This window comes from Rutidosis leptorrhynchoides, chromosome 10, assembly GCF_046630445.1.
Source record: "Rutidosis leptorrhynchoides isolate AG116_Rl617_1_P2 chromosome 10, CSIRO_AGI_Rlap_v1, whole genome shotgun sequence".
Classification (NCBI taxonomy): Eukaryota; Viridiplantae; Streptophyta; class Magnoliopsida; order Asterales; family Asteraceae; genus Rutidosis; species Rutidosis leptorrhynchoides.
This window is the reverse complement of record NC_092342.1, coordinates 272267451-272339539: the sequence shown is the minus strand read 5'-3', so window position 1 is coordinate 272339539 and position 72089 is coordinate 272267451. Positions and strand designations below refer to the sequence as shown.

The 72089-nt window shown below is 32.4% G+C and overlaps 2 protein-coding genes across 2 annotated transcripts; one reads left to right on the top strand and one right to left on the bottom strand.

Annotated features, from left to right (window-relative positions):
* The first annotated feature begins 35098 nt into the window (after positions 1-35098).
* Positions 35099-37559, top strand: LOC139872792 (thermospermine synthase ACAULIS5-like). Its single transcript, XM_071860718.1, has 10 exons — positions 35099-35241; positions 35570-35636; positions 35751-35845; positions 35944-36046; positions 36143-36231; positions 36307-36463; positions 36761-36836; positions 36924-36982; positions 37094-37230; positions 37330-37559. The coding sequence occupies exons 1-10, from the start codon at positions 35099-35101 to the stop codon at positions 37421-37423; spliced, it is 1020 nt and encodes a 339-aa protein (XP_071716819.1). The 3' UTR covers positions 37424-37559.
* A 388-nt stretch (positions 37560-37947) lies between these two features.
* LOC139872806 (probable linoleate 9S-lipoxygenase 5) lies at positions 37948-70554 on the bottom strand. Its single transcript, XM_071860732.1, has 8 exons — positions 70262-70554; positions 69750-70042; positions 40584-41163; positions 40358-40443; positions 40179-40286; positions 39498-39853; positions 39158-39421; positions 37948-38862 (listed from the first exon to the last, which is right to left on the bottom strand). Exons 1-8 carry the CDS (start codon positions 70479-70481, stop codon positions 38094-38096), a joined length of 2676 nt encoding a protein of 891 aa, XP_071716833.1. The 5' UTR covers positions 70482-70554; the 3' UTR covers positions 37948-38093.
* Between the last annotated feature and the right edge of the window lie 1535 nt (positions 70555-72089).

The window sequence follows — 72089 nt, the reverse complement described above, 5'->3', positions numbered from 1 at the left end:
ATGGTTGTTCCAAATAATATATATACATGGGTCGATATGATATGTCAAAATATTTGCATACGTGTCTATGGTATCCCAAGATTACATTAGAATACATGTAAAATACAATATAAGTTAGCTAGGATATGATTTGTATAGAATTGTTACATTATTTCCCGTAGCTACAACAATCAAAAAATATCCAATCTTGTTTTACCCATAACTTCTTCGTTTTAAATCCTTTTTGAGTGAATCAAATTTTTATAGTTTCATATTGAACTCTATTTTATGAATATAAACTGAAAAAGTATAGGTTTATAGTCAGAAATATAAGTTACAAGTCATTTTTGTAAGAGGTAGTCATTTCAGTCTAAAGAACGACGTCTTGATGACCATTTTAAAAAACATACATCCACTTTGAGTTTAACCATGATTTTTGGATATAGTTTCGTGTTCATAAGAAAAATTATTTTCCCAGAAGAACAACTTTTAAATCAAAGTTTATCATAGTTTTTAATTATCAAACCCAAAACAGCCCGCGGTGTTACTACGACGGCGTATATCCGGTTTTACGGTGTTTTTCGTGTTTTCTGGTTTTAAATCATTAAGTTAGCATATCATATAGATATAGAACATGTGTTTAGTTGATTTTAAAAGTCAATTTAGAAGGATTAACTTTTGTTTGCGAACAAGTTTAGAATTAACTAAACTATGTTCTAGTGATTACATATTCAAATCTTCGAATAAGATAGTTTTATATGTATGAATTGAATGATGTTATGAACATCATTACTACCTCAAGTTTAGTAGGTAAACCTACTGGAAGTGACAACAAATGATGTAGCTTCAAAGGATTTTGGATGGCTTGAAAGTTCTTGAAGTAGAATCATGACACGAAAACAAGTTCAAGTAAGATTATCACTCGAATTAAGATAGTTATAGTTATAGAAATTGAATCAAAGTTTGTATATGAGTATTAACTTGATTTGGAATGATATCTTACTGTAAACAACAAGGATTTCTTGAGGTTGGATGATCACTTTACAAGATTGGAAGTGAGCTAGTAAACTTGGAAGTATTCTTGATTTTATGAAACTAGAACTTGTAGAATTTATGAAGAACACTTAGAACTTGAAGATGGAACTTGAGAGAGATCAATTAGATGAAGAAAATTGAATAATGAAAGTGTTTGTAGGTGTTTTTGGTCGTTGGTATATGGATTAGATATAAAGGATATGTAATTTTGTTTTTATGTAAATAAGTCATGAATGATTACTAATATTTTTGTAATTTTATGAGATATTTCATGCTAGTTGCCAAATGATGGTTCCCACATGTGTTAGGTGACTCACATCGGCTGCTAAGAGCTAATCATTGGAGTGTATATACCAATAGTACATACATCTAAAAGCTGTGTATTGTACGAGTACGAATACGGGTGCATACGAGTAGAATTGTTGATGAAACTGAACGAGGATGTAATTGTAAGCATTTTTGTTAAGTAGAAGTATTTTGATAAGTGTTTTGAAGTCTTTCAAAATTGTATGAATACATATTAAAACACTACATGTATATACATTTTAACTGAGTCGTTAAGTCATCGTTAGTCGTTACATGTAAATGTTGATTTGAAACCTTTAAGTTAACGATCTTGTTAAATGTTGTTAACCCAATGTTTATTATATCTAATGAGATGTTAAATTATTATATTATCATGATATTATGATATATTAATATATCTTAATATGATATATAAACATTTAAATGTCGTTACAACGATAATCGTTACATATATGTCTCGTTTCGAAATCCTTAAGTTAGTAGTCTTGTTTTTACATATGTAGTTCATTGTTAATATACATAATGACATGTTTACTTATCATTTATCATGATTAAACATAGTGTATCAATATCTTAATATGATTCATATGTATTTAGTAAGACGTTGTTATAACGATAATAGTTATATATATCGTTTCGAGTTTCTTAAATCAATAAACTCAATTTTATGTATATAACTCATAGTTAAAATACCTAATGAGATACTTACTTATTATAATATCATGTTAACTATATATATATAATCATATATATGTCATCATATAGTTTTTACAAGTTTTAATGTTCGTAAATCACCGGTCAACTTGGGTGGTCAAATGTCTATATGAAACCTATTTCAATTAATCAAGTCTTAACAAGTTTGATTGCTTAACATATTGGAAACACTTAATCATGTAAATATCAATTTTATTTAATATATATAAACATGAAAAAGTTCGGGTCACTACAGTACCTACCCGTTAAATAAATTTCATCCCGAAATTTTAAGTTGTAGAAGGTGTTGACGAATCTTCTGGAAATAGGTGCGGGTATTTCTTATTTATTTGATCTTCATGCTCCCAGGTGAACTCGGGTCCTCTACGAGCATTCCATCGAACCTTAACAACTGGTATCTTGTTTTGCTTAAGTCTTTTAACCTCACGATCCATTATTTCGACGGGTTCTTCAATGAATTGAAGTTTTTCGTTGATTTGAATTTCTTCTAACGGAATAGTGAGATCTTCTTTAGCAAAACATTTCTTCAAATTCGAGACGTGAAAAGTGTTATGTACAGCTGCGAGTTGTTGGGGTAACTCAAGTCGGTAAGCTACTGGTCCGACACGTTCAATAATCTTGAATGGTCCAATATACCTTGGATTTAGTTTCCCTCGTTTACCAAATCGAACAACGCCTTTCCAAGGTGAAACTTTAAGCATGACCATCTCGCCAATTTCAAATTCTATATCTTTTCTTTTAATGTCAGCGTAGCTCTTTTGTTGACTTTGGGCGGTTTTCAATCGTTGTTGAATTTGGATGATATTCTCGGTAGTTTCTTGTATTATCTCCGGACCCGTAATATGTCTATCCCCCACTTCACTCCAACAAATTGGAGACCTGCACTTTCTACCATAAAGTGCTTCAAACGGCGCCATCTCAATGCTTGAATGGTAGCTGTTGTTGTAGGAAAATTCTGCTAACGGTAGATGTCGATCCCAACTGTTTTCGAAATCAATAACACATGCTCGTAGCTTGTCTTCAAGCGTTTGTATCGTCCTTTCGATCTGCCCATCAGTTTGTGGATGATAGGCAGTACTCATGTCTAGACGAGTTCCTAATGCTTGCTGTAATGTCTGCCAGAATCTTGAAATAAATCTGCCATCCCTATCAGAGATAATAGAGATTGGTATTCCATGTCTGGAGACGACTTCCTTCAAATACAGTCGTGCTAACTTCTCCATCTTGTCATCTTCTCTTATTGGCAGGAAATGTGCTGATTTGGTGAGACGATCAACTATTACCCAAATAGTATCAAAACCACTTGCAGTCCTTGGCAATTTAGTGATGAAATCCATGGTAATGTTTTCCCATTTCCATTCTAGGATTTCGGGTTGTTGAAGTAGACCTGATGGTTTCTGATGCTCCGCTTTGACCTTAGAACACGCCAAACATTCCCCTACGTATTTAGCAACATCGGCTTTCATACCCGACCACCAAAAATGTTTCTTGAGATCCTTGTACATCTTCCCCGTTCCAGGATGTATTGAGTATCTGGTTTTATGAGCTTCTTTAAGTACAATTTCTCTCATATCTCCAAATTTTGGTACCCAAATCCTTTCAGCCCTATAACGGGTTTCGTCTTCCCGAATATTAAGATGCTTCTCCGATCCTTTGGGTATTTCATCTTTTAAGTTTCCCTCTTTTAAAACTCCTTGTTGCGCCTCCTTTATTTGAGTAGTAAGATTAGTATGAATTATTATATTCATAGATTTTACACGAATGGGTTCTCTGTCCTTTCTGCTCAAGGCGTCGGCTACCACATTTTCCTTCCCTAGGTGGTAAGAATCTCAAAGTCGTAATCATTCAACAATTCAATCCACCTGCGCTGCCTCATGTTCAGTTGTTTCTGATTAAATATGTGTTGAAGACTTTTATGGTCGGTATATATAATACTTTTGACCCCATATAAGTAGTGCCTCCAAGTCTTTAATGCAAAAACAACCGCGCCTAATTCCAAATCATGCGTCGTATTATTCTGTTCGTGAATCTTCAATTGTCTAGACGCATAAGCAATTACTTTCGTTCGTTGCATTAATACACAACCGAGACCTTGCTTTGAGGCATCACAATATATCACAAAATCATCATTCCCTTTAGGTAATGACAATATAGGTGTCGTAGTTAACTTTTTCTTCAATAACTGAAACGCTTTCTCTTGTTCATCCTTCCATTCAAATTTCTTCCCTTTATGCGTTAATGCAGTCAAGGGTTTTGCTATTCTGGAAAAGTCTTGGATGAACCTTCTGTAGTAACTAGCTAGTCCTAAAAACTGGCGTATGTGTTTTGGAGTTTTCGGGGTTTCCCACTTTTCAACGGTTTCAATCTTTGCTGGATCCACCTGAATACCTTCTTTGTTCACTATGTGACCGAGGAATTGAACTTCTTCCAACCAAAATGCACACTTTGAAAACTTAGCGTACAGTTTTTCTTTTCTCAGCAACTCTAGCACTTTTCTCAAATGTTCTTCGTGCTCTTGATCATTCTTCGAGTAAATAAGTATGTCATCGATGAAAACAATGACAAACTTGTCAAGATATGGCCCACACACTCGGTTCATGAGGTCCATGAACACATCTGGTGCGTTAGTCAATCCAAACGGCATAACCATAAACTCGTAATGACCATAACGTGTCCTAAAAGCAGTCTTTGGAATATCATCCTCCTTCACCCGCATTTGATGATATCCAGAACGTAAATCGATCTTCGAATAAATAGACGAGCCTTGTAGTTGATCAAATAAGTCGTTGATTCTCGGTAGTGGGTAGCGGTTCTTGATGGTAAGTTTGTTCAACTCTCGGTAGTCGATACACAACCTGAATGTACCATCTTTCTTCTTGACAAACAAAACAGGCGCTCCCCATGGTGATGTGCTTGGTCGAATGAAACCACGCTCTAAAAGTTCCTGTAACTGACTTTGTAATTCTTTCATTTCGCTGGGTGCGAGTCTGTATGGAGCACGAGCTATTGGTGCAGCTCCTGGTACAAGGTCTATTTGAAATTCAACGGATCGATGTGGGGGTAATCCCGGTAATTCTTTCGGAAATACATCGGGAAATTCTTTTGCGACGGGAACATCACTGATGTTCTTTTCTTCAGGTTTAACTTCCTCGATGTGTGCTAGAATGACGTAACAACCTTTTCTTATTAGTTTTTGCCCCTTCAAACTACTAATAAGATTTAATTTCGCGTTGTTCTTTTCTCCGTACACCATTAAAGGTTTCCCTTTTTCACGCATAATGCGAATCGCATTTTTGAAACAAACGACCTCTGCTCTCACCTTTTTCAACCAGTCCATGCCAATTATTACATCAAAACTCCCTAAATCGACTGGCATTAAATCAATTTTAAACGTTTCATCCCCCAGTTTAATTTCTCTATCCCGACATATATTATCTGCTGAAATTAATTTACCGTTTGCTAATTCGAGTAAAAATTTACTATCCAAAGGCGTCAATGGGCAACTTAATTTAGCACAAAATTCTCTACTCATATAGCTTCTATCCGCACCTGAATCAAATAAAACATAAGCAGATTTATCGTCAATAAGAAACGTACCCGTAACAAGCTCCGGGTCTTCCTGTGCTTCTGCCGCATTAATATTGAAAACTCTTCCACGGCCCTGCCCATTAGTATTCCCCTGATTCGGGTAATTTCTAATAATGTGGCCAGGTTTTCCACATTTATAACAAACATCGTTGGTATTACTTGCTCCGACACTATTCGTTTCGGCATTACTTGTTCCGACATTATTTGTTCCTTTAGTTCTGTTAAACTTTGGTCCGTTGATGTTATGCGAGGGGTATATGAAAGAGTTATATATTTGCTACAAAATACTATTATATACGATACAATTTTACACAAGTGATTTATTTATTTATAGAGTGGATATACCTAAACCTTGCTACAACACTTATAGGCAGTGTACCTAATCGTACAGTAGTGTAGTTTTTAGTAAGTCCGGTTCGTTCCACAGGGATCTTTTAAACAAGCTTAACGCTATATTTTTAACTTATAATTGCAAAAATACAAAAATATATATAAGTAGTATTATTATTATAAAAGGGGGTTTTTACCGTTTAAAGACCGGTTTGTTGATTTTAAAACTTTAGTCGCAGTTAAAACCTAATGTAAAATATTAAATATATAAAAGACTTAATTTAAAGCGTAAAGTAAATAATGATAATGAAATTGCGATAAATAAAAGTGCGATAAAATAAAATTGCGATAATTAAAGAGTACGACAAAAATGCAATTAAATAAAATGACAATAAATAAAAGTGCGATAATTAAAAGTGCAATTAAATATGAAATATATAAATTATGCTTATTTAAACTTCCGTAATCATGATGTTTGACGTGTTGATTTTAGTTTTATTACCATGGGTTAATTGTCCTTTGTCCTGGATTTTTCGATATGTCCATACGGATTTGTTCATAATAGTCCATCGGTCATAATCATAAAGTGCGAAAGTCTTCGTCAAATTATTCTTATTTCCGAAGTCAAATATTCCAACTAATTGGGGATTCGAATTGTAACAAGGTCTTAATACTTTGTTTAATGAATACACCAGGTTATCGACTGCGTGTAGACCAAGGTTTTACTACTTTGTTAACAATTACACCAATTACCCTTGAATGTAATTCACCCCTGTTTCAACAAGTCTATTAACTATTAATCCAGTTCCGTGACCTGTAAAAATGAATAATTATTGGTATTTATAGATATCCCGCCCACCGTACCCAGTCAAGCGTATATGGTTATATATAAATACGTCAAATTATAAGTCTATATATTAAATCAACGAGGTATCATTTAGTTAATATAAAACCCATTAATAGCCCATAGTCTAATTTCTACAAGTGTCGTTCTTTTGTCCAAACCCCAATTATGGTCCAAAGCCCAATTACCCAATTTTAATATTTAGCCCAACATCACGATTACTTCGGCATTAAATAAGCATAATAATAACTTAGCTACGAGACATTAATTTAAAAATAACATTAACCATAACTTACAGTGATTAAAAATAGCGTAGCGTTACACGGACAGAATTTCGACTTACACCCATACAACATTCGCTAACATACCCTTATTATTAGAATTTAAAATTAAAATTAAAATAAAAATATATATATATATATATATATATATATATATATATATATATATATATATATATATATATATGTGTGTGTGTGTGTGTGTGTGTGTGTGTGTGTGTGTGTACGAGTGAGAGATAGATAGATGGTATAATGATCAACTAAAACTGCGAAATTTATAGGCATGTGGCCAACTTTTCAGGGCCATGCGATCGCATGGCTTTGATGCTTGATTTCCATGCGATCGCATGGAGGTAGGTAACAGCTCACATGATTTTGTTTTCTTGCTTGCCGACGTTTATAATATATAATATAATATATATATTAATTTTAAGAATTAATTATATATTATATTATATTCATGTGCATAGTTGACTTGTAATTTTTAGTCCGTTGCGTCGAGCGTTGAGAGTTGACTTTGGTCCCGGTTCCGGATTTTCGAAAGTCCTTGCGTGTAATTTAATATCTTGTATTTTGCGTTTCGAGTCTTGTACTCTTGTAATTTTGAGACGTTTCTCATCAATAATTTGAACCACTTTGATTGTACTTTGTACTTTTGAGCTTTTTGGTCGTTTGCCTCTTCAATTCGTCGAATCTGCCCTTTGTCTTCACCTTTTAATATTTAAACGAATATCACTTGTAAATAGAACAATTGCAACTAAAAGCTTGTCTTTCTTGAGGGATAATGCTATGAAATATATGTTCGTTTTTAGCATTATCAAATATTTCCACACTTGAGCGTTGCTTGTTCTCAAGCAATATAGTCTTGAAATAAAAATACTAGAATCACTTCTTTATTCTTCACACTTTGTACATCAGTGATTTCAATACGGCGGTATGAACAATGATAGTAACGATGTGGTTTACAGTCCCACATGACTATAAAAATTTAGATCCTTTAGGAAGTTGGATCTTTATGAAAACATTTGATCGTTTTGAAAATTAAATTTAGCTTTTACCCTAGATAAGTTTTCCGGAATAACCCTTCCCCGGTGTTTGCAAAATATTTTTGTGGGTTTGGTGGGTTTCATATTTGAAAATTTTAGCTCAAAATTTGCGGTTTTGTGTCACCCACTTGCTAACCTTGTATTGGGAAAGCAACACGTCCATTATACTTGCTCCGTATATTACCTTTCGGTAAACTACCATCCGGTTGTAAAGGAAAGCGTTGAACAAGCAACTGTTAAGGCAATGTCCCCTGACATGCTTTTAATTATGGTCTATAACGTGTCGGATGCAATTACTATCCTTTGTAGGAGCAATAGTAAAGCTCACCCATATAATTTTTACGTCTGGCATAGGGTCTTGTCTTTGACCATGCTATGCAACCACCGTTCTTACGGTTGACACCCGATTTGATTCAGGTGACCTAATGAATTCCAGGTGAATTCCTAGGATTTTACGTTCAATGGTAATGAACGCATTGAAAATGGATTTTCAGAAAACAAATCGGTTTGTAATTTTGATCAAAATATTTTCTCGTTCAAGCTCGAGTTTAGATATCATTGAATTCCATGAGTTTGTAATTCTCAATCTTTAAGGTTAATCTCAAGGATTGAGTAATATCAAGCTTAAAAGCTGATTTTTAATCTTTTAAGGAGATTATCCTTTCTGGGGGTCTGATTCATTAGTCTTATCAAGCTAATTTGCACGGCGCCCTTCCCATTTTACGAGACAGATCCTCTCATGATTAGGATAAGTCTGACCACTTGGCGACCCTGTTTGATGCTGAGGTCCGTGGATTTCCTGCTGATTTTAGAGATGACTTTTCTAGATTTTTCGTCAACCTACAGCTGGTCTGGACGACAACTTCCTGACCTAAATCAAGAAGCGCGTGTCTTTTTCGGAAGACTTTACTTCCTTTTAATGATAGAATTGATTCATCGTGTAGATCCATCTTTCTTTCAAATATATTACAGTTTTCCGGGTAAAATGGTTAATTTTGTCCAAAACAAAAGTATCTTTGTACAAAATATGTGATATATGTTTTTAAATAACTTGGTAAATTTTTTCCACACTTGGCTTTTATTTTCCTTTTTTATTGTCCTCTATTCTATTTTAAATGAATTCTAACATTTTGGTTTGTTTCTCAATTTATGTCCTTTCTGAGGTAACAATAATTTCGGTATTAACACCTAGTTTTATCGTTCATAAATATGTATAAACATGATTTTGAATTCATTTAATTGAAAATTTTGAAAAATTTTACTAGAATTGGGTAGTCAGTATATAAGACTAGGGCTGTTCTTTATTAGTAGAGAGCACTAGATTCTAATACAACTACTGTGTTACTAGTATTTTGGTAACCAAGTGTTTTAAGTTAAAAATTTTAAAAATTCGAAAGAATTTAACCCCTTCCCACACTTAAGATCTTGCAATGCCCTCATTTGCAAGAAATCAGTAACAATTTAAATTATTGAGGGTGATTACCGTAGAAAAATGATTAAATTTTACCAAATTTTCCAAACATATTGGCGTTTGTTTATTGAATGATAAATGGTGCACATCATTTGTTCATTCTGTCTTGTTGTTACATCACATTTGTTTTTCGTTTTGTCATCAAAAGTACTAGCTTTTGCTGAACTTAATGCCAGTCTTTGAAAATGCGTTGTTTTACCCTGTTGTGTACAATTGACAATATACATACATACAAATATAAACATGTATGGTAATTTGAAATGGGACTTAAAATCCCACTTTCAAATCAAATATGAAATATTAGTACCAAATAATAAAAATATTAAACAATACATTAATGTATCACAATATCATATGTTTAAACATAAATAAAAATCATAAAAAGATAAAAATCAAAGAAATCACCAACGGAACTATATCAATCTGGATAGGGGTTCCAGTTCATGTCGTCATCCGGGTTCCATGGTTGGTGATAGGTGTACTGGTAGGCCTGATTAGGGTCGTAAAGAGTATATGGTGGTCTCATCTCGGGCTGGTGTGGAGGATAGTAAGCGGGTCGGATCGGAACGTAGTGATCCTGAGGTGACAGCCGGCTCATAATCTGTCACTGATGATAGTCCCATCTATCATGCTGTCGTTGACTGGAATGCTCGTAATCATTCCTGGCTTGCCACTGCTCCATCCGACTAAATCTCTCCCCGTTTGTCATATCTACCTCGTCTACACGCTGGTAGACGTCAGTCATAGCCTCCCTAATGACATCCCTAATGTCATTCGCTTCCTCCATTTCCTCATCTGAAACTCTCTCTACCTGAGAATGACTACCTTCATAGGGTACTGGCTGGTTGCGTCTGCTCTTTAATACCTTAGCACCCTGATAGACCTTTAATCCTAAAGGCTCAACCTGTTCTCTACATGCCATAAGTGGACCCCCTTGGTTCCTATCTACACCCAAATACTCTCCAATGAGAGTAACAAAAATACCTCCTCCTATTATCCCCCCTTCCTGTGTTCCTTCCACCATTTTAGATAAATAAAAACCAACACAGTAAGGGATATTAACAAAGCTTCTTGGGTCTCGAATACACTTTAGGTAAAATAAATCATGTAAGGTCATTTTCTCTTTGTTATGACCTCTCTGTGTAATCGAGTTAGCCAGAAATCTATGAATTATACGAAGCTCAGCTTTGTTAATATGTAAGTAGGAGTGTTTTCCTCCCAGCGTAAAAATATTATAGTTTGACATACACCTCCAGACAGCGTTCGCGTCAAAATTCCTATCTACCCTTTTACCACGATAAATCAAATTCATACAATCGGGTAGTAGTAATTCACCGGGAGTATATATCTGTAAAGCCCTGGCCATGTCCAGCATGGACATCCTGTACATCCTACGGCCAAGTATAAATCTAAGAAAACTTCTATCATCTAATCTATCTACATCTACATTTAAAGCTATAGTACTCATCAGCTCAACACACCATTCTTTATATACAGGTCTACGAATGGTGAATAGACGTTCCCAATCGGTAAAAGAAGAACTGCCATACCTTTGGATCAGATGCTCCCTAACTGAGTTAGCTAGTTGAACCCTTTCCAAAGGATCCCAATCTATTACCCTTGGCACTTCTACATTTTTTGGTAGCAGTTTGAATTTGTTACTTTGATATGCCGGGTAATCCCTCCAGCTTCTATCGAATCTCAGATTAGGATGCAACGTGTGTTCAGGAATCATTGGGTATTCTACTGGTGGATGTATCGGAAATACTATGAAGGCATCAACAAATTGTAGTGGATCATAATAAGGTACGTGTTGATCAGGTTGTTGTTGTTGTGGTTCCTGTTGTTGCTCCAGTTCAGGTTCATATTGCATTTCTGGTTCAGGTTCTAGAGCAGGTCGTCTAGATGATGATGATGAACCTCCAGTTTTAGTATTAGTAAATCTCTGCAAAACACATTAAACACAAAATTTGTGCATCCAAATATGCATTAGTGTTAGCAAAATAACATATTAACACAATTACAATAACATGTTAAATCAAAATTAAACTTATACACATTTTCTTAATTTTAACAATTCTACACTTTTTCAAATAAGCATATATGAAAATGTTTACAAAGTTCATAAGCATTCAATTCAAATAATATGTTAAAACATTTATTACTAGCAATTAAACAAGTCTCAAATGGCAATTATATCAAATTAATCAAGTTTATGAATTTTAGACTTAAAAAGTCTACTTTAATCTTCAAAAATCATGTTTAGGATTAAAGTTTGGATCATTTAGCTACCTAAATATGTTACACTACTTAATTTAGTAATAATTCATGACAAAAATCGGCCATAACCTGTTTATATCAAAAAGCCCCAAATTGCTCAAGAACACAAACCCTAGATTCCTAAAAATTTTGAAGTTTTTGGCTTCAAATCATGTTAAATAGCATCAATCTAGGTTATACATGCATAAAATACTAACAATTTAACTCTAATTACACTAGAATTTAACAAAACCGAATTAGGTAAAATATAGCTCAAGAACACTAAAAATTAAATTTAAAGAGATTTAGGAGTGAAATTGTTACCCGTTTTGATAAACTCCTTATCAAATTTATGTTTAGAGCGGATTGTAGCAAGAAATTTGGTGAATTTTGGTGGAAAAATGATGAAATTTGAGAGGTTTTTGGAGAGTGCTCGTATGTATGTGTGTGTTTTGTGGGAGACAGAAGCAGAACTCGACTGCCTTTTATTTCTGGCCTGATTTCCAGCTCCATGCGATCGCATGGATTGGAAGGCCAAATCCCATGCAATCGCATGGGGTTTGGGTACAGTGATTTCAGCCTTTTTTTTTTTTAACCTTATAACTTCTAAAACATAAATTAATAAAATATTAAAAAATTGTTTTTTTTAGGAGTGAGGGCGTTTCGGATCGTTGTCCTTGTCCGTCCCTCGACAAAATTTTAAAATTTGTCAATTTAAAGCGCAGCTTTAAAAGTAAAGATTTTTGAGTTTTTAAATGTTTTTGGCTTACTTTAATTCAATAAGATTAAAAATAATGATAATAAAAGTTCTCGTCCCTCCTTTGGGTAGAGCAATTTGGGTTCAACGACCTAGTTTTCAACTCACGACGAATTTTAAAAATCAAATTTTTAACTTAGCGAAATAAATTAAATTTTTGTTTTTAAATTCACTCCAAACTTAAATTTAAAATGCATAAAATTAAAAAAAAATCATATTATTAATATTTTAAGAATTCACACCAAACTTTTATTATATTTTTGTTTTTATACATACAAACTTATATTAAAAATATTAATTTTTCAAATATTTACAAACTTAAATATATTAATTTTAAAAAGTTTAAATTAATAATTTAATATTTATATATTAATTTTAAAAACAAAGTAAAAATAAAATTAAAAATCTTTTTGGCCTTTTATCCCACTTTAATCAATCAAATATTATCAAAAATATATGCCCCTCTTTTCGGTAAAGTAATTTCGGCTATATTACCTAGTTTTACTCCTGATGAATTTCTGAAATATTTTGGGTTGATTGATTTAAGATATTTATACCTTAAGAATAAACGGTAAATTTCGCAGTGATGTAATAAATTTTTGTATGATATCAATAATTTCGGTCGCAAAACCTAATTTTATTGAGTATCAATTTAATACTTTATAGCGAATGATTCAGCGTTTATTATCAAAAGGTTAAAAGCATAAAATAAAAATAAAAACTGTACATACTTACCTGTGAGATAGAATTCTTAGTGACCTGCTTTAGCCCACTCATAAGATACTCGGACTAATTGGTTTTCCATAGCTACATAGGCATCACCTCGAGCATTCAACGATTTTTCTTCGAAACATATGAACGGTCCTTCTCTGCATAAAGTAACAAATTCGGTATTTGAATATGTTTGATTATTTGAACATTTACCTTCGTGTGACCATTTTCCGCATTTGTGACATATTTCAAGGTGTCGTGCTCTTCTTTTCACTGCGGATTTTGATTTTCCTTTTCCAAAATGTAACTTATTATTTTCGTTCCTGGATTCTTTTCTTACTCTGTCCAATTTGCCTCTGATTAATGATACCAATTCACTTGGAAGGGTGTCATTATTCCGTTTAGTTATTAAAGCGTGTAGCATTAGACCATGGTTTAGTTCACAGGAAGTCTTCATCTCGTAAAACCTAAAAAAATAAAAATTCAGAATGGGGGGAGAAGACTAGTTCTTTAGGGTCTGCTAGGGAAAGACCATTCGGATTCCATTCTCGGAAACTACACGAAAACAGAATATCTAACTCTAACAGAAATACATATTACCCTAAAAAGATTCGAACCTCCCCACTTAGTTAGCTGTGGTATTGAATTTGTGATTAACTTCATTGTCAATTGGTTCATCAACAACTTGTATATCTTTGACTTTTGCTTCAATCCATTTGTTGATTTCCTCAGTAACTTTCACAAATTCAACTAACATTGCCTTTTATTTTGGCGATAAATTGGATAGTAATCGGTTACCTAACTTAAAGTTTCCCTTAATCTTAGCATCGTGAATCCGTTTATAAAGTTTCTTCGTTGAACTGTTAAAAACGGGTTCATCTAATTTCGTATCATCAACGGGGTTCTTTGTGATCGGATCATCATTAAGTGTTTCTTCATCTTCCCCACACTTATGTATTTTTATTGGTCTAGCAGTTATGGTTGGTGGAGATCTAAACTTTCGGTTCACAAAGGTGATCGATGTATCACCATCCCTAAGTGTCATTCTTCCTTCTCTTACATCAATGAATGCCTCGGTGGTTGCTAAAAATGGGCGACCTAAAATTAGAGGAATATCAAGGTTTTCCTCCATATTAATCACTATGAAGTTTGCAACAAAGGTCAAACTTCCCACGTTAACAAGTAAATTATTTGCTATTCCAACCGGGTGTTTAATGGTTAGGTCAAATGATTGAACACCTATTTTGGTTGGTTTTAATTTACCCATACCTAATCTTTTGTATAACGAAAGAGGCATAATATTTTCACTTGCTCCTAAATCTACGAGTCCATTATATACAGCACCATCATTAAGCAAGCAAGAAATGATAAATTCACCCGGGTCTCCTGCTTTAGTAAGTCGAGTTGGTTTGTAAACCTTTTTCGGGTGTTCTTTTCTTGGTTCTTTCACTTCTATTTGAACTTCTTGTTCACATTTTTCTTCGTATCTTGGAATGGGAGGTTTGTATAAGAATTCTTCTTCATCACTCCAATTTGAATCCTCCCTATTTTCCAATTTTGATTTTTCATATGTTGTTGATAACATATTTATGTTTTCATTTTGAGGGTTTTCTTGGGTGGTGAAATTATGATTGACTTCATTGTCAACTTCCATTGGACCATGTATGTAATATTTAACTCTGTGACCATTAACTTTAAATTCAATCCCATTTGAATTTATTAACTCTATTGTTCCATATGGAAAAACTCTTTTGACTATAAATGGTCCAGACCATCTTGATTTCAATTTTCCAGGAAATAGCTTGAATCGTGAATTGAAAAGAAGAACTCTGTCTCCTTCTTTAAATTCTTTTGAACTTCTGATTCTTTTATCATGCCATTTCTTCGTTCTTTCCTTATAGATTAATGAATTTTCGTATGCTTCAAGTCTTAATTCTTCTAATTCGTTTAGTTGACTTAATCGTAGACGTCCGGCTTCATGTAAATCAAGATTACATGTCTTCAAAGCCCAAAATGCTTTGTGTTCAATTTCTACTGGAAGATGACATGCTTTTTCGTAAACGACTGTAAAAGGTGTGATTCCAATTGGAGTTTTGTAGGCTGTTCTAAAAGCCCAGAGTGCATCCTCCAATTTCATGGAATATTCCTTCGGATTTAATCCTACGGTTTTCTCTAGAATACGTTTTAAAGCTCGGTTGGTATTTTCAACTTTTCCACTTGTTTGTGGATGATAAGCGGTGGAGATTTTATGAGTTACTCCATATCTTTTGAGAACTTTTTCAAGTTGATTATTACAAAAATGAGTACCCCGATCACTTATTAAAGCTTTCGGTGTTCCAAACCTAGCAAAAAGACGTTTTAAAAAGTTGACTACAACTCGTGCATCGTTAGTTGGGAGAGCTCGTGCTTCCGGCCATTTAGATACATAATCAATGGCAACGAGAATGTAGAGATTATTATGAGATTTTGGAAATGGACCCATAAAGTCAATACCCCAAATGTCAAATACTTCACATACTTGAATAACATTTTGTGGCATTTCATCACGTTGACTTATTTTTCCGGCCTTTTGACAAGCATCACATGATTTGCAAAGAAGGTGTGCGTCTTTGAAAATTGTAGGCCAATAGAATCCAGCATCGTAAACTTTTCTTACTGTAAGCTGAGGCCCATAATGCCCTCCTGTTGGTCCTGTGTGACAATGGTTTAAGATTTGACTAGCTTCATCCTCGAATACACATCGGCGTATTATTCCATCGGGACAACTTTTAAACAAATGTGGGTCTTCCCAGAAATAGTGTTTTATATCACTAAAGAATTTCTTTCGTTTTTGGTACGATAATCCTTTTTCAAGGAATCTACATACTAAGTAGTTTGCATAGTCTGCAAATCATGGAATTTCATTATAATCTATCTTCAATAGATATTCATCAGGAAAGTTGTCTTGTATGGCCGATTCATTTAGAACTTCTAATTTGAGATTTTCAAGACGAGAAAGATGATAGCTGCTAGATTTTCTGCTCCCTTTTTGTCTCGGATTTCTATATCAAACTCTTGTAAGAGTAAGATCCAATGTATTAATCGTGGTTTAACATCTTGTTTCGAAAATAGGTATCTAAGAGTAAAATGGTCGGTATAGACCACCGTTTTTGCTAGAACGAGATATGAACGAAATTTGTCAAAAGCAAAGACAATAGCAAGGAGTTCTTTTTCAGTAGTTGTGTAATTCGTTTGTGCTCCTTGTAACGTCTTACTAGCATAATAAATAGGTTGAAATCATTTTTCAATCCTTTCTCCTAAAACGGCTCCCATTGCAAAATCACTTGCATCGCACATTAGTTCAAACGGTAGATTCCAATTTGGAGTTATCATGATCGGTGCATTAGTGAGTTTTTCTTTAAGAATATTAAAAGATTTGATGCATTCATCTGAAAAGATGAATGGAGCGTCCTTTTCTAGGAGTTTATTCATAGGAGCGGCAATTTTAGAAAAATCTTTTATGAAACGTCAGTAAAAACCGGCATGCCCTAGAAAACTCCTAACTCCTCTAACATTAGTGGGATGTGGAAGTTTAGCAATTACATCTACTTTAGCTCTATCCACTTCAATTCCTTCCTTTGAAATTTTATGTCCAAGAACGATGCCTTCTTTAACCATGAAATGACATTTCTCCCAATTAAGTACTAGATTTGATTGTTCGCATCTAATAAGCATTCATTCAAGATTAACTAGACATGTTTCAAAAGTATCACCGAAGACTGAAAAGTCATCCATGAAAACTTCCATGCATTCTTCTATCATGTCGTGAAAAATCGCCATCATACAACTTTGAAAGGTTGCAGGGGTGTTGCAAAGTCCAATTGGCATGCGTTTATAAGCAAAAGTACCATAAGGGCATGTGAATGTGGTTTTCTCTTGATCTTCGGGTGCTATTATAATTTGAAAGTATCCGGAGAAACCGTCAAGAAAACAATAGTAACTATTTCCAGCTAATCTTTTCAACATTTGATCAATGAAAGGTAAGGGAAAGTGATCTTTTCTGGTGGCGTCATTTAATTTTCTATAATCTATACAAACACGCCATCCTGTTACAGTCCTAGTAGGAATAAGCTCATTTTTCTCATTTGTGATGACAGTCATGCCACCCTTCTTAGGTACGCATTGAACTGGGCTTACCCATGGACTATCAGAAATTGGATAAATTAAATCTGCATCTAGCAGTTTAATAATTTCTTTCTTAACAACATCTTGCATATTAGGATTTAGTCTTCGTTGGCGTTGCACATACGTTTTATGACCTTCTTCTATAAGGATTTTATGTGTGCAATACGAAGGACTTATTCCTTTAATATCATGAATTTTTCATGCAATAGCTGGTTTATGAGCTTTTAACACAGAAATGAGTTGAGATTTTTCATTTTCAGTAAGAGAAGACGATATTATTGTAGTGACCCGAACTTTTCCATGTTTATATATATATTAAATGAAATTGTTATTTACATGATTAAGTGTTTCCAACATGTTAAGCAATCAAACTTGTTAAGACTTGATTAATTGAAATAGGTTTCATATAGACAATTGACTACCCAAGTTGACCGGTGATTCACGAACGTTAAAACTTGTAAAAACTATACGATGACATATATATGGTTATATATATAGTTAACATGATTTTATTATAAGTATGTATCTCATTAGATATTTTAACAATGAGTTATATACATAAAAATGAGACTATTAATTTAAGAAACTCGAAAACGATATATATAACGATTATCGTTATAACAACGTCTTACTAGGTACATATGAATCATATTAAGATATTGATACACTTGGTTAATTATGTTAAATGATAAGTAAATATATTATTAAGTGTATTAACAATGAAATACGTATGTAAAAATAAGACTACTAACTTAATGATTTCGAAACGAGACATATATCTAACGATTATCGTTGTAACGACATTTAACTGTATATATATCATACTAAGATATATTATATATCATAATATCATGATAATATAACAATTTAACATCTCATTTGTTATAATAAACAATGGGTTAACAACATTCAACAAGATCGTCAACCTAAAGGTTTCAAAACAACATTTACATGTAACGACTAACGATGACTTAACGACTCAGTTAAAATGTATATACATGTAGTGTTTTAATATGTATTCATACACTTTTGAAAGACTTCAAGACACTTATCAAAATACTTCTACTTAACAAAAATCCTTACAATTACATCCTCGTTCAGTTTCATCAACAATTCTACTCGTATGCACCCGTATTCGTACTCGTACAATACACAGGTTTTAGATGTATGTACTATTGGTATATACACTCCAATGATCAGCTCTTAGCAGCCCATGTGAGTCACCTAACACATGTGGGAACCATCATTTGGCAACTAGCATGAAATATCTCATAAAATTACAAAAATATGAGTAATCATTCATGACTTATTTACATGAAAACAAAATTACATATCCTTTATATCTAATCCATACACCAACGACCAAAAACACCTACAAACACTTTCATTCTTCAATTTTCTTCATCTAATTAATCTCTCTCAAGTTCTATCTTCAAGTTCTAAGTGTTCTTCATAAATTCCAAAAGTTCTAGTTTCATAAAATCAAGAATACTTCCAAGATTGCAAGTTTACTTTCAAGTTTTCTAAATCCATTCCAAGTAATCATCCAAGATCAAGAAACCTTTGTTAATTACAGTAGGTTATCTTTCTAATACAAGGTAATAATCATATTCAAACTTTAATTCAATTTCTATAACTATAACAATCTTATTTCGAGTGGAAATCTTACTTGAAATTGTTTTCGTGTCATGATTCTGCTTCAAGAACTTTCAAGTCATCCAAGGATCCTTTGAAGCTAGATCCATTTTTCTCATTTCCAGTAGGTTTATCCAAGGAACTTGAGGTAGTAATGATGTTCATAACATCATTCGATTCATACATAAAAAGCTGTCTTATTCAACGTTATAAACTTGTAATCACTAGAACATAGTTTAGTTAATTCTAAACTTGTTCGCAAATAAAGTTAATCCTTCTAACTTGACTTTTAAAATCAACTAAACACATGTTCTATATCTATATGATATGCTAACTTAATGATTTAAAACCTGGAAACACGAAAAACACCGTAAAATCGGATTTACGCCGTCGTAGTAACACCGCGGACTGTTTTGGGTTAGTTAATTAAAAACTATGATAAACTTTGATTTAAAAGTTGTTATTCTGGGAAAATAATTTTTATTATAAACATGAAACTATATCCAAAAATTATGGTTAAACTCAAAGTGGAAGTATGTTTTCTAAAATGGTCATCTAGACGTAGTTCTTTCGACTGAAATGACTACCTTTACAAAAACGACTTGTAACTTATTTTTCCGACTATAAACCTATACTTTTTCTGTTTAGATTCATAAAATAGAGTTAAATATAAAACCATAGCAATTTGATTCACTCAAAACGGATTTAAAATGAAGAAGTTATGGGTAAAACAAGATTGGATATTTTTCTCATTTTAGCTACGTGAAAATTGGTAACAAATCTATTCCAACCATAACTTAATCAACTTGTATTGTATATTATGTAATCTTGAGATACCATAGACACGTATACAATGTTTCGACCTATCATGTCGACACATCTATATATATTTCGGAACAACCATAGACACTCTATATGTGAATGTTGGAGTTAGCTATACAGGGTTGAGGTTGATTCCAAAATATATATAGTTTGAGTTGTGATCAATACTGAGATACGTATACACTGGGTCGTGGATTGATTCAAGATAATATTTATCGATTTATTTCTGTACATCTAACTGTGGACAACTAGTTGTAGGTTACTAACGAGGACATCTGACTTAATAAACTTAAAACATCAAAATATATTAAAAGTGTTGTAAATATATTTTGAACATACTTTGATATATATGTATATATTGTTATAGGTTCGTGAATCAACCAGTGGCCAAGTCTTACTTCCCGACGAAGGAAAAATCTGTGAAAATGAGTTATAGTCCCACTTTTAAAATCTAATATTTTTAGGATGAGAATACATGCAGGTTTTATAAATGATTTACAAAATAGACACAAGTACGTGAAACTACATTCTATGGTTGAATTATCTAAATCGAATATGCCCCTTTTTATTAAGTCTGGTAATCTAAGAATTAGGGAACAGACACCCTAATTGACGCGAATCCTAAAGATAGATCTATTGGGCCTAACAAACCCCATCCAAAGTACCAGATGCTTTAGTACTTCGAAATTTATATCATATCCGAAGGGTGTCCCGGAATGATGGGGATATTCTTATATATGCATCTTGTTAATGTCGGTTACCAGGTGTTCACCATATGAATGATTTTTATCTCTATGTATGGGATATGTATTGAAATATGAAATCTTGTGGTCTATTGTTACGATTTGATATATATAGGTTAAACCTATAACTCACCAACATTTTTGTTGACGTTTAAAGCATGTTTATTCTCAGGTGAATACTAAGAGCTTCCGCTGTTGCATACTAAAATAAGGACAAGATTTGGAGTCCATGTTTGTATGATATTGTGTAAAAACTGTATTCAAGAAACTGATTTCGATGTAACATATTTGTATTGTAAACCATTATGTAATGGTCGTGTGTAAACAGGATATTTTAGATTATCATTATTTGATAATCTACGTAAAGCTTTTTAAACCTTTATTTATGAAATAAAGGTTATGGTTTGTTTTAAAAATGAATACAGTCTTTGAAAAACGTCTCATATAGAGGTCAAAACCTCGCAACGACATCAATTAATATGGAACGTTTTTAATCAATAAGAACGGGACATTTCAATTATTACAGGTAATTCAGATTCACCATGTAAATAAGCATATTCCAAATGGTTTGGAAGTGGCTTTAACTCTAATGTCGGTGGTTCTTCTATCGATGATTTATATCGATATATGTCTTCTTCTTTTAGCATTTGAATTTCTTCTGTTGTTGGTTCATATCCATTAGCCATAAGTGTAGCTAACATTTCAGCTTCATCAATTGGTTCAATTCCTTCTCCTAAAGAACATTCTCCTATTCCTTGTAATTCTGGAAATTCTTCTAACAATTCTGCATGTGAATCTATAGTTTGAATATAATAACATGTATCATCTGCAGATTGAGGTTATTGCATGGCTCTATCAACAGAAAAGGTAACACTCTCGTCCTCTATACTTAGGGTCAGTTTCTTACCAAACACGTCTATTATTGCTTTAGCCGTGTTTAAGAATGGTCTTCCTAATATGAGAGGAACTCGAGAATCTTCTTCCATGTCCAGAATAACAAAATCTACTGGAAATACTAAAGTACCAACTTTAACTAGCATGTTCTCCATTATCCCTCTAGGATATTTTACTGATCGATCGGCTAGTTGTATGCTTATTCGTGTTGGTTTCAATTCTCCAAGGTCTAGTTTGGCGTATAGTGAATACGACATTAGATTTATACTAGCACCTAAGTCTGCCAATGCTTCTATTGAACTAAGACTACCCAGAAAACATGGAATTGTGAAACTTCCTGGATCTGATAATTTTTCTGGTATCTTATTCAAAAGCACTGCAGAACAATTTGCATTCATAGTAACAGCCGAGAGTTCTTCCATTTTCTTTCTATATGTGATTAGATCTTTCAAAAATTTAGCATATCTAGGCATTCCTGAAATCACATCAATGAAAGGAAGATTGACATTTATCTGTTTAAACATATCCAAGAATTTAGATTGCTCGGCTTCAAGTCTCTATTTTCTCATTTTACTCGGGTAAGGAAGTGGTGGTTGGTATGGTTTAACATAAGGTTTAGCCTTAATTGTGTAATCTTCATTAACCTTTTCAACTACCGGTTCTGTTTCCTTATCTTGATCAGGTTGTGGTTCTTGTGAAGTAGGAATAGCTTCATCAGAAATTACAGGTATTTCAGGTGGTTTAAGTGAATACCGCTTCTTGTGGTAATGGCTTTAGCTGTTTCATTCCAGGGGTTAGCATTTATATCACTAGGTAGACTTTCCGGTTTTCTTTCACCTATCAACCTTGCTAGGTTGCTCACTTCTTGTTCCAGATTTTGAATAGAAGCTTGTTGATTTCTAAATGCTTGAGTATTTTGTTCATTGGTTTGTTTCTGAGATGTGAAAAACTGTGTTTGAGATTCAACTAGCTTTGACATCATGTCTTCTAAATTTGGCTTTTTATCATCCGTTTGTGGTGGTTTATTTTGAAAAATAGGTCTTTGCTAATTGTAAGTATTATTGGATACTTGTTGATTGCTAGGACCTTGTTGATTGTTGTATGGAACATTTCGGTTATAATTCTGATTTTGATTGTAGATTGGCCTTGGCGGTTGATAATTATTCTGATAATTATTTCCAGGCCTTTGGTTTATGTTTGAAACATTCTCTCTTTGTTCCATTGTTAGTTCAATACTGAGACAATCTTTTGTTAAGTGTGGTCCTCCACACTGCTCACAACTAATTCGTATTGAGTGAATATCCTTAGTCATCTTTTCCATTCGTCTCTCGACAGCATCTATCTTTGCGGAAATGGAATCTAAGTCATGGCTATAATCGGCTCTAGCTGCTTTAGATGATCTAACGATATCTTTTTCTTGATGCCACTCATGTGAGTGGGAAGCAGTGTTATCAATAATTTTATAAGCATCAGTTGCGGTTTTCTTCATAATGGAACCACCAGCTGCTATATCGATGTCTTTCCTTGTAGTGATGTCGCACCCTTGGTAGAATATTTGTACTATTTGACAAGTGTCTAAACCATGTTGCGGACATCCTCTTAATAACTTTCCAAATCTTGTCCACGCCTCATATAGAGTTTCGTTTGGCTTTTGTGTGAACGTAACAATTTCTCCTTGAAGTCTCACGGCTTTAGATGCCGGAAAGAATTGTTTAAGAAATTTTTCAACTAAAACGTCCCATGTATCAATCGCCCCTTCAGGTAACGATTCTAACCAATCTTTGGCTTCTCCCTTTAAAGTCCAGGGAAATAACATGAGATATATTTGTTCATCCTCAACTTCTCGGATTTTAAATAGCGTACAGATCCTATTAAAGGTTCGAAGATGTTCATTTAGATCTTCCTTCGGCGCACCACTAAATTGGCATTGATTAGTTACCATGTGTGGAATTTGTCCTTTGATTTCATAATCTGGCGCATTAATGTCTGGTTGAGTAATTGCGTGACCTTGGCCAGTGCGTTTAGCTCTCATTCGGTCTTCCATACTTAGAGGTTCTAGATTCTCCATGATTGAATTTGTTGAATCTGAATCACTAGAGGATTCTGATTTAATGGGTTGTTCCTCGACAATCTCCGTTTGAATGATTGGTGGTTCCGGAGGAAAAATTAATGGTTCAGGATCTTTGAATTGTCCCTGAATATCCTCCGGGTTCTCAATTGTGAGGTCGGGTTCAAAAAATGGATTATCGGAAGTTTGAATTGGAGTACTTGGTTGACTGGATGACGATTCTAAAGAAAAATCAACGGCGACAATATTTGCTAGATGTCTTGATCGAGTTACAGGTGGTGAACGTACAAATGGTGGTGAACGTTTTGCTCGGTGCATTCACTGAATATCCTATTAGTTATAAAAGATAAAAATTATATAAGTTATCAAATTAATAGACTTTTCTGCTTTTGCCCACGTTTCGAATAGCCAATAGATGCAGCAGGGAGCCAGAACCCTTTAAATCGGAAGCTCACAACTCAGCCACTAACAAATCCAACTATTACTACGAAGCAGAAAATTTAGATGTCTATCAATTTAACCGCTTAAAATAATTTTTCGTTGAAATTTAAAGAAATTTTAGAGAAGAAATAGAAAAAATCTAAGTCCTAAACTAGATCGGTGAGAAATAAGAAAGAAAAAGAGCGCGTCATAAAAAGTCGAAAAATAAAAATAAGAAAGTAGCGCGTCGAAACTAAAAAGTCTAAAAACTAAGAATTAAAAGTTGCGTCTAAAAATATTAAAGCTTAAAAGGAATACTATATCCAAAATGGCAAAAACTTAAAAAGGTACTAAATTTTATAAAACGGCGTCGCAAAAATTCTAAATTACCTAAATCTTAGTCTAAAGAAAAAGCACTTAAGGGATTTTACGGCAAAGCCTAAAAATCTAGAAATAAAAATAACTATGGTAAAAACTATGATTTAGATCTAAATACGAGCGAAAAATACAAATATTACGCTAAAACGAATAAAAAGATACAAAATATAAAAATATACTTAAAGTTGTAAAAAGTACAATTTTTATAAAAATATTATTTTTATATTATTTATTTTATAAAAGTATTAATTTTATATATTTATAAAACTAATTACACTTAATAATACAAATTAATTAAAAACTAAAATAAATAATTATTAAATATAACCCTAATTAAGGTTTTAATTATAATAATTATAATTAAACTAAACCCTAAACAGTCGGCTGAGGTTACCAGGCCTGTCAAGTCAAGCCATGCGATCGTATGGTTTGATAGTTAAAACCTCATGCGATCGCATGAGGTAGGATTTCGTGCCATGATCTGGACTGCTACAGTAACGGGCCAAGAGTGTTTTTATATTTTTTTTTTCAGTTTTCTGTTTTATATTAATATAAAATATTTAAATAAAATTTATATTTTTATAAACTAAAAATAAAAATAAAGAAACTTTATAAAACTTAAATATTAAAAAAAAAACTCTTAAAAATATATAAATTTTGTTTTTTTCTTTTTATAGTTTTGAATATATTATATATATATATTTTTTTAAAAACGTATATTTTTATAAGAAAAATAAAAATCTTTTTTTTATATATTTAGCGTTGCGCTTTCGGCGTTTTAGCGTTCCCCGGCAGCGGCGCCAAAAATACTTGATGTTAAAGCGAAGGGGTATAAAATACTATTAATTTTACAAGGAAATACTATTAAATACGATACAATTTTACACAAGTGATTTATTTATTTATAGAGTGGATATACCTAAACCTTGCTACAACACTTATAGGCAGTGTACCTAATTGTACAGTAGTGTAGTTTTTAGTAAGTTCGGTTCGTTCCACGGGGATCTTTTAAACAAGCTTAACGCTATATTTTTAACTTATAATTGCAAAAATACAAAAATATATATAAGTAGTATTATTATTATAAAATGGGGTTTTTACCGTTTAAAGACCGGTTTGTCGATTTTAAAACTTTAGTCGCAGTTAAAACCTAATGTAAAATATTAAATATATAAAAGACTTAATTTAAAGCGTAAAGTAAATAACGGTAATGAAATTGCGATAAATAAAAGTGCGATAAAATAAAATTGCGATAATTAAAGAGTACGACAAAAAATGCAATTAAATAAAATCACAATAAATAAAAGTGCGATAATTAAAAGTGCAATTAAATATGAAATATATAAATTATGCTTATTTAAACTTCCGTAATCATGATGTTTGACGTGTTGATTTTAGTTTTATTGCCATGGGTTAATTGTCCTTTGTCCTGGATTATTCGATATGTCTATACGGATTTATCCATAATAGTCCATCAGTCATAATCATAAAGTGCGAAAGTCTTCGTCAAATTATTCTTATTCCCGAAGTCAAATATTCCAACTAATTGGGGATTCGAATTGTAACAAGGTCTTAATACTTTGTTTAATGAATACACCAGGTTATCGACTGCGTGTAGACCAAGGTTTTACTACTTTGTTTACAATTACACCAATTACCCTTGAATGTAATCCACCCCTGTTTCAACAAGTCTATTAACTATTAATCCAGTTCCGTGTCCGGTAAAATGAATAATTATTGGTATTTATAGATATCCCGCCCACCGTACCCAGTCAAGCGTATGTGGTTATATATAAATACGTCAAATTATAAGTCTATATATTAAATCAACGAGGTATCATTTAATTAATATAAAATCCATTAATAGCACATAGTCTAATTTCTACAAGTGTCGTTCTTTTGTCCAAACCCCAAATATGGTCCAAAGCCCAATTACCCAATTTTAATATTTAGCCCAACATCACGATTACTTCGGCATTAAATAAGCATAATAATAACTTAGCTACGAGACATTAATTTAAAAATAACATTAACCAAAACTTACAGTGATTAAAAATAGCGTAGCGTTACACGGATAGAATTTCGACTTACACCCTTACAACATTCGCTAACATACCCTTATTATTAGAATTTAAAATTAAAATTAAAATTAAAATATAATATATATATATATATATGTGTGTGTGTGTGTGTGTGTGTGTGTGTGTGTACGAGTGAGAGATAGATAGATGGTATAATGATCAACCAAAACTGCGAAATTTATAGGCATGTGGCCAACTTTTCAGGGCCATGTGATCGCATGGCTTTAATGCCTGATTTCCATGCGATCGCATGGAGGTAGGTAACAGCTCACATGATTTTATTTTCTTACTTGCCGACGTTTATAATATATAATATAATATATATATATATTAATTTTAAGAATTAATTATATATTATATTATATTCATGTGCATAGTTGACTTGTAATTTTTAGTCCGTTGCGTCGAGCGTTGAGAGTTGACTTTGGTCCCGGTTCCGGATTTTCGAACGTCCTTGCGTATAATTTAATATCTTGTATTTTGCGTTTCGCGTCTTGTACTCTTGTAATTTTGAGACGTTTCTCATCAATAATTTGAACCACTTTGATTGTACTTTGTACTTTTGAGCTTTTTGGTTGTTTGCGTCTTCAATTCGTCGAATCTGCCTTTTGTCTTCACCTTTTAATATTTAAACGAATATCACTTGTAAATAGAACAATTGCAACTAAAAGCTTGTCTTTCTTGAGGGATAATGCTATGAAATATATGTTCGTTTTTAGCATTATCATCCGTAGACCTCACACTTTGTCGCGCTGTGACCATTTCTTTTACACATGTTGCAAAATGTCGTGCATAACCCCTGATGATTTTCTTCACACCTATGGCATGGCTGTTTTTGGTTTTTGTTGCCATTGTTGTTATTGAGGTTGTTGTTGGAATTGTTATTGTTGTTGAAACTATTGTTGTTGTAGTTATTGTTGTTGGGCTGTTTGTTGTAGTTATTGTTAGATTGCGGTTATTGTTGCGATTGTTGTTGCAGTTGTTGGGATAGTTGTTGCGATTTTGGTTGTAATTGTTGTTGTTGTACTGGTGACTCTTGTCACCGTTTTCCTCCCACTTCCTCTTGAGTTGTTTCGTGTTGACTTCTTCGGCCGCCTGTTCTTTAATTCTTCCCTCAATCTGATTTATGAGTTTATGAGCCATTCGACTTGCCTTCTGTATAGAAGCGGGCTCGTGTGAACTCACATCTTCTTGAATCCTTACTGGTAACCCTTTTACAAACGCGTCGATCTTCTCTTCTTCATCTTCGAATGCTCCCGGACACAATAGGCACAACTCTATGAATCGTCGTTCATATGTGGTAACGTCGAACCCTTGTGTTCGTAACTCTCTAAGTTCTGCCTTGAGTTTATTGACTTCGTTTCTAGGACGGTACTGCTCGTTCATCAATTGCTTGAATGCCGACCACGGTAGTGCGTAAGCAGCATTTTGTCCTACCTGTTTAAGATAGGTGTTCCACCACGTTAACGCAGTAACTGTGAAGGTATGCGTAGCATACTTAACTTTGTATTCTTCAGTACACTTACTTATGGCAAACACTGATTCTACTTTCTCGGTCCACCGTTTCAATCCAATTGGTCCTTCGGTTCCATCAAATTCCAAAGGTTTGCAGGCAGTGAATTCTTTGTAGGAGCATCCTACACGATTTCTTGCGCCTTTAGCTGCATTGCTAGATTCAGAGTTATTGTTGGTATGTAGCGCAGCCTGTACTGTGGCTATGTTTGCAACAAGAAAGGTACGAAATTCCTCTTCGCTCATATTCATGGTTTGTCGAGTAGTCGGTGCCATTTCCTTCAAAATAGCCAACTGAATCGAGTTAATCATACAGAATATTAAGAGTAGTCAATAGTATTTCGTAGCATAATATGAACTCATTTATAAAAGCTTTTTCTTCATATTAGCATTTTATAGTTTTAATTCGGGTAGTACTTACCCGTTAAGTTCATACTTAGCAGCTATTATACAATTCAACTACTAAAATTCCATATGAAAAACTGATTATAATAATATATCACATACAAATATTCTTCAAACTTACAACTTCGCTATATTACATATAACATGAAATATAGTACACTATGATGCATGACAGTTTTGAAGATAAATCTAGTTAATACGCAAGTTGTTCAGCAAAAGAAATAAAGACACGTAATTCATAAGTCCATAAACAAGTCATGCATTCAGGTTTTACTAAGACGACTTCCTATCCTTGATCTTGTGGAAAATAACCGTTATGACCATTGGCTAGGCAGCATGTTGTAATGTCGTCAAAAGGACGAGGGTTTCGTAATGTCCAACAGCCCCGTAATAATCTAAAAACCTTGTTTCTCACCCCAACTACTGAATCCGTCACTTGTGGGAAGGTTTTATTTAAAAGCTGCAATCCGATGTTCTTTTTCTCACTTTGGTAAGAAGCGAACATCACTAACCCGTAAGCATAACATGCTTCTTTATGTTGCATGTTAGAAGCTCTTTCTAATTCACGAAATCCTATGTTGGGAATGTTGAGTCAAAATAGGTTCTTAACCCGTAGCATAAAATTGCATTTGGGTTCCCCGCATTTAACGCTTTAAAGAAAACACGGCGTAACTTACGGTCTCCCCAATGTGATATACCCCACCTATCAAAGGAAAACCTTTTATAAACTAAGGCATTTCTGGAAAGTCTTTCAAATGTTTGACAAGTTAATTTCGCCATAACTAAATGTGCTGATGAATTCTGACCGACTCTAGACAAGATTTCCTCAATCATATCCTCTAGTAGGTCTTCTAAAATATTCGGTTGTCTACCCTTAACGTCCATTTTGTTTTTTTATACTGTAAAATAGACAAGGATTAGATTCATAAAAGATAATTAACAAACAATACAAGCAATTTTTACATAGAACATAAAAGTACAAGCACACTACAATACATATAATACACAACATGATTACAACCCTCTAATCTGAATTACTGGCTTCTTCTTCTTCTTCGGACTTGGTTCGTTTTCCTAATTTTCTAGGAATATATGGTGTTCCTCTAATACGAGCCGTCGTTTTCCATAATGGTTTAGAAAAACCTGGTGGTTTAGAGGTTCCCGGGTCATTGTTACATTTTAGGAAATACGGATGTTGCCGATACATATAAAGTTCATCGGGGTTGGAATCGGGTTTCTCTATTTTTATACCTTTTCCCTTATTATTTTCTTTCGCTTTATTAAATTGGGTCGAGATAATTTCTATAACATCATCGGAATCCTCATCGGGATCCGATTCATCTGAAAATTGTTAATCTTCCCAATATTTTGCTTCCTCGGCGGAAACACCATTGACCATTATTAACTTTGGTCCGTTGGTTGAGGATTTTCTTTTATTTAATCGATTTACTATAGGTATCAATATTTCTTCCTCCGGAACCTCTTCTTCTTCTGGTTCTTCCTCTTCCGATTCCTCCTCTTCTAGTTCCTCTTCTTCCGGTTCCTCCTCTTCCGGTTCCTCCTCTTCCGGTTCCTCTTCGGGAATTTGTGAATCTTCCCAAAATATATTCGACTCTTCATTATTATTAGGTGAATCAATGGGATTTGTACTAGAGGTAAACATCTATCACACAATATCAAACACGTTAAGAGATTAATATATCACATAATATATACATGTTAATAATATATAGTTTCCAACAAAAAAATGTTAAGCAATCGTTTTTGAAGAAAAACACGGTCGAAGTCCAGACTCACTAATGCATCCTAACAAACTCGGTAAGACACACTAATGAAATTTTCTGGTTCTCTAAGACCAACGCTCGGATACCAACTGAAATGTCCCATTCATATTGATTATAAACATTCCATATTAATTGATTTAATCGCGAGGTTTTGACCTCTATATGAGACGTTTTTCAAAGATTGCATTCATTTTTAAAATAACCATAACCTTTATTTTATCTATAAAGGTTTAAAAAGCATTACGTAGATTATCAACTAATGATAATCTAAAATATACCGTTTACACACGACCATTACATAATGGTTTACAATAAGAATATATTACATCAAAAATAAGTTTCTTGAATGCAGTTTTTACATAATATCATACAAGCATGGACTCCAAATCTTGTCCTTATTTTAGTATGCAACAACGGAAGCTCTTAATAATCACCTGAGAATAAACATGCTTAAAACGTCAACAAAAATGTTGGTGAGTTATAGGTTTAACCTATATATTATCAAATCATAATAATAGACCACAAGATTTCATATTTCAATATACATCCCATACATAGAGATAAAAATCATTCATATGGTAAACACCTGGTAACCGACATTAACAAGATGCATATAAGAATATCCCCTATCATTCCGGGAAATCCTTCGGACATGATATAAACGAATTCGAAGTACTAAAGCATCCGGTACTTTGGATTAGTTTCGTTAGGCCCAATAGATCTATCTTTAGGATTCGCGTCAATTAGTAGATCGGTTTACTAATTCTTAGGTTACCAAGCAAAAGGGGCATATTCGGCTTCGATCATTCACCCATATAATGTAGTTTCATTTACTTATGTCTATTTCGTAAAACATTTATAAAACTGCATGTATTCTCATCCCAAAATATTAGATTTTAAAAGTGGAACTATAACTCACTTTCACAGATTTTTACTTCGTCGGGAAGTAAGACTTGGCCACTGGTCGATTCACGAACCTATAACAAATATGTACATATATATCAAAGTATGTTCAAAATATATTTACACCATTTTTAATACGTTTTAATGTTTTAAGTTTATTAAGTCAGCTGTCCTCGTTAGTAACCTACAACTAGTTGTTCACAATTAGATGTACATAAATAAATCGATATATATTATCTTGAATCAATCCACGACCCAGTGTATACACGTCTCAGGCTAGATCATAACTCAAAGTATATATATTTTCGGAATCAACCTCAACCCTGTATAGCTAACTCCAACATTACTGCATATAGAGTGTCTATGGTTGTTCCAAATAATATATATACATGGGTCAATATGATATGTCAAAACATTTGCAAACGTGTCTATGATATCCCAAGATTACATTAGAATACATGTAAAATACAATATAAGTTAGCTAGGATATGATTTGTATAGAATTGTTACAATATTTCCCGTAGCTACAACAATCAAAAAATATCCAATCTTGTTTTACCCATAACTTCTTCGTTTTAAATCCGTTTTGAGTGAATGAAATTGCTATGGTTTCATATTGAACTCTATTTTATGAATCTAAACAGAAAAAGTATAGGTTTATAGTCATAAATATAAGTTACAAGTCATTTTTGTAAGAGGTAGTCATTTCAGTCGAAAGAACGACGTCTTGATGACCATTTTGAAAAACATACATCCACTTTGAGTTTAACCATGATTTTTGGATATAGTTTCGTGTTCATAAGAAAAATTATTTTCCCAGAAGAACAACTTTTAAATCATAGTTTATCATAGTTTTTAATTATCAAACCCAAAACAGCCCGCGGTGTTACTATGACGGCGTATATCCGGTTTTACGGTGTTTTTCGTGTTTTCCGGTTTTAAATCATTAAGTTAGCATATCATATAGATATAGAACATGTGTTTAGTTGATTTTAAAAGTCAAGTTAGAAGGATTAACTTTTGTTTGCGAACAAGTTTAGAATTAACTAAACTATGTTCTAGTGATTACATGTTCAAATCTTCGAATAAGATAGTTTTATATGTATGAATCGAATGATGTTATGAACATCATTACTACCTCAATTTTAGTAGGTAAACCTACTGGAAGTGACAAGAAATGATCTAGCTTCAAAGGATCTTGGATGGCTTGAAAGTTCTAGAAGTAGAATCATGACACGAAAACAAGTTCAAGTAAGATTATCACTCGAATTAAGATAGTTATAGTTATAGGAATTGAATCAAAGTTTGTATATGAGTATTACCTTGATTTGGAATGATATCTTACTGTAAACAACAAGGATTTCTTGAGGTTGGATGATCACTTTACAAGATTGGAAGTGAGCTAGTAAACTTGGAAGTATTCTTGATTTTACGAAACTAGAACTTGTAGAATTTATGAAGAACACTTAGAACTTGAAGATGGAACTTGAGAGAGATCAATTAGATGAAGAAAATTGAAGAATGAAAGTGTTTGTAGGTGTTTTTGGTCGTTGGTATATGGATTAGATATAAAGGATATGTAATTTTATTTTCATGTAAATAAGTCATGAATGATTACTAATATTTTTGTAATTTTATGAGATATTTCATGCTAGTTGCCAAATAATGGTTTCCACATGTGTTAGGTGACTCACATGGGCTGCTAAGAGCTGATCATTGGAGTGTATATACCAATAGTACATACATCTAAAAGCTGTGTATTGTACGAGTAAAATACGGGTGCATACGAGTAGAATTGTTGATGAAACTGAACGAGGATGTAATTGTAAGCATTTTTGTTAAGTAGAAGTATTTTGATAAGTGTCTTGAAGTCTTTCAAAAGTGTATGAATACATATTAAAACACTACATGTATATACATTTTAACTGAGTCGTTAAGTCATCGTTAGTCGTTACATGTAAATGTTGATTTGAAACCTTTAAGTTAACGATCTTGTTAAATATTGTTAACCCAATATTTATTATATCTAATGAGATGTTAATTATTATATTATCATGATATTATGATATCTTAATATATCTTAATATGATATATACACATTTAAATGTCGTTACAACGATAATCGTTACATATATGTCTCGTTTCGAAATCCTTAAGTTAGTAGTCTTGTTTTTACATATGTAGTTCATTGTTAATATACATAATGACATGTTTACTTATCATTTATCATGATTAAACATAGTGTATCAATATCTTAATATGATTCATATGTATTTAGTAAGACGTTGTTATAACGATAATCGTTATATATATATCGTTTCGAGTTTCTTAAATCAATAAACTCAATTTTATGTATATAACTCATAGTTAAAATACCTAATGAGATACTTACTTATCATAATATCATGTTAACTATATATATAATCATATATATGTCATCATATAGTTTTTACAAGTTTTAATGTTCGTGAATCACCGGTCAACTTGAGTGGTCAATTGTCTATATGAAACCTATTTCAATTAATCAAGTCTTAACAAGTTTGATTGCTTATTATGTTGGAAACACTTAATCATGTAAATATCAATTTCATTTAATATATATAAACATGGAAAAGTTCGGGTCACTACAGAAGTAAGTTCACCCATGTTAGCGATGACCGATTGAAATATAGTAAGCTTGACCAATTTCTGGTAACCGAAAACTTCAACCTAATGTGGAAGAACCTCTTGGTAGTAGCTTTGGAAAGAAAAATCTCCGATCATTGTCCTATCTTGTTGTAAGACTCTAACACCCTGTCAAAAATTGTCATTGACGCGAATGTTAACTCTGGTCTCAGTGCATGACTTGACTTCTATGTAACAGCAAAGTTCTAAAGTGGAAACAATAAATACCTGAGATAAAACATGCATAACGGGTCAACAATAATGTTGAATGAATCTACATGTTTAAGTAAACAATACCAGTATGTTTCAGAAATCGGTTTCAGAAATCGTTTATCAAAAATCAGTTATCATAAACGTTTATCAGTAATCAGTATCCGAAATCAGTTTTCAGAAATCAGTTATCAGTAATCAGTATTCGAAATCATTATTCATAAATCAGATATCAGTAAATGTTTATCAGTATTAGACCACAAAGGTTTCATATCAAAAGTTTGTAGACAACAAATGTCGAGTTTCCAATGCTTGTAAACAACACTGTGTCCTGTTTCAATTTCTAGTAACCGAAAACATCAACCTAATGTGGAAGAACCTCCCGGTAGTAGCTTTGGAAAGAAAAATCTCCGATCATTGTCCTATCTTATTGCAAGATTTTAACACCCCGTCAAAATTTTCATTGACGCGAATGTTAACTCTGGTCCCAGTGCATAACTTGAATTCTATAGGGATTACAAATATATACCAACACACCATTCGACGAATAAGAGAAAATAGTTACTTTTAATTAATTTAATTAATATTTAGCGTTTTATTTTTAGTCTTGAACTTTATTGACTTCATCGTTAGAATTGCGGATTGCAGGAGTGTTAGATTATAGATTAGGGTTAAGTTAGTTTGGTATTATACGACTCATTTGTAGTCCTAGGGTTTTCTATGTATATAATCTTTAAACATAACGTTTAAGTTGAATGTAACGATGATAATAATATGAGTAATTTGGATAGTTGTGTAACATTTGTGATGTAAAAAGGTGGGAGAACTAACCAAAAAGATGGCACGCGGGGAAAGCAACTCATGATGTGTTTTGGGAATTCAATGAGGATTTGGCTTCACTTCAAACCAGTTTTATTTATTTGCATCATCACCATCACCATCACCATCTTCAATCCCTTTTTAACTTGTTATATAAATCCATCCTTCACCAAACATACTTCCATCTCTACAACCTTTATTTTATCATATACAACATATCTATATCTAAATCTACATTTTTAATTTTATCTAAAATATAATATCAATATAATATAATGGGTGATCTTCCTTTTTGGAATGGGAATGGGAATGGGAATGGGAATGGGAATGGGAATGGGAATGCATATTCTCAAAGGAAAAGTTGTTGGTATGAAGAAGAGATTGAAGACAACTTGAGATGGTGTTTTGCTCTTAATAGGTTACTTTGATCTCTTTGGTGACATGTTTTTAGTTTTTAATGTATTTTTTATTTTTTATATATTTTAATCAGTTATTTGTTAAAATTGGTGTATAAACATTAAAATCACTAAAAATGCTTCCCTTTTGTTAAAAGGTCACTTGTATAGGTAAAAGTTGGGCAAGATTAGTGGCAAGCAAAACTTTTGTCCCTTCTTTATATATTGTTGTTTACTATACTATAATATTACTATACTATAGTAATTAACATAATCTAGCATTTGATCTTTTTAATATATAAAACACTAAAAGGCTATTCAATATAATATATTAATTTATGTTTTATGCAGCATACTGCACACAGGAACCACTCAGTTCCAAGACATTCAACTCTTGGACACCAAGCCTTTTGGAAAGGTACAAACTTTTTATACATTCATTTGGTCATACTAGTACTAGTACTAGTCAATGTTAAATATCTATTAAAATCGTCATCATTTCATTTTAAAATAACTAATAAATAATTTTCAGGCCTTGGTGATAGATGGAAAATTGCAAAGTGCCGAGATTGATGAATTCATTTACCATGAGTCACTTGTTCATCCACCACTTCTGCATCACCCAAAGTACTAATTTTTTGTTTTCTTTACTATTTAATTAGCACACATCGATAAAATCGTAACCTTAAACGTAATAATCGAAGTGGATTATATACATTTTTCAGTCCCAAGACCATATTTATTATGGGAGGAGGTGAGGGTTCAACTGCAAGGGAACTACTTAGACACAAAACTGTGAACAAAGTTGTCATGTGTGACATTGATGAGGTGACAACTTCTTTTATCTTTTCACTTTCATATTTTTTTATCCATAAAAAGCTTATATGGTAACGTATGGATCGTATTTGATACAATGATGATCAGGAAGTGGTGGACTTTTGCAAGTCGTATTTGGCGGTTAATAGTGAAGCCTTTTGTGATCCAAGACTAGAACTCATCATCAATGATGCAAGGTTTAATATATACACTTCTATTACTAGTAGTAAAACATGATTTGATGTAGAGATTGAGTTTTAATAACGTTGCAGGGCGGAATTAGTGAAGAGACAAGATAAATATGATGTGATAATAGGAGATTTGGCTGATCCAATTGAAGGAGGCCCATGTTACCAACTATATACAAAGACCTTTTATGAACTTACTGTTAAACCAAGACTTACAGAAGGCGGTGTTTTTGTTACACAGGTACATTTACATAACATATAAAGTTTCAGCATTAAATGCATTGATCTACGAAACTCATTTTTCGTTTAATGCTTTTAACCCCTTTCATCTATAGCTATACTAATTTCTAACTGTCCAACATTGACTTTGAGCAACATTGATGTTGAATGACTTTGACTTTGACTTTAAGCAACATTGACTGTGACCGACCGAATTTGACTTTGACTGGCTCTAAAGTTGACATCTGCAGTCGTTTACAAAAATTCCAAAAAAAAAACAAGGGAGTAGGTCAGATTAACAAAGTTTGATTTTGTGCAGGCTGGCCCTGCTGGTGTTTTTAGCCACACAGAAGTATTTTCTTGCATTTTCAACACTCTCAAACAAGTGTTCAAATGTACGTTTCAATATTCTCGCTTCACTAATATTTAGCACACAATGTTTATTCAATAAATGGCGCTAATTTGGCCCAAATGACGAACAGATGTTGTGCCATACTCTGCTCATATTCCTTCATATGCGGACACATGGGGATGGGTCATGGTAATGTTATTTACATAACTTTTTTTTTTTTTAATCTTTACTCCTAATATACTGATGTAATATATGTGTGGTTGTAGTTAATTATATATTCTCTCTTTAACTTAATGACAGGCCTCAGATTACCCGATATCACTGAGCCCAGATGAACTTGACTTAAGAATGAAGCAAAGGATTAATGGCGAAAATCGATACCTTGATGGCAAAACGTTTCTTTCCGCTTCTACTTTGAGCAAAGCAGTTAGAAAATCGTAAGCTAAACTACAGTTTCTTCTTATCTGCTGAAATATGTAGACTGTAACCCATTCATCAACTGATAACTGTAATCATGGTTTGATATATGTTTGCAGATTGGAAGATGAAACACATGTGTACACCGAAGGTTCAGCAAGGTTCATCTATGGACATGGTCATGGTTCGACTCACACACACAACCACGCTTGACTTGGTACAATATTGGTTGACATAGAGGATTAAAAGCTCAACGAAATTCCCCTTTTTTATGTTCAATCTGTTATATTCTGTTTTCGTCTCTTCTTTTTTACTTTGAACTTTTTCTTATTGTAATCCACAATTCAAAAAATCCTAAATGTCATCAAATTTATGAGAGAACAATATCATACCTGGCAAACGGGTCAGGTTGGATCGGCTTGAGAGCTGAATGAGTTTGGGTCGAAACGGGTCATTGGTCAAACGGGTCAGGCTTTTTAGATGGGTCCAACGGGTCGGGTGGACACCTGTTTCTCAAAATTTCTTAAACACGTAAAACCTCTAGATAATATCATTTTTTAGAATCTCGTAGAGACCCATAAAGAACCCGTTGGACCTTCTATATATATTTGTTAAGCTTCATATAGGTCTAAGTTAGACCCCTTTTAACTTTTTATGGACCAATTGGTTGAATACCTAACCCAATGGACCCATTTTTCGAGCTATGGATCCCAAATGATAAGATTATATGTGACAAACTTGAATAATTTCTTACAAGAATTTGGCGAAATTTGTTTATGTTACATTGCTCACCTTAATTGAACTCTAGACAACAAATGTAAACCGCGATAATTTACACAACAAACCAAGATTTATAGCTTAAAACAAACTTACTTCAAACGTTTCAAATCGATACGCTATTGGGTATACCCTTGCCTGTAAGTCCACCTTCACGAGTGAAATCAGAAGTGCTAGGATAAAGCAAGGTGTACGGAAACTGAATCGGACCATTTCTGTTCTTCAACTCGGGTTTTTTGTTCCTTTCCAATATATTTCCTTCGATATCGACCAAATTTATCCCGAACCTCTCAAACGCTTCTAACGCGTTACCATCAGATGTCCAGTTAGGCGACTCGTTTTGTCCAAGATAAACCTCATCGGTCGAATGCCTTGACAAAATCTCTATTAACGAAACTCCAAGTAACGTTTGAAGTTGACTCGTGATTGTTTTCAAAAACGCCTTTTCAGGGTTCGATTCCAGCTCAGCGTACTCTGGAGTATTCGGTTTAGGCATGAACCTACGGCTCACAGTTGGGCGGTTAGGAAGGTACCCAGCGTACGGGTATTGACCAAAGTTGACTGCTGCATGTAGAGCCGAAGCGACCCATATGATGATGGTGCACGTGTGGATGAGTTCGGCCCGTGTGTTCATTTGTGGCCACCATGGCTCGTCTTGCTTGTCACCATGGCCCTTGGTTCTTAACTCGAACCACCATAACTGGAGTTCTGAATCAGCTAGAACCATTTCGTCTGAGGGGTAATATATGGAACAGTACTCGTGAACCCATGTTTCGATTGCGGACCAAATCTTGAGTCCATCTACTGCGAACGGGTAATCCTCTATTAGCAGTTTTAACCCGTGCGGTTGGCTTTCGTCCTTAACTGCAATACCTCTGCAGATAATTCGACAAATTCATGTTACAAATAGTTAAGGTGGTAAAAAATTACAAAAAAAAAAAAAAAAAAAAAAAAAAAAAAAAAAAAAAAAAAACTCATTGGTGAGTAAGTAATGCATATTTGTATATAGCTCATTGGTGAGTAAGGGCGGGTTTGATTGCCTTTTAAATTAAATGGTTCAACACTAAATGCTGAACTTGTTAGTGACATCAGAATGACAAATTATTGTATTAAACCTATTTACTTAACTCGCTTGAGGTACCACAAACTAACTTAAATTGGCCCAATTACCTCTTGAGTAGATCAGCAGGTAACGCTTGGTCGGGGAAGACCCAGTTTTTATAAATAACCGCAGACAATTCCATGGCGTATTTAGCTGGAAATACGGTCCTTTCAAGTATACCACCAGCATTAATGAGTATTTGCCTAGCTAATGCATTTATGTGCATCGTATCACGAAAATGCGGTTGCAGAAGCTTGAAAATTGGATGAAGCACACTTAATTGTCGATTAGTAGCTATTATGAATGGTTCTATAACTGCATGAGTGTTCAACCTACACAAAACAAAAAATTATATCAATAAATCATTTATGCAATTAATGAATTATATGTCTGTGGATGTATTAGTACCAGTGGCTAATAAGTTGATGGTATCCAGAATCGTTAACCGCTACATAAGCCTTGGCTAACTCCCATATAGTATCTTTAACTGTACCATCGTGAGAAGGCGTGTAGATTTCGCTTTCTGTTTTCGGTAAACTTAACTCAATAGCTAGCGGCTTCACTGTGCCGTCATGTTGGAGCAACAGGACTGTTCTGGTTGCATATATCTTTGAAGCAATATTTTTATCACAACAACAACAATGTCCAATCCCGCACATGCAGAGTATGGGGAACGCAATATCTTTATTGTTGTTGATTTTTGTTAAATATGGCATCAATGCATCATGGTGATCCAATATGAACAACTTGTTTTCATCCAGAGCCTATACAATACACCATTTTGTTGTATTTTATTGATGTTAAAATGGGAAATCAGGAATGTTGTAGTGTGTGAAATTGTATTGGGTCAATACAAGTAGAATTTTTTTAGGATTCAATAAACTACCGGGTATCTTCAGTTTTCAACTTAAAACTATCATGGGAGATATTAATTAGCCACTACTTAAAACATATAAGGTACTCAAATTATCATTATCAATCTGATGTACGACGGGTTGTTACAGACTATGAATGAATGAGTCGAAATAGACAGTTTTTAACATGCTACAACGAATTAATTAGAACACTAATCGAAGATTTTACACTTACTTGGTCTACTGTTAATCCGTTCATGTTTGGTTCAAGATGTTCCTTTTTCATTGAGCTTGTTTGGTCACCGTATTCGGTCGGATCAAGATTGCTCGTCGGTGGGAACACCTGATTGTAAAAACAAGAGTTCAAAAATTATCAAATGTCATTAAAGAGCTCAAACCAAAAATTAAACTTACTTTAAGTCGACGAATGACCACAGGGTTTACTCCTGCAAGCATTTCTCTTCCAAATTCTTCATCTCTTCGCCATTTAGAGTCGTCCACTGAAAAAAAAAAGTTTCAATACATAAGTGTAAAACTTCTAAAGTTAAAAAAAATTATGGCCAAAGAAGGTTTAAAAAGTTAACAACTTTTTCATCACCTACACACATCTATAACTAGATAGTTGTATAAAAGTATGTACCTTTGATAACATCAGGCAATGGGAACGTAAAAGATTTTTCGCCATGAGAGCACAACAGTTCTTTAAGCAATTCCATATTAATGTTTTTTCTAATCTTACTTACTAAGCGCTTAGGTTTGAGCTCAATCCCGCCTTTATAAAGATCCGATACATCTTTAAACGAATCAAATTCATTTGGAGTTGTATCAATAACCCCATTGATCTCAGAACGAACAACTTGGCCTATGGATTTAGCAGCGTAAGCTAAAAATTCTGAAAATTTAACATGACTAAACCTTTCATCTCGTGGCACATAAATGTCTAGATTTAAAAGACACAATCTACTTTCACTATTTGAATCTGTTTTAGTTGGCTTGCGACCCGTTCTTCCTCTTCTTGGATATGGAAACTCTTTTGATCCACCTAGAACGGGTCGGGCATATTTGGGTCCCTTATCAGGTTGACCCAAATCATTATAGTAAGCGTAGTCATAAACTCTGTCCCATTCTTTGAGCATTCCTGAACCGGTTCCTCTAAGATTTTCAAGTTCCTGTTTTCTATAGTCACGCAATGGTTCGGGTGTGGAAGAAGGTAAATATGACTGCGATAGCAACCAAAAATTATTTTGTTAGCTACCAATATCAGTTGTTTGACATGGTAGCTTTAAGTATGATAAATGGCAGCTTTGGTTACAATTGTTTAAAAATCACTACAGATGTTGATCTAGAAATATAAAAGATCACTTAGCTAAATTGTTTTTCAAAAGAATACAAAAAAAAAGTGTGAAAATAACTTTGTAGAATGTTACTCCATTATTATACTCTACTACACATGGTAAAATTCAAATAGAAACACTTGTCGTTATGGTAAAAACCACGAAGTTTCGCTGAAGTATTTTACATACATCCGACTTTTACGAGTGTGTTTTTATAGGATACATAGAGTTTGAGTGGCTTTGTCGATCTACACCTTTTTGTAGATAATTGGTCATTGTTGGGTGAATGGTGGTAGAGGTTTCTGGTTGAAACCGATGCATTTTGGACTATAATCATCAAAAGTATTTACTGGCGGGATGGTGGGCCGGGAAATATGCAACACATCATCTCATGTATATTTGGTATGGAAAAATTGCAACCAAAAAGTTTTTCAGAATAAAGTTTGGACAAGTGTGATGGTATGATCTTGATCAATGATATGTAAATCAAAAGTTTCGAGTAGATCTCCAAAAGATTTAAGTTTAAAAGGATTGAGCGGCATTAATGACTCCTTAATCCTAGTTGTCTAAATGGGTCTCATTGTTTCAGAACTGGTGTGGGTTATCATGTAAATAAATATCTTCTGTATAGTTTGCTCGTGTAGGTCTGTATGCATGGCTCTCATATGCATAAAAAGTAATCAAGAATAAAACTGTCCAAAATCTTAATTTAGTGGCATACAAACCATTTATCTTAAACAATCATAATCAGTATATGCAAAATTAAATATGAATATCTGATTAACTTCTGATTGTAGTCTGATTCGGAAGATATTATATATTTTATCACTTAACTTTGTGTTGTAGTTCGTATGGTAGTGATCTGCCTATTTTAGTAAGAGGTCTTTTAGTGAGAGATCGGGAGTTCGATTCTCATGAGGTGCACCTAAGGTTGCCCATTAACCCTTGAATTCTACTCAAGGGTGACTTCCGCACATCGCATTGCGGGGGTAGTGGGGGCGGGGGAGTTTTACTGCTCATACCCTTGGATTGGGCAGAGTATCGTCCTGGGCAGCAGTTGGGGGCCGGTTATGCAAGTGCGAGAGATAAACGTATGAGTGGTTTAGTTTCCCTGGGATGATCCCGAACTGTTGTTTAAAAGATATTATTTTATTAATGATCTTCGAATTAATTGGCAATAATGAGTAAATTATAAACAATGAAAGTCACAATGGGACCAACTTGAGTTTTATATACTGCCTCAACAAACACTTTTAAATGTATGAAGAGAAAGTAGTGAACTAAATCCTGACTAGCTAGGAAAACATATTGTTGAATGTATAACATATTGAATATTGATAATTCTACACGCTTGCACGTGAAGCCCATAAGAATTTGGTATCAAGAACTTCAAAGTACTAATTTTATCGATAATACTCTATTTGTCTTAAAATAATTGTTTTGTTAAATTTTCTAATATCTTTTTTTTTTCCTTTTAATATTGACTTTAAATATTTTTATATGTGATGTATGATATTTGATGAAACGTAAATGAATAGATTCAATTTTAAAATGTATTTTTTTTGGTATCAATTTCATCGAATATTATATAACTCAATAAAGTAAGACAATAATTTTGAGACGAAATGAGTAGAAGCTAGAGTCATCGTTAGGATGACATCCGGTAGATATCTATTCAATTAATTTGTTATTGGTAGATATCAACGACAATATAATAATTATTTAAGATAAACATCCACATTGATATAAATGTGAAAGTGAATGATAGAAAATGAATGTGTATTTGAGTTTATATATATATATATATATATATAAATATATATATATATATATATATATATTAAATTAAGTGAACAATTATAAAGTATACCTAAAGCTCTAATGTGTATTTGAGTTTTTGTATATGTATTTTAAGAGTGATGATCCGTATATAATTAATTTTTAATCATACACAACTAAATTTGCTTTAATGTGTTATACTATACAATATCATAAATCATATTTGGTTGTGTACGGTTAAATTAATTGTATACGGATCATTTCTCATATTTTTAACATAACTTTCATCATGTTAAAGTAAAGTTTACTCTTAATTATATAAAAGAAGTCACTACATTGATAATTAAGAAATATGAAAAATGTAACAAATTTGTATAAAAGAAAGTGAAAAACTCGTGAATTTTCATAATCCAAATTTTTGAGGGATTAATATATACACAACCATACTCGTATTTTATATACACACAATCAAACATGCTTTGGATGTTGTATTGTACACCACTGTAAAACATGTTTAATTGTGTATATATAAAAAATGACAAGCGGTGAAGTGTGTGATGACCCGGGAATTTTCGAACAAATTTATGCTTGAATTTTATTTAATTTCGACACGATAAGCAAAGTATGTTTTATTGGGTCTTAAAGTTTTTAGAATTTTATTCATATAATCAATTACCCGTTGACCGTGCTCGACGATTCACGAACAATTGTTTGTATATATTTATTTTGTAAAAATAAATATAAAGAATACCTAATAATTTGAATTAATAAAATACAATATAATTATTTGAACTAAAAATGTAAAAGTATTATATAGAATAATTAAATTACTATTAAGATGAATATGTATATATATATTTGTTTAAATATGATTTTGAAGAATAATTGATGATCATATATATTGTATTAAACATTCAATACTGGTTATATATTATATGATTAGTAAATATTATATATTTAATAATAAATAATAAATTAAAACATAATTGTTATGTTCATATCATTATGAGTACCTTCATTGTTATTATCAATACGGATATTAATACTAATATCAGTAGTGTTAATATTATTATTTTCAATAAAAATATATAGATATGAATTTTAACGCATTTAATTTTTTTTTTCATCTTTACAAATCGTATTATTATTATTATTTGGAAAAGTATTTAATATTAATATCAGTATTATCATCATTATTATGTATATTACCTAATTATGAAATTTGATACAACTGATTTGTTATATTATTATTAATATTATTGATATCATAATTGGTAGTAAGATTACAACTTTAGTTATTATTAATAGATATTTATTATTATTATTGTCCTTATAAATATTAGTATTATTAATATCATTAATATTATTATAGTTATTATTATTAGAAAATAATACAATCTATTAGTAATATCATTAATAAAAAAATTTTCCATTTTTATTATTAATAATTCTATTAGTACAAATCAGTATTTTAATTATTATTAATTAGTATTATTATTATTATTTCTAATATATATTTATTAATTAATTAAAAACTAATTATATAATTTATATAAAAATCAGAAAAAGGTGATCATTCAGTGTAAAGCAATTAACAACTTGTTGCTAAATTTTGTTTCTGTCTCCTGATTAGTACGATCGATCAAATAAGCATCCAAAACCCGTTACCCATCTCTTTCTCCTTTTATTTTTTTTTATTTTTTTGGTACATGATAGTTTATCTGTCGAGTATCATTATATAACAAATCGTTTTTCTCAAAATGTTAAGAAGTTATTCGAATTCCACACTACCAATATCAAATAACAATTTATATCTGTACCATCTGAGAAATTTAATTCGAAAATTTCTAAAACAATTTGAATATCTCTGTTCTTGGGTTAAAATATCAAAATCTCGATTTCGTTTTGTTTTTCAAAATCTATAAATGCAAAACTGTTATAAATCTTACACTTAAACTTTATGTAAAGTTTCAAAGCTCAATGTTTCATATCGAATTCAAATTGTGGAGTCAAAAGTTTCGATTGCAAAAGTCAACAATTATGTTCTTGGTAAAATTCGAATTCTCTGTGTTGTTTTAAGATCAATTGATGACTCAAATAGTTTCTATGAACGATTTAAAAACTATTTCGTATTATAATCATAGTCCATTATGTAACGAAATCGAAAATCATATTATTATTTTTTTTAAAACAGTCGCGAATGGTAGCAGGCCTTTTCTTTTAATTTTTTTATTTTTTTTATTTGTTTGATTGAAGAATAGAATCCAAACAGATGATATTGGGTTGTTATTATTATTTTGAAGAATCAAAATACGTTTGATTCGTTGTTGTGAAGTTCATCGATCACTTAGAATTTTGAAGAAGAAGATGGAATACGAAAATGGGTTAAATATAATACATACGCGTATAAATCAGAAAAACAAAATAGAGTGAATGGTTAAGGGGTGTTGCGGTGTCCGAGAGGTCATGGTTTCGAGTCTCCTACAGGACATTTCTTTTTAGGATGGCTTTTAAAGGGTATACACTTTAATTTTCTTTTCCATTATTATTATTATTATTATTATTATTATTATTATTATTATTATTATTATTATTATTATTATTATTATTATTATTATTATTATTATTATTATTATTATTATGATTATTGTTATTATTTTTACTAGTTATTATTATTGTTATGACTATTGTTATAATTATTAGTATAAACTCAAATTATTATTAATAGAGTTAATATCATTATATAATTATTAATATCTTTGTTATTAATATTATTATGAATATTACTATAAATAGTATTAATGTGATTAATAAGATTATTGTTATTATTATCATTTTAGTTAATATTATGTAATATCATAAAGTATTAAAAGTATTATTATTATCATTATGATACCAAACATATTATTAACATAAACACATATTAAAAGATGATAAGATAGAAATTATAGAAATTAGTTCTAGGTATACGAATACTCGTAAAAATAATGATTTTAGTACAAATTAATGTATTACAAAAACTATAGGCAGTAGCGTAGAAAGTTGACACGAAGATTATGATTTAAAGGAATTGTTAAAATTATTATAACTATTGTTATCATAATACAATTTAGTATTATTATCATTATTAATATCATTAATTCTATTAACATTATTATTATTATCACTTTTATCAATATAATTATATAATATAATTATTTTACTAACCGTAGTATTATCAAAATTAACAAATTCATAAACAAATGATCTTTATATAAAAGGTATATTTATTATACTTAACTTAACTATATTAATATTACTATATATAAAATAAAGATATAAAAATAAATAATGAAACATATGAATTATTAAAAATAACAATTATATCAATAATAAAAATAAATAAAGTTATTCGGTTACAAGAATATGTTTTTAATACATATATGATTGATATAGGTTCGTGAATCCGAGGCCAACCCTACTTTTGTTCAATGTCGTTATATGTATTTTTACTACAAAATACATCATGGTGAGTTTCATTTGCCTTTTTACCCTTTATATTTTTGGGCTGAGAATACATGCGCTACTTTTATAAATATTTTACGAAATAGACACAAGTAATCGAAACTACATTCTATGGTTGGATTATCGAATCGAATATCACCCTTTTTAGTCTGGTAATCTAAGAATTAGGGAACAGACACCCTAATTGACGCAAATCCTAAAGATAGATCTATCGGGCCCAACAAGCCCCATCCAAAGTACCGGATGCTTTAGTACTTCGAAATTTATATCATGTCCGAAGGAGGATCCCAGAATGATGGGGATATTCTATATACATCTTGTTAAGGTCGGTTACCAGGTGTTCAATCCATATGAATGATACTTTTGTCTCTATGCATGGGACGTATGTTTATGAGAAATGGAAATATGAAATCTTGTGATCTATTAAGATTATGAAATGATTATTTATGTTAAACCAATGAACTCACCAACCTTTTGGTTGACACTTTAAAGCATGTTTATTCTCAGGTACGAAAGAAATCTTCCGCTGTGCATTTGTTCACTTTAAAGATATTACTTGGAGTCCTTCATGACATATTTCAAAAGACGTTGCATTCGAGTCATTGAGTTCATTCAAGATTATTATTAAGTCAATTATAATTATTATTAGATATATTATGAAATGGTATGCATGCTGTAGTGACCCGAACTTTTTCATGTTTATATATATATTAAATGAAATTGTTATTTACATGATTAAGTGTTTCCAACATGTTAAGCAATCAAACTTGTTAAGACTTGATTAATTGAAATAGGTTTCATATAGACAATTGACCACCCAAGTTGACCGGTGATTCACGAACGTTAAAACTTGTAAAAACTATACGATGACATATATATGGTTATATATATAGTTAACATGATTTTATTATAAGTATGTATCTCATTAGGTATTTTAACAATTAGTTATATACATAAAAATGAGACTATTAATTTAAGAAACTCGAAAACGATATATATAACGATTATCGTTATAATAACGTCTTACTAGGTACATATGAATCATATTAAGATATTGATACACTTGGTTAATTATGTTAAATTATAAGTAAATATATTATTAAGTGTATTAACAATGAAATACATATGTAAAAATAAGACTACTAACTTAATGATTTCGAAACGAGACATATATGTAACGATTATCGTTGTAACGACATTTAACTGTATATATATCATACTAAGATATATTATATATCATAATATCATGATAATATAACAATTTAACATCTCATTTGTTATAATAAACAATGGGTTAACAACATTCAACAAGATCGTTAACCTAAAGGTTTCAAAACAACATTTACATGTAACGACTAACGATGACTTAACGACTCAGTTAAAATGTATATACATGTAATGTTTTAATATGTATTCATACACTTTTGAAAGACTTCAAGACACTTATCAAAATACTTCTACTTAACAAAAATGCTTACAATTACATCCTCGTTCAGTTTCATCAACAATTCTACTCGTATGCACCCGTATTCGTACTCGTACAATACACAGCTTTTAGATGTATATACTATTGGTATATACACTCCAATGATCAGCTCTTAGCAGCCCATGTGAGTCACCTAACACATGTGGGAACCATCATTTGGCAACTAGCATGAAATATCTCATAAAATTACAAAAATATGAGTAATCATTCATGACTTATTTACATGAAAACAAAATTACATATCCTTTATATCTAATCCATACACCAACGATCAAAAACACCTACAAACACTTTAATTCTTCAATTTTATTCATCTAATTGATCTCTCTCAAGTTCTATCTTCAAGTTCTAAGTGTTCTTCATAAATTCCAAAAGTTCTAGTTTCATAAAATCAAGAATACTTCCAAGAATTGCAAGTTTACTTCCAAGTTTTCTAAATCCATTCCAAGTAATCATCCAAGATCAAGAAACCTTTGTTAATTACAGTAGGTTATATTTCTAATACAAGGTAATAATCATATTTAAACTTTAATTCAATTTCTATAACTATAACAATCTTATTTCGAGTGGAAATCTTACTTGAAATTGTTTTCGTGTCATGATACTGCTTCAAGAACTTTCAAGCCATCCAAGGATCCTTTGAAGCTAGATCTATTTTTCTCATTTCCAGTAGGTTTATCCAAGGAACTTGAGGTAGTAATGATGTTCATAACATCATTCGATTCATACATATAAAGCTATCTTATTCGAAGGTTTAAACTTGTAATCACTAGAACATAGTTTAGTTAATTCTAAACTTGTTCGCAAATAAAAGTTAATCCTTCTAACTTGACTTTTAAAAGCAACTAAACACATGTTCTATATCTATATTATATGCTAACTTAATGATTTAAAACCTTGAAACACGAAAAACACCGTAAAACCGGATTTACGCCGTCGTAGTAATACCGCGGGCTGTTTTGGGTTAGTTAATTAAAAACTATGATAAACTTTGATTTTAAAGTTGTTATTCTGGGAAAATTATTTTTATTATGAACATGAAACTATATCCAAAAATTATGGTTAAACTCAAAGTGGAAGTATGTTTTCTAAAATGGTCATCTAGACGTCGTTCTTTCGACTGAAATGACTACCTTTACAAAAATGAATTATAACTTATTTTTCCGACTATAAACCTATACTTTTTCTGTTTAGATTCATAAAATAGAGTTCAATATGAAACCATAGCAATTTAATTCACTCAAAACGGATTTAAAATGAAGAAGTTATGGGTAAAACAAGATTGGATAATTTTTCTCATTTTAGCTACGTGAAAATTGGTAACAAATCTATTCCAACCATAACATAATCAACTTGTATTGTATATTATGTAATCTTGAGATACCATAGACACGTTTACAATGTTTCGACCTATCATGTCGACACATCTATATATATTTCGGAACAACCATAGACACTCTATATGTGAATATTGGAGTTAGCTATACAGGGTTGAGGTTGATTCCAAAATATATATAGTTTGAGTTGTGATCAATACTGAGATACGTATACACTGGGCCGTGGATTGATTCAAGATAATATTTATCGATTTATTTCTGTACATCTAATTGTAGACAACTAGTTGTAGGTTACTAACGAGGACAGCTGACTTAATAAACTTAAAACATCAAAATATATTAAAAGTGTTGTAAATATATTTTGAACATACTTTGATATATATGTATATATTGTTATAGGTTCGTGAATCAACTAGTGGCCAAGTCTTACTTCCCGAAGAAGTAAAAATATGTGAAAGTGAGTTATAGTCCCACTTTTAAAATCTAATATTTTTGGGATGAGAATACATGCAGGTTTTATAAATGATTTACAAAATAGACACAAGTACGTGAAACTACATTCTATGGTTGAATTATCGAAATCGAATATGCCCTTTTTATTAAGTCTGGTAATCTAAGAATTAGGGAACAGACACCCTAATTGACGCGAATCCTAAAGATAGATCTATTGGGCCCAACAAACCCCATCCAAAGTACCGGATGCTTTAGTACTTCAAAATTTATATCATATCCGAAGGGTGTCCCGGAATGATGGGGATATTCTTATATATGCATCTTGTTAATGTCGGTTACCAGGTGTTCACCATATGAATGATTTTTATCTCTATGTATGGGATGTGTATTGAAATATGAAATCTTGTGGTCTATTGTTACGATTTGATATATATAGGTTAAACCTATAACTCACCAACATTTTTGTTGACGTTTAAAGCATGTTTATTCTCAGGTGAATACTAAGAGCTTTCGCTGTTGCATACTAAAATAAGGACAAGATTTGGAGTCCATGTTTGTATGATATTGTGTAAAAACTGCATTCAAGAAACTAATTTCGATGTAACATATTTGTATTGTAAACCATTATGTAATGGTCGTGTGTAAACAGGATATTTTAGATTATCATTATTTGATAATCTACGTAAAGCTTTTTGAACCTTTATTTATGAAATAAAGGTTATGGTTTGTTTTAAAAATGAATGCAGTCTTTGAAAAACGTCTCATATAGAGGTCAAAACCTCGCAACGAAATCAATTAATATGGAACGTTTTTAATCAATAAGAACGGGACATTTCAGTTGGTATCCGAGCGTTGGTCTTAGAGAACCAGAAAATTTGCATTAGTGTGTCTTATCGAGTTTGTTAGGATGCATTAGTGAGTCTAGACTTCGACCGTGTTTTCTTTAAAAATGATTGCTTAACATTTTTGTTGGAAACTATATATTATTAACATGTATATATTATGTGATATATTAATCTCTTAACATGTTTGATATTGTGCGATAGATGTCTACCTCTAGCACAAATCCCATTGACTCACCTAATAATAACGAAGAGTCGAATATATATTGGACTGATTCACAAGTTCCCGAAGAAGAACCGGAAGAAGAATCAGAACCGGAAGAAGAATCAGAACCGGAAGAGGAGGAACCGGAGGAAGAAATAGAACCGGTAGGGGAAATAATAAAACGGTTAAGTAAAAGAAAATCCTCAACCAACCGACCAAGGTTAATTATGGTCAATGGTGTTTCCGCCAAGGAAGCAAAATATTGGGAGGATTACCAATTCTTCGATGAATAGGATTCCGACGAGAATTCCGATGATGTTATAGAAATTACCCCAACTGAATTTAAAAAGGCAAAAGAAAATAATAAGGGAAAGGGCATAAAAATAGAGAAATCTAATTCCAACCCCGATGAACTTTATATGTATCGTCAACCCCCGAAGACCTTAAGTTGTAACAATGACCCGGGAACCTCTAAACCACCAGGTTTTTCTAAATCAATGTGGAAAACGACGGCTCGTATTTGGGGAACATCATATATCCCTAGAAACTTGGCAAAACGAACCAAAATCGAAGAAGAAGAAACGAGCGAGTCGGAATAAGATAGTTGTATTCGTGTGGTGTAATATATGTAATATAGTGTGCTTATGCTTTATGATATATGTAAAAATTGCTTGTATTAATAAGTATTTTTTTATGAATCTAACTCTTGTCTATTTTACAGTATAAAAACACAAAATGGATAGACAACTCAATATTTTAAGAGACCTACCCGGAGACATGATTGATGAAATCTTGTCTAGAGTCGGTCAGAATTCTTCAGTACAACTATTTAAGGCGAGATCAGTTTGTAAGACATTCGAAGAACGTTCCAAGAATGCCTTGGTTTATAAAAGGCTTTCGTTCGAAAGATGGGGGATATCACATTGGGAAATCCATAAGTTACGATGTGTTTACTTTGACGCATATATTGCGGGGAACCCAAATGCTATTTTACGCAATGGGTTAAGAAATTATTTTGACTCAATATATCCGAATATTGGACTTCGTGATTTAGAAAAAGCGGCTAACATGCAACATAAAGAAGCATGTTATGCTTACGGATTAGTAATGTTCGCTTCTCACCAAAGTGAGAACAAGAACATCGGGCTACAACTATTAAATAAAACATTCCCACAAGTGACGGAGTCGGTAATTGGGGTAAGAAATGAGGTTTTTAGATTGTTACGGGACTGTTGGACATTACGTAACCCTCGTCCCTTTGACGACGTTACAACACGATGTCTTATCAACGGCCATAACGGTTATGTTCCATAAGACCAAGGATGGGAAGTAGTCCTAGTAAAACCAGAATGCATGACTTGTTTCTGGACGTATGAATTACGTGTCTTTATTGCCTTTGCTGAACGACTTGTGTACTAGCTAGAATTATCTTCACAACCATCTTGTATCAAATTTAATGTGTGCTATATTTCATGCTATATGTAAAATAAGCGGTATTGTAAGTTTGTAAAATAGTGTGTAAAAGTTTGAACGCGAAATATTATTATAATCAGTTTTTCATATAGAATTGTAGTAGTTGAATTGTATATTAGCTACTAAGTATGAACTTAACGGGTAGGTACTACCCGAATTTAAACTTATAAAACGCTAATATGAAGAAAAAGCTTTTATAAATGAGTTCATATTATGATACGAAATACTATTAACCACTCTTAATATTCTGTATGATTAACTTGTTCCATTTGACTATTTTGAAGGAAATGGCACCGACTACTCGACACACCGTGAATATGAATGAAGAGGAATTCCGTACTTTTCTAGCTTCAAACATAGCCGCAGTACAGGCTGCGCTACATACCAACAATAACCTTGGATCTAGCAGTACAGGAAATCGTGTAGGATGCACCTACAAAGAATTCACTGCCTGCAAACCTTTGGAATTTGATGGAACCGAAGGACCGATCGGATTGAAACGGTGGACCGAGAAGGTCGAATCGGTGTTTGCCATAAGTAAGTGTACTGAAGAGGACAAAGTGAAGTACGCTACGCATACCTTCACAGGTTCTGCGTTAACATGGTGGAATACCTATCTAGAGCAAGTGGGACAAGATGATGCGTACGCACTACCGTGGTCAGCATTCAAGCACTTGATGAACGAGAAGTACCGTCCCAGAACCGAGGTCAATAAGCTCAAGACAGAACTTAGAGGGTTACGAACCCAAGGATTTGATATTACCACGTACGAAAGACGATTCACAGAATTGTGCCTATTGTGTTCGGGAGCGTTTGAAGATGAGGAAGAGAAGATCGACGCGTTTGTGAAAGGATTACCGGAAAGAATCCAAGAAGATATAAGTTCACATGAGCCCGCCTCCATACAACAGGCATGTAGAATGGCTCACAAACTAGTGAACCAGATTGAGGAAAGAATTAAAGAACAGACGGCTGAAGAGGCCAATGTGAAGCAAGTCAAAAGAAAGTGGGAGGAAAACGGTGATAAGAATCACCAATACAACAACAGCAATTACAATAATAATCGCAACAATTATCCCAAAAATCGCAACATCAATCGCAACTACAACAAACGGCCCAATAACAACAACAATAACAACCGCAACAACAACAACAATCAGAAGCAGCTATGCCAAAGGTGTGAAAAGTATCACTCGGGGTTCTGCACCAAATTTTGCAACAAGTGTAAAAGAAATGGTCATAGCGCGGTGAAGTGTGAGGTCTATGGACCAGGGGTTAACAGAACGAAAGGAACAAATGGTGTCGGAACGAGTAATGGCGGAGCAAGTAGTGTCGGAGCAAGTTATGCCAATGTAGTTTGTTATAAATGTGGAAAATCGGGCCACATTATTAGAAATTGCCCGAACCAGGAGAACACGAATGGACAAGGCCGCGGAAGAGTTTTCAATATTAATGCGGCAAAGGCACAGGAAGAGCCTGAGCTTGTTACGGGTATGTTTCTTATTGACAATAAATCTGCTTACGTTTTATTTGATTCGGGTGCGGATAGAAGCTATATGAGTAAAGATTTTTGTGCTAAGTTAAGTTGTCCATTGACGGCTTTGGATAGTAAATTTTTACTCGAATTAGCAAATGGTAAATTAATTTCAGCAGATAATATATGTCGGAATCGAGAAATTAAACTGGTTAGCGAAACATTTAAGATTGATTTGATACCAGTAGAGTTAGGGAGTTTTGATGTGATAATCGGTATGGACTGGTTGAAAGAAGTGAAAGCAGAGATCGTTTGTTACAAAAATGCAATTCGCATTATACGAGAAAAAGGAAAACCCTTAATGGTGTACGGAAAAAAGGGCAACACGAAGCTACATCTTATTAGTAATTTGAAGGCACAAAAACTAATAAGAAAAGGTTGCTATGCTGTTCTAGCACACGTCGAGAAAGTACAAACCGAAGAAAAGAGCATCAATGATGTTCCCGTCGCAAAAGAATTTCCCGATGTATTTCCGAAAGAATTACTGGGACTACCTCCACATCGATCTGTTAAATTTCAAATAGATCTTGTACCAGGAGCTGCACCAATAGCTCGTGCTCCTTATAGACTCGCACCCAGCGAGATGAAAGAACTGCAAAGCCAACTGCAAGAACTATTAGAACCTGGTTTCATTCGACCAAGCACATCACCATGGGGAGCTCCTATTTTGTTTGTCAAGAAGAAGGATGGTACATTTAGGTTGTGTATTGACTACAGAGAGTTGAACAAACTTACCATCAAAAACCGTTATCCACTGCCGAGAATTGACGACTTATTTGATCAACTACAAGGCTCGTCGGTTTATTCGAAGATCGATTTACGTTCTGGATATCATCAAATGCGAGTAAAGGAGGATGACATTCCAAAAACTGCTTTTAGGACGCGTTATGGTCATTACGAGTTTATGGTTATGCCGTTTGGATTAACTAATGCACCAGCTGTGTTCATGGACCTTATGAACCGAGTGTGTGGGCCATATCTTGACAATTTTGTCATTGTTTTCATCGATGACATACTTATTTACTCAAAGAATGATCAAGAGCACGAAGAACATTTGAGAAAAGTGCTAGAAGTATTGAGGAAAGAAAAACTGTACGCTAAGTTTTCAAAGTGTGCATTTTGGTTGGAAGAAGTTCAATTCCTTGGTCACATAGTGAACAAAGAAGGTATCCAGGTGGACCCGGCAAAGATCGAAACCGTTGAAAAGTGGGAAACCCCAAAAACTCCGAAGCATATACGTCAATTTTTAGGATTGGCTGGTTACTACAGAAGATTCATCTAAGATTTCTCCAAAATAGCAAAACCCTTGACTGCATTAACGCATAAAGGGAAGAAATTTGAATGGAAGGATGAACAAGAGAATGCGTTTCAATTATTGAAGAAAAAGCTAACTACGGCACCTATATTGTCATTGCCTGAAGGGAATGATGATTTTGTGATTTATTGTGATGCATCAAAGCAAGGTCTCGGTTGTGTATTAATGCAACGGACGAAGGTGATTGCTTATGAATCTAGACAATTGAAGATTCACGAGCAAAATTATACGACGCATGATTTGGAATTAGGTGCGGTTGTTTTTGCATTAAAGACTTGGAGGCACTACTTATATGGGGTCAAAAGTATTATATATACCGACCACAAAAGTTTTCAACACATATTTAATCAGAAACAACTGAATATGAGGCAGCGTAGGTGGATTGAATTGTTGAATGATTACGACTTTGAGATTCGTTACCACCCGGGGAAGGCAAATGTGGTAGCCGACGCCTTGAGCAGAAAGGACAGAGAACCCATTCGAGTAAAATCTATGAATATAATGATTCACACTAACCTTACTACTCAAATAAAGGAGGCGCAAAAAGGAGTTTTAAAAGAGGGAAATTTAAAGGATGAAATACCCAAAGGATTGGAGAAGCATCTTAATATTCGGGAAGACGGAACCCGGTATAGGGCTGAAAGAATTTGGGTACCAAAATTTGGAGATATGAGAGAAATGGTACTTAGAGAAGCTCATAAAACCAGATACTCAATACATCCTGGAACGGGGAAGATGTACAAGGATCTTAAGAAACATTTTTGGTGGCCAGGTATGAAAGCCGATATTGCTAAATATGTAGGAGAATGTTTGACGTGTTCTAAGGTCAAAGCTGAACATCAGAAACCATCAGGTCTACTACAACAACCTGAAATCTCGGAATGGAAATGGGAAAACATTACCATGGATTTCATTACTAAATTGCCAAGGACTGCAAGTGGTTATGATACTATTTGGTAATAGTTGATCGTCTCACCAAGTCAGCACACTTCCTACCAATAAGAGAAGATGACAAGATGGAGAAGTTAGCACAACTGTATTTGAAGAAAGTCGTCTCCAGACATGGAATACCAATCTCTATTATCTCTGATAGGGATGGCAGATTTATTTCAAGATTCTGGCAGACATTACAGCAAGCATTGGGAACTCGTCTAGACATGAGTACTGCCTATCATCCACAAACTGATGGGCAGAGCGAAAGGACGATACAAACGCTTGAAGATATGCTACGAGCTTGTGTTATTGATTTCGGAAACAGTTGGGATGGACATCTACCGTTAGCAAAAATTTTCCTACAACAACAGCTACCATTCAAGCATTGAGATGGCGCCGTTTGAAGCACTTTATGGTAGAAAGTGCAGGTCTCCGATTTGTTGGAGTGAAGTGGGGGATAGACAGATTACGGGTCCGGAGATAATACAAGAAACTACCGAGAAAATCATCCAAATTCAACAAAGATTGAAAACCGTCCAGAGTCGACAAAAGAGCTACGCGGACAGTAAAAGAAAAGATATAGAGTTTGAAATTGGAGAAATGGTCATGCTTAAGGTTTCACCTTGGAAAGGCGTTGTTCGATTTGGTAAACGGGGGAAACTAAATCCAAGGTACATTGGACCATTCAAGATTATAGATCATGTCGGACCAGTAGCTTACCAACTGGAGCTACCTCAACAACTCGCGGCTGTACATAACACTTTCCACGTCTCAAATTTGAAGAAATGTTTTGCTAAAGAAGATCTCACTATTCCGTTGGACTAAATCCAAATCAATGAAAAACTTCAATTCATTGAAGAACCCGTCGAAATAATGGATCGTGAGGTTAAGAGACTTAAACAAAACAAGATACCTATTGTTAAGGTTCGATGGAATGCTCGTAGAGGACCCGAGTTCACCTGGGAGCGTAAAGATCAGATGAAGAAGAAATACCCGCATTTATTTCCAGAAGATACGTCAACACCTCCAACTGCTTAAAATTTCGGGACGAAATTTATTTAACGGGTAGGTACTGTAGTGACCCGAACTTTTCCATGTTTATATATATATATATATATATATATATATATATTAAATGAAATTGTTATTTACATGATTAAGTGTTTCCAACATTTTAAGCAATCAAACTTGTTAAGACTTGATTAATTGAAATAGGTTTCATATAGACAATTGACCACCCAAGTTGACCGGTGATTCACGAACGTTAAAACTTGTAAAAACTATACGATGACATATATATGGTTATATATATAGTTAAAATGATTTTATTATAAGTATGTATCTCATTAAGTATTTTAACAATGAGTTATATACATAAAATTGAGACTATTAATTTAAGAAACTCGAAAACGATATATATAACGATTATCGTTATAACAACGTCTTACTAGGTACATATGAATCATATTAAGATATTGATACACTTGGTTAATTATGTTAAATGATAAGTAATTATATTATTAAGTGTATTAACAATGAAATACATATGTAAAAATAAGACTACTAACTTAATGATTTCGAAACGAGACATATATGTAACGATTATCGTTGTAACGACATTTAACTGTATATATATCATACTAAGATATATTATATATCATAATATCATGATAATATAACAATTTAACATCTCATTTGTTATAATAAACAATGGGTTAACAACAATCAACAAGATCGTTAACCTAAAGGTTTCAAAACAACATTTACATGTAACGACTAACGATGACTTAACGACTCAGTTAAAATGTATATACATGTAGTGTTTTAATATGTATTCATACACTTTTGAAAGACTTCAAGACACTTATCAAAATACTTCTACTTAACAAAAATTCTTACAATTACATCCTCGTTCAGTTTCATCAACAATTCTACTCGTATGCACCCGTATTCGTACTCGTACAATACACAGCTTTTAGATGTATGTACTATTGGTATATACACTCCAATGATCAGCTCTTAGCAGTCCATGTGAGTCACCTAACACATGTGGAACTAGCATGAAATATCTCATAAAATTACAAAAATATGAGTAATCATTCATGACTTATTTACATGAAAACAAAATTACATATCCTTTATATCTAATCTATACACCAACGACCAAAAACACCTACAAACACTTTAATTCTTCAATTTTATTCATCTAATTAATATCTCTCAAGTTCTATCTTCAAGTTCTAAGTGTTCTTCATAAATTCAAAAAGTTCTAGTTTCATAAAATCAAGAATACTTCCAAGAATTGCAAGTTTACTTCCAAGTTTTCTAAATCCATTCCAAGTAATCATCCAAGATCAAGAAACCTTTGTTACTTACAGTAGGTTATCTTTCTAATACACGGTAATAATCATATTCAAACTTTAATTCAATTTCTATAACTATAACAATCTTATTTTGAGTGGAAATCTTACTTGAAATTGTTTTCGTGTCATGATTCTGCTTCAAGAACTTTCAAGCCATCTAAGGATCCTTTGAAGCTAGATCTATTTTTCTCATTTCCAGTAGGTTTATCCAAGGAACTTGAGGTAGTAATGATGTTCATAACATCATTCGATTCATACATATAAAGCTATCTTATTCGAAGGTTTAAACTTGTAATCACTAGAACATAGTTTAGTTAATTCTAAACTTGTTCGCAAATAAAAGTTAATCCTTCTAACTTGACTTTTAAAAGCAACTAAACACATGTTTTATATCTATATGATATGCTAACTTAATGATTTAAAACTTGGAAACACGAAAAACACCGTAAAACCGGATTTACGCCGTCGTAGTAACACCGCGGGCTTTTTTGGGTTAGTTAATTAAAAACTATGATAAACTTTGATTTAAAAGTTGTTATTCTGGAAAAATGATTTTTATTATGAACATGAAACTATATCCAAAAATTATGGTTAAACTCAAAGTGGAAGTATGTTTTCTAAAATGGTCATCTAGACGTCGTTCTTTCGACTGAAATGACTACCTTTACAAAAACGACTTATAACTTATTTTTCCGACTATAAACCTATACTTTTTATGTTTAGATTCATAAAATAGAGTTCAATATGAAACCATAGCAATTTGATTCACTCAAAACGGATTTAAAATGAAGAAGTTATGTGTAAAACAAGATTGGATAATTTTTCTCATTTTAGCTACGTGAAAATTGGTAACAAATCTATTCCAACCATAACTTAATCAACTTATATTGTATATTATGTAATCTTGAGATACCATAGACACGTATACAATGTTTCGACCTATCATGTCGACACATCTATATATATTTCGGAACAACCATAGACACTCTATATGTGAATGTTGGAGTTAGCTATACAGGGTTGAGGTTGATTCCAAAATATATATAGTTTGAGTTGTGATCAATACTGAGATACGTATACACTGGGTCATGGATTGATTCAAGATAATATTTATCGATTTATTTCTGTACATCTAACTGTGGACAACTAGTTGTAGGTTACTAACGAGGACAGCTGACTTAATAAACTTAAAACATCAAAATATATTAAAAGTGTTGTAAATATATTTTGAACATACTTTGATATATATGTATATATTGTTATAGGTTCGTGAATCAATCAGTGGCCAAGTCTTACTTCTCGACGAAGTAAAAATCTGTGAAAGTGAGTTATAGTCCCACTTTTAAAATCTAATATTTTTGGGATGAGAATACATGCAGGTTTTATAAATGATTTACAAAATAGACACAAGTACGTGAAACTACATTCTATGGTTGAATTATCAAAATCGAATATGCCCCTTTTTATTAAGTCTGGTAATCTAAGAATTAGGAAACAGACACCCTAATTGACGCGAATCCTAAAGATAGATATATTGGGCCTAACAAACCCCATCCAAAGTACCGGATGTTTTAGTACTTCGAAATTTATATCATATCCGAAGGGTGTCCTGAAATGATGGGGGATATTCTTATATATGCATCTTGTTAATGTCGGTTACCAGGTGTTCACCATATGAATGATTTTTTTCTCTATGTATGGGATGTGTATTGAAATATGAAATCTTGTGGTCTATTGTTACGATTTGATATATATAGGTTAAACCTATAACTCACCAACATTTTTGTTGACGTTTAAAGCATGTTTATTCTCAGGTGAATACTAAGAGCTTCCGCTGTTGCATACTAAAATAAGGACAAGATTTGGAGTCCATGTTTGTATGATATTGTGTAAAAACTGCATTCAAGAAACTGATTTCGATGTAACATATTTGTATTGTAAACCATTATGTAATGGTCGTGTGTAAACAGGATATTTTAGATTATCATTATTTGATAATCTACGTAAAGCTTTTTGAACCTTTATTTATGAAATAAAGGTTATGGTTTGTTTTAAAAATGAATGCAGTCTTTGAAAAACGTCTCATATAGAGGTCAAAACCTCGCAACAAAATCAATTAATATGGAACGTTTTTAATCAATAAGAACGGGACATTTCACATACCGTCAAATTTTGATGTAATGAAAGATTGTCTTTTCAAAAATGAATGCAATGTTTGTAAAATGTATCATATAGAGGTCAAGTACCTCGCAATGTAATCAACTGTTGTGAATCGTTTATAATCGATATAGACTTTTTCCGGATGGATTAGGACGGGTCGCTTCAAAGTGGACGTGCGGTTACCTCATTTAGAAAAACCAAAATAAAAAAGTGTTCAAAAACAAGTGTTGAAATCCACCGGTTGTACTAAATGAAATACAAGTGAAGAGCTACAAATGGATCGCGAATAGATGCAAGTCGGGAGTCTTTGATTGACATAATTGGCTAAATAATCCTCCAGTTTTCTTATCTTAGCAAGTTAGGATATAGTTACCATCTTAGCAACTTTGTTTGGCTTGTTAGATCTTGAGTGATTGTGCGATGTATTTCCTCTAATATTTCTTTTTAATACATATTGCTCTTAAAAAATATATAAATACAAAAAATGATTGTGTGCATATCATCACTCAAACTTTTGTGGATTCATTGATTGACTTTTGAAAAAGTTACCTACCTATAGTTAAGGAAAGTGATATGTACACAGTCAATTTTGACTCATACACAATTAAACATGTTTTATAATGTTGTACAATATAACACTGTAAGCATATTTAGTTCTGTATGTATAAAAAATATTCCGTTATTTACATATCACCGGTTAGTTAATTTTCATTTCATTTTTTACGAATAATAAATAACGAGCCAAACAATTAAGAAAATAAAAAGGAATACTGCACCTATAACGAGACAAAAATGAGAGAAAAAAAAGGTTGATATGATAGTAATTTATTTACTCTATAATGATATTAATTTAGACGGGAATGATATTAAAGGAGGTGCTTCTCATACACTAATTTTTTATTCATATACACTTTTTTCTTATAATCTTACGATTATATTTTTGGATTGATCTAGGGAGTTGAATTTATAGTTTCTATTAAAATTCTATTATGATGATGTCATTATTAGGCTAATTCTTTTGTTAAGAAAAATTAAAAAGAAAAAAAAAAATCTAAGCCTTAAGTTGATGTCATTTATCTAATTAATGACTAATTAAATTAAATCTACTTATTTATTTATTTCATATTTTTAGGGAAAATTTGACGCTCATTAATTATTAATTATTATTATATTATTATTCAAATTCAAATATAAGTTTTCTTTACGAGATTAACTACGTTATATATGTATGCGAAATTCATGTCTCAATAAAAGGTTCTGATGAAAATAGTAATTGTGATGAAAATTGGAAGATGATGGTTAGAGAATAAATGTGGTTCATTTATTCTGACCAAGTTAAGTACATCAATGTGTTTGTAAAAAAAACGATAAGTTTCTTAGTCGGAATCCAGTCATTAAACTAAATGACTTTATCGTGTAAATTCACTTAATACCTAAAGTATATCATTAAACTATTTCATTTAAACAAACTGGTGGTTCCACGGGTCGTTTCACTAGTTTATATTATTATTCTAACAATAATTAAAGGTATAATAGGTAATTAGGTGTAGGTGAATCAAAAAGTGGTGTGTAAGGATCACCTTCCACACTAAATGTGTGCTTTTAGTATATCTTCACATTACTATAGGCAAGAGATTGTCGGACAGTCTCATTTATCATTTATCATATTTTTAAGAAAAATAAAAAAGATAAAAAAATAGGGAGCTAATCGTTACATATTATTTTTATCCATACACACGTAACTTACTATTATATCCTTATTTATACTTAAATTAATAATATAAGTTCAACTCACCAAATTAATCAGATATATTTGTAAGTTTATAATATAAAAATATGTATCGATTAAAAATTAACGTGTGAGAATCACTTAAAACAATTGATAGATGATGCATTGAAACTTTAGAATAGGGTTGTTTCAATTTAATTGGTCTATGTTAACATTTATTTATGGATTTTTCTAATATTTAATTTTAGAGTTATATTTAATAGAAATTTTCAAGCTTTAGTGATAGTACACTAAAAGTAGTGAGGTAGTTATTTGAAGTAATTTTTAAATATATAAAAAATAATGCATATCTTAAATCCTTAAGTATGGTCATAAGAGATATGTTTAGAAAAATCATTTATATATAGATAAAATGGAGGACTGAAATCTTCTCATATAATAAAATTACTTGATAAGTTAAATTATTATTTTTAGGTGGAAGGAAAAAAGATGACTATAATTATAATTTTACTTATTCAATTTATTTATTTCTTTTCTCACATATAATATTAAAAAAAGCTTCATTAATGAAATTATTTGAGAAGATCTCATAAATAAAAGAATACACACACACACATATATATTAATAAAAAAATTAAACTTTAAAAAGATGGTCTAATTTATATTTTTATTCTTTTATCTCAAATTTATTTTGAGAGGATTCAAATCTTGAAAAACATATACTTTTATTTATATCCATCTTAAACTAATCATTGAATTACAAAATTTAATAATAATTAAGTATCATGAACTTTTTAATTTATTCTCATTTATTCTATTAATCAAATTATCAATTAATTTTATAAAAATTAGCCAAATTTATTTAAATTGATATTTATCAAAATATATATTTTTAAATCCAGCAAAAATTAGGGAACATTTTATTTATTTTGAAAACGAATGAAGTATATAATTGAAATTTACGGTATGTATTTTCTGAGATCTAAACGAAAAATAAATTATATTCCCCCTCATAGCCTACCTAAATTTCATTAAATAATTCATTAATGCAAAAGCATTTAATTTTCTTTCCTACCCTTGGCCATAGGGCGATCTTTTGTAGTTGGTAAATTAATGAAAGGGGAGTGATCCGTACCTCACAAATTTTTAGTCGTACACCACGAAACATGCATTATAGTATAGTACTGTACAATACTATAAAACATGTTTTGTGGTGTATGACTAAAAATTGGTGGTGTACGAATATCACCCTTAGTATTAGTACGGAGTATTCTGCTGTAACAAAGATGTAATTTTTGTGGCTTCTCTTAAGACCATATATAACTCTCACTTTGATGTCAAAGGCAAATGTGGTGATGTGGCAATGTCAAGAAGTGAAGTTTTTTAATGGGGAGTGTTAAATTTGAGTGTTAAATTTGTGATGGGTGATGTGGTAAAATATTATTGAAAGTTGGGTATAAAATATATAATTTAATAATATATAAAAATTAATGGAGAAATCTGATTGGTACAAAAATTTCTGATGCTTACCTTTTTTTCCGTCAGATTCTTGATTGACGTCCCTAAAGTGTCACGGGTGACACCCCATTATGGGCGTCAGGGGCGTCAGGGCCTTGACAAGTGGGATGCCACCTAGATTTTTGGGGGCGTGAGAGGCGGTGGGTGATGCCCCATTATATATGGCCTTATGTTCTTATTTTTTCATATGTGGTTGTAAAACGTGTTTGTTAAGTTTATGGATTTAGTGCTAGTGGGCCTAAGTAAGTGGACAAGTAATATAGTAGTCCAGCTTGCTATTTTATTTTATCTTAATTTTTCACTTTCCATGAAGAATTATTACTATACTAACTATTAGACAAAGCTTATGAATAGTATCATGGGTATTTTCGTCTTTTCACCTTCTTTTTTTTCCCCCTTTTCCCTTCTTTCTTTCAAGTAACACCACACAAGCCCCCCACACTTTGTTCAAAGATTAAAATCAACCCCCAACACAGGGGGTTAAAGCGTCAAATCAAAATTTTCATAGAATATCTTAAATAAACTCCACTCAAATATTCAACAGGTCATATCTTCTCGCTCGCAATGAGTTAAATTTTTCCGACACCATCCTTAAACTCGAAATAATTTTATGAACACAATGTCACTAACTATACGCAAAACGGACACTTTTAAAAAAACGCTAAATATTTAGGGTACTATTCATATATGTTGATTTTTCACTCGCAGGCTACGTAACTAAACACAATAAAATACATTAAAAATCGAACCCCGGGCGCGAAGCAAGGGTTCGAAAACTAGTTGGCACTGATACCAGATAAAGGCGATCAGTTTTACTAAATTTTTTTTATATATATTTTTTTTCAGATTATGGATTTTTTTATTGGGTAATGTATTATTATTTTTAATTCAAATTTAATTTGATATATGACATCATGCAGATATCTTAGAATTTTTTCTTTATCGTTTTTGATTTTTTAACAAAGAAAAAGAGCTATTTATGATGTCATCTAAATAGTGGTTTATAAGAAAGATGTAATTTTTGTGGCTTCTCTTAAGACCATGTATAACCCTCACTTTGATGTCAAAGGCAAATGTGGTGATGTGGCAATGTCAAGAAGTGAAGTTTTTTAATGGGGAGTGTTAAATTTGAGTGTTAAATTTGTGATGGGTGATGTGGTAAAATATTATTGAAAGTTGGGTATAAAATATATAATTTAATAATATATAAAAATTAATGGAGAAATCTGATTGGTCCAAAAATTTCTGACGCTTACCTTTTTTTCCGTCAAATTCTTGATTGACGCCCCTAAAGTGTCACGGGTGACACCCCATTATGGGCGTCAGGGGCGTCAGGGCCTTGACAAGTGGGATGCCACCTAGATTTTTGGGGGCGTGAGAGGTGGTGGGTGATGCCCCATTATATATGGCCTTATGTTCTTATTTTTTCATATGTGGTTGTAAAACGTGTTTGTTAAGTTTATGGATTTAGTGCTAGTGGGCCTAAGTAAGTGGACAAGTAATATAGTAGTCCAGCTTGCTATTTTATTTTATCTTAATTTTTCACTTTCCATGAAGAATTATTACCATACTAACTATTAGACAAAACTTATAAATAGTATCAGGGGTATTTTCGTCTTTTCACCTTCTTTTTTTTTCCCCTTTTTCCTTCTTTCTTTCAAGTAACACCACACAAGCCCCCCCACACTTTGTTCAAAGATTAAAATCGACCCCCAACACAGGGGGTTAAAGCGTCAAATCAAAATTTTCATAGAATATCTTAAATAAACTCCACTCAAATATTCAACATGTCATATCTTCTCGCTCGCAATGAGTTAAATTTTTCCGACACCATCCTTAAACTCGAAATAATTTTATGAACACAATGTCACTAACTATACTCAAAACGGACACTTTTAAAAAAACGCTAAATATTTAGGGTACTATTCATATATGTTGATTTTTCACTCGCAGGCTACGTAACTAAACACAATAAAATACATTAAAAATCGAACCCCGGGCGCGAAGCGAGGGTTCGAAAACTAGTTGGCACTGATACCAGATAAAGGCGATCAGTTTTACTAAATTATATATATATATATATATATATATATATATATATATATATATATATATATATATATATATATATATATTTTCAGATTATGGATTTTTTTATTGGGTAATGTATTATTATTTTTAATTCAAATTTAATTTGATATATGACATCATGCAGATATCTTAGAATTTTTTCTTTATCGTTTTTGATTTTTTTAACAAAGAAAAAGAGCTATTTATGATGTCATCTAAATAGTGGTTTATAAGATAGTAATAGATACCTTTGGTATATCACTCGTGCTTTGTTCCAGAGTGACTATAAGCATACATAAATTAAAATATTTGATGTTCCACAGTTTTTTATACAAGAAGAGAAATGAAAAGAAGTGAAATGATTATTATATTACGGAGTATATTATATTATACCTACATACTAAATAGCACCCCAAAATTTTTAGTTTCAGTTTTACCGGAGTGTCGTTTTGAATTTGCGTTCACGTTACAAACGGTCCCTCAAGTTCTGCTCAATTTACAAAACGGCCCCTCAACTTTACACTTTTTCAGGGGTAGAAAGCGTAAATATATAATTTTATTAAAATAAAAGAAACTAATTCCACCCGAATTTTTAACGGACCCTATCTTCTCGCTCGGTGCGAGTTAAATCTTTCCGAGACCACCGTTCAACTCGAAAAAATCAGCCGAACCCAACGGGACTAACTAACGCGAAACGGACATCGTTAAAAAAATACTAGATAACGGACCCTATATTCTCGCTCGGTGCGAGTTAAATTTTTCCGAGACCACCTTTTAACTCGAAATAATTTTACGAACACAATGCGACTAACTATACACGAAACGGACATCGTTAAAAAACACTAAATATTTTAGCCTATATTATATACATATACATACACGTCCAACAAACAACCCAACCTACTAGATATATTAGGCAGCAAACAACGTATATTCAAATTCGACCGCGCGTCGAATATAACCGCAGCAATGCGCGGTCAAATTTTTTTCTAGTTTTATCTACTCAATTCAACGTTTTTTGTCAAAAAAAAAAAAAAAACTAGTGAAATGACCCGTTATACCACGGGTTTGTTTAAACGAAACAGTTTAATGATATGTTTTAGGTATTAAGTGAACGTAAATGCTAAAGTTATTTAGTTTAATGACCCGTAGAATCACAGAGTCCAACTAAGAAACTCGTCAGCTGGACATTTCATCAAAAACATAAAATGCATATTAAACAATCAACATCCAATCATAAGAGATAATATTGGTAGTCATTTTATTTTAAAAGTGTAAATTAAAATATAAATTTAGAATTGGTTTCTTTCTGCCTAACTTTTATACCTTCTCGTACTCAATTCAAAATAATTAATTAAAATAATTTAAAATAATTTAATTTTAATAATTAAAATAATTATTATTAAGATTTAATAATAATAATAATTAATTATAATAAGATTTAATGTTAATTCAAAAATATTTAGATTAATGACATCACCCAACATGCTTAGATTTTTTTCTTTTTCTTTTTGATTTTTTCTTAACAAATGAATTAGCCTAATAATGACATCATCATTATAGCATTTTAATATTAACTATAGATAAAATAAAATAAAATCAAATTTAAATTTAAATATACTTACAATAACATACAAGTACAATATTTATTTGGAAGTTGATCCCAACACAACACTTTTTGATTCATCTACATTTTTTTTTATCATAAACTCACAGTTATACTCCTGAATTAATATCAGGAGTAGAACTTATATTATTGTTTTAACTATAATTAAGGATATAATAGATAATTAGATGTAGATGGATAAAAAAATGGTATGTGAAGATCACCTCACTATTTATAAACCTCAGTCACATATATTATCAATATTGTTTATGTAACAAGCACACTTAGCTCCAGAAAAATGATTGTTTTTAGTATTTTGTATATACTTAAATAAGCAGATTTAGAATGTAATTTGGCAAGAAGAAAGTTGAAAGGGAGTTCGGGTTCGGGTCATATTTCACTTAAATACTACGATAATGACTTGGCATGCGAAGAGACGATTCAAAAGGCATTTATGAACGCAAATCAAGTTGGTTCTTCGGGACCATTATCTTCGGATTCTTCGGGTACAAGTGAGTGTAGAGATGTGCACGGGGGAGTTAGTGGTGTTGAGAGAAAGGTGGGTTTTTTGAAGAACTTTTATTGGAAGGGTCGCTTCCACCTTCCGTTTCGGGTGCTAGAATTGGAAATGGAGCTTCTTGTGTCTCATCATATGAAATCACGAATCGGAAAGGTAAGATGTTTAATCGGTTAAAAGTGAATGGTGTGGTGGTCAAACCGGCCGTCAAAACTCGAAAAGGTAATGCGAGTAGACGGTAAGTTGTTTGCGGTTGTTTGGCTAAGTTGATGTGTTTCTACTTGTAAGTTTGCATTGTATGTACTTTTGATTTGTTTATGTATGTTGTTCAAGGCTCGGTATAGGTTAGTTTGGTAGTTTTGTAATTTCCGAGCTTTGTTGTATTTTGTTTCGACTTTGTATCTCTCGTTTGTCTTTTCATGTTTCGATGAAGAGGCTATGTTTTATGTTATCGTTATTTTGCCCCCCAAAAATACTTAAATAAGCAGATTTTTATATTGCAATAAGCTAACTTTTTTGATTTAAATAGTGGATCAATTTTTTAAACTAAATTTACAACAACAATAACAAAAAGAACAAAACACAATCTCACATGTGTGGGGTATAGGCGTATAGGAGATGTGAGATGTAGAAAACCGTTCGTCTATCCTAATTTCTAGAATTAAGAAAAATCATTTGTTCATACGGAGTGAAACACCTCGAAAGCAGAGAAAGTCCTCACTCTCTCTGTTCGACGGATAAAGAGATTTCTTCTAGGGATGGCGCCCGCAGGTAACGGGCACGGGTTAGGGTTACATATACTCGTGACCCGCCCGTTGGGTTTTTTTTTGCTCGTTAAGACCCATTACCCGTCCGCAGGTAAAAAAGTTTCGCCCATGCCCGTGACCCTTGGATACCCGTTACTCGCGGGTAACAATAATATACAACTTCGTTTAATTTTTTTAAGTTAGATAATTATATTAATTATAAATCATATATACAAATAACATGTGTAAAATGACGTGAAAATCAAGTTTTTTACTTATATGTAATATTATATTTTTAATCATTATTGCCTTACAGGTTAAATCAATTTTAAATTTGATAATTGTATATATAAACTCGCGGATAAATTAAAAAAAGTCTCATGAATTAGCGGATCAGGTTTTACCCGTGATGAATTGCTAGCATGTACCCGCGACCCGTCGGCGGGTATAATTTTCTACCCGTACACGTGCCCGCAGGTAAGATTTAATGATTTTACCCGTCCATCACGGATCGAGTACCCGCAGGTCACGAGTTTTTCCTCGCCCAATGCCATCCTTAATTGCTTCTAAAAGAACCTCTAGCCAATAAGTAGAAATTTTTCTTAAAAAAATTAAAGATATATACATATATAAAATTGAAAAAATAGAAAAAGTAGAAAATGAAACGCTATAAAAATGATAGAATTAAATTTTTATGAATTTTAAATTCTATGTGAAAATTAAAATAGGCTCTAAGTCAAGAATAACCATGAGTTTGTTCGAAATCAATTTCCATGGGTTGTTTTTCAAACTTAATTTGTTTTCCATTTTTATAATTCGATATAACCATAAATGATCAAGAATAAATACTAATGAATGCTTAAAGGTGACAAAATGTATAAGATTGTAGTTGTAACATTCACCTTGTTGGCAAAAAAGATACGATTGTATTTGTAACGATTTGTCGGGTACACCCATGAATTGCAAACAAAATGGATAGGTCCATCATGACCCGGAACATCCTCCAATGTCACCATCTTTAAGTAAAACTGACTATGGTGGTTGTTCTTTATCATCAAAGCCCCCGGAACTCCCATTGACTCGTCCCATTCAAACGTCACCGAGAAACTAGCTTCTCGGGCTGCCATTGTCGTCATCTTTCTCGTCCAATCTTCGATGTACGCCACCTTCCCAATTTTCCCATTTGACCCGTTCGCTAACAAAACAATACATATAGATACATTGTAAGTTTGTTGTTCTAAAAAAGAACAACATTTCTAACGACAACTTTACGAGTTGTCATTAACTAGTTGTACGTCGTGAAACTACATAAAACTCTTGTATAGCTTTATAATTGCCACTTTAAATAAAATATATAACTGCTACGTACAAAAGTTTTATATAACTTAACGACAACAATAAAGACGATTATTACGCGGATCAGAATGAGTGGAACTGATAAGTTGAATAGAGACACGTTTGCCAATTATTTCATAAACATGGTCAAGAAACGATGCACCGAAATCGTTAAGATCAAGAACATTCTTCTTCATTAAAACGACTGTCCCTATGATCTTCTCCTTCTTGATCATGGTGTTCTCCGTTTTGTCTCCAACGCTTTTGTTCGAGTTTTTGCCATGTGTGATGAAGTCCATCACCCCAATCGAGTAACAAACAAATATCACTTGTTCTTCTTCTTAATTAAATTGATCGGAGAATGAAAGGGAGAGAAATATTGATCAAGTTAATTATGGGAAGAAGGTATATGCTGCTTGAGGTTTTTATATAGAAAAAAAGGGATTTTATTTTGAAATAGTAATTTTATGAAATCACTTTACAATAATAATAATAATAATAATAATAATAATAATAATAATAATAATAATAATAATAATAATAATAATAAATAGTAATAGCACAATTTAAATTGAGTCATTTATTAAAATAAAAAAAAACGACACGTCACAAACTGGGCTTTGAAAAGCCGGTTTACTAGACAAAGTGGACATAAGCCGGATTTCAAAAAGCTGGCTTGGGCTGACACGTTACAAACCGGAATTTGAAAGTCCAGTTTTACTAGTTTTGTAAAACTATTTTCAAAATTCTTAGTTTTGTAAAGTGATTTCTTAAAATTACTATTTCAAAAAAAAATCTTAAAAAAGGTGTACAACATTACAATAATAAATTTGACAGGTGATACTCATACCATGTTTTGATTCGTACACACTTTTATATTATACATTCACAATTATACCTCTAGATTAATCTAGAGCGTTGAGCTTATATTATGTTATTATTTTAAATATAAATAATGATATAATAGTAAGTTAGTGTGTATGAATCAAAATATGGTGGATAAGTATCACCTCCATAAATTTAGGTTGTGGGAATGTTTTATACAAAGTATACTTTAGATTCTTGACTTGCATTCAACTTTGAGATATACACTTTTTTAATTTCTTTGTTTTTTTTGTATCAACTAACCCGCGGTTTCTATCTGTGTGTAAAGGAAAATGTAGTTGTCGTTATATAATTATTTTGAATTCATTACTATTACTATTTAATACTCCATCCGTCCGATATTAATAGTCCAATATTCCATTTTAGGATGTCCCAAATTAATAGTCCACTTCCATAAATAGAAAAAAATAAGAAGCTTAAGTTCTATTATGCCCTTGATGTATGTGGATAGGATTAAAGGAGAAAGAAAAGGTAAGGGTAAAACTGAAAAGTAAACAAAAAGTACAGTACTTTTATGACATTTCCTTAAACTGTGTGTTTTTTTGTTTGTGGACTATTAATATGGGACGGAGGGGGTAGTAAAGTATATATAGATACTAAGTATATAGTGTGTGTAAAAGGGAAAGACATAATTTCATTCCTCGTCCCTGAACTTTACATCATTTTTGACTCCCTGTCCTTTTTCTTTTTTTTTGTGCACTCCTCGTCCCTTAAGAATCATACCACTACATCCCTCGTCCTCCCGTCTACTTTCTGTCTATTTCAGTCGTTAAGTCAAGCATGTGTAAAGCATGTGAGGATATTTTTGTCATTGTTCCCTTTACCCCTTCCTTTATCTCTCTGACTTCTCCCTATCTGCTACAGTACACAACATATACGCGTATTCATCTTCATGAATTTAACATATCAATTTCTTCATTGATATGTCTAATTTCAAATTGATATCAGATAATTGATTCTTAACAAAATCCTCAACCTCGACTTCGTTCACAGTGCTTTAACATCATGAAAATTGGTTCAGA

Bases quoted from the DNA above. Each gene is read 5' to 3' on its own strand.
- LOC139872792 (XM_071860718.1), top strand. From the start codon at position 35,099: ATGGGTGATCTTCCTTTTTGGAATGGGAATGGGAATGGGAATGGGAAT. The intron at 36,464-36,760 runs GTACATTTACAT...GATTTTGTGCAG, and splicing joins GCGGTGTTTTTGTTACACAG to GCTGGCCCTGCTGGTGTTTT. The intron at 36,837-36,923 runs GTACGTTTCAAT...AATGACGAACAG, and splicing joins TCTCAAACAAGTGTTCAAAT to ATGTTGTGCCATACTCTGCT.
- LOC139872806 (XM_071860732.1), bottom strand. From the start codon at position 70,481: ATGGACTTCATCACACATGGCAAAAACTCGAACAAAAGCGTTGGAGAC. The intron at 40,444-40,583 runs GTACATACTTTT...TTTTTTTTTCAG, and splicing joins ATTGCCTGATGTTATCAAAG to TGGACGACTCTAAATGGCGA. The intron at 39,422-39,497 runs GTACTAATACAT...TGTTTTGTGTAG, and splicing joins CATCAACTTATTAGCCACTG to GTTGAACACTCATGCAGTTA.